Source organism: Podarcis filfolensis (genome assembly GCF_964270895.1).
Source record: "Podarcis filfolensis genome assembly, chromosome: 7".
NCBI classification, from domain to species: Eukaryota; Metazoa; Chordata; class Lepidosauria; order Squamata; family Lacertidae; genus Podarcis; species Podarcis filfolensis.
In genome coordinates, this window is record NC_139603.1 from 66,551,158 (window position 1) to 66,622,529 (window position 71,372).

The 71,372-nt window shown below is 42.7% G+C and overlaps 3 protein-coding genes and 1 long non-coding RNA gene across 12 annotated transcripts in view; 2 read left to right on the forward strand and 2 right to left on the reverse strand.

Moving 5' to 3' along the window:
• Window positions 1–14,853: 14,853 nt before the first annotated feature.
• LOC310766536 lies at window positions 14,854–18,478 on the reverse strand. Its single transcript, XR_014550221.1, has 2 exons — window positions 18,163–18,478; window positions 14,854–17,646 (listed from the first exon to the last, which is right to left on the reverse strand). It is a non-coding gene; the product is annotated as an uncharacterized lncRNA (long non-coding RNA).
• A 502-nt stretch (window positions 18,479–18,980) lies between these two features.
• On the forward strand, window positions 18,981–37,847 carry PLEKHF2 (pleckstrin homology and FYVE domain containing 2). 5 transcript variants are annotated; one of them, XM_083622778.1, is made up of 3 exons: window positions 19,295–19,593; window positions 31,803–31,956; window positions 34,191–37,847. In XM_083622778.1, exon 3 carries the CDS (start codon window positions 34,205–34,207, stop codon window positions 34,952–34,954), a length of 750 nt encoding a protein of 249 aa, XP_083478904.1. In that variant the 5' UTR covers window positions 19,295–19,593; window positions 31,803–31,956; window positions 34,191–34,204; the 3' UTR covers window positions 34,955–37,847. The 5 variants fall into 5 exon arrangements, with proteins under 5 accessions (XP_083478900.1, XP_083478904.1, XP_083478902.1 ...); XM_083622776.1 differs by lacking the exon at window positions 19,295–19,593 and adding an exon at window positions 29,125–31,710; XM_083622777.1 differs by lacking the exon at window positions 19,295–19,593 and adding an exon at window positions 31,405–31,464.
• An 18,416-nt stretch (window positions 37,848–56,263) lies between these two features.
• CFAP418 (cilia and flagella associated protein 418) lies at window positions 56,264–62,041 on the reverse strand. The gene is made up of 6 exons (XM_083622785.1): window positions 61,742–62,041; window positions 60,453–60,552; window positions 59,762–59,832; window positions 58,103–58,168; window positions 56,972–57,067; window positions 56,264–56,557 (listed from the first exon to the last, which is right to left on the reverse strand). The coding sequence occupies exons 1-6, from the start codon at window positions 61,912–61,914 to the stop codon at window positions 56,398–56,400; spliced, it is 666 nt and encodes a 221-aa protein (XP_083478911.1). The 5' UTR covers window positions 61,915–62,041; the 3' UTR covers window positions 56,264–56,397.
• Window positions 62,042–67,880: 5,839 nt separating this feature from the next.
• LOC310766505 (uncharacterized protein) overlaps window positions 67,881–71,372 on the forward strand; it is a 12,511-nt gene continuing 9,019 nt past the window's right edge. The window contains exons 1-2 of one of the 5 annotated variants that reach the window (XM_083622752.1): window positions 68,137–68,283; window positions 68,698–71,067. In XM_083622752.1, coding sequence (XP_083478878.1) covers window positions 68,744–69,916 — 1,173 coding nt within the window. In that variant the 5' untranslated portion in view covers window positions 68,137–68,283; window positions 68,698–68,743 and the 3' untranslated portion in view covers window positions 69,917–71,067. Of the gene's footprint in view, window positions 68,284–68,697; window positions 71,068–71,372 lie in introns of those variants that run through there. The other 4 variants (XM_083622751.1, XR_014550207.1, XR_014550208.1 and 1 more) reach the window with 4 other exon arrangements.

The window sequence follows — 71,372 nt, forward strand, 5'->3', positions numbered from 1 at the left end:
GCCAAACTTCTTCAGATGTTATGGGATTCCAAGTCCCACCAGCTCTGGCCAGAATAGTAAATGGTTCAAGCAAGGTATTGGGAACTGTAGTTCAACAACTTCTGGCACACCACAGGCTCCCTAGCACTTGACTACACCATAACCTGGCCATGGTCCATATGTTATTTACAAAAATATATATGGAAAGTAATTTCTTTCTCCTAAATGGACTGGGCTGGAAGCTTCTTGGGATGAAGCGGACTTGCTGCTGCAGCTAGGCTGCTCCTTCTTCATATGTAAGCTACCCATAGTGAGTTGAAGGTAGTGTCACAATAGGGGGGGTGGAGGGAAGAATTGGTACCCTTGCATCTTGCAAATGAGCAGTAGTACACCGTTTGCAGCAAAGCCCCAGATGCACAACATATCTCAGTTCTGTATAACACAATTCACCCAGACATCTATCTGTTTCTCCATGTTACTTCTTTGTAGCTGTCGTTGAGTTGTTGAATGAAATTCTGCATGTAATCCCCCTCTTGCCTCCCCGCCCCACTTTAATCAGGATTAATCCCCACAGCTGCTTTGTTGTGTAACAGCATCCAGTGCTTTTAGTGAACAACGTGCCACATAATGAATTTGTCTAAGCGGAAGATCCTATGGCAGTTTCAATCAGAGGGCCTATTGCACCGAAGGAAACTTGGAAAATCCCAAAATAACAACTTAATGTGAAGGCCATTACAAGCTGCACTTTGGGGACTGGTGCTTTAATGCATTGTTGCATAATGATTTGTATCTCATTGAAATGGCTAATTGCAGGAGATATTTGACTGCTTATTCTACGTTGTTTGGAATGTGCTAATCCTGGTCGATTTGTGAGGAAGAGCTTTCCTGACATTCTGGAATGACGAGGGCCCCAGCTGGATTGGTTTCCCACTCTTCAAGTGTCTATAGTGAAAAGAAAAAAAAATGTACACTTGCAGTGCGATCCTATGCATATTTATTGTACTCATTTATTTGGGAGCAAGTTTTTTTTGAACTCAGTGGGATGTACAGCAGTATCCCCTGTGCATCCTCTAGGCAAGTCTCACTGGGGCTCATAGGTGCATAGGGATGTGTTTCTTTCATGTGGCACACCGCTAGTTTGAAAGAGGATGTATTCTGAAGGATGCCATTGGCACCCTGCCCTCAAGCCATGTGTGCATTTGGTCTCCCTGAAGGACTGTTTTTTAATGTTGTTGATCTCTTCAATATCATTAACAATATTGCCAGCAGAAGCAAGTACTTCCTTAGCTGTGATTTTAACTTCAGAACAGTTTAAAACTTTTTTGGCTGGTCCACGTTGTTGAACTTTTTATTATTATTTAAGTATAGTTGTTGTTTTTGTCCAAAATCACTTTCAAAATGATTTTAGATGAGAAAACGCATTGGGCTAGAAATTAACCCTGTATCATTTTCTTTCCCCCCAATGCAGCTCACAAATAAGTGGGTCATATTATAATCCTTGCAGATTGGTTGGGTAAAGGTAAAGGACCCCTGACAGTTAAGTCCAGTTGCAAACGACTCTAGGGGTGCAGCGCTCATCTTGCTTTACTGGCCGAGGGAGCCGGCGTACAGCTTCCGGGTCATGTGGCCAGCATGACTAAGCTGCTTCTGGCGAAACCAGAGCAGCACACGGAAACACCCTTTACCTTCCCACCGGAGTGGTACCTATTTATCTCGACTCTAGGGGTGCAGCGCTCATCTTGCTTTACTGGCCGAGGGAGCCGGCGTACAGCTTCCGGGTCATGTGGCCAGCATGACTAAGCCGCTTCTGGCGAAACCAGAGCAGCGCACGGAAACACCCTTTACCTTCCCACCGGAGTGGTACCTATTTATCTACTTGCACTTTGACGTGCTTTCAAACTGCTAGGTTGGCAGGAGCTGGGACCCAGCAACGGGAGCTCACCCTGTTACAGGGATTTGAACTGCCAACCTTCCGAATGGCAAGCCCCAGGCTCAGTGGTTTAGACCACAGCGCCACCCACGTCCCTTAGATTGGTTGGGATTGTAGCCTAAATATTAAAATAGATGACATCAGTGCATGTTACAGGTCTAGTGGTAGCTAAATCTGGAAAGGTGTTCCATAGAGGTTTGTAAAAAATACTCCAAACATGAAACTACAGGTGTCCCAATGCTTTGACTGCACCAGGTATGATTTAGGCCCCTTCACTTTGCTTTCAGTATACACCTCTTGCTGGCTTGGGAAGCAGTATACACATGACTGTTAGCCACAATCCATGCCTATCTTGTTTCTTATGAAATACTCTTTCCCTCAAAACCAACATTGTTCCAAATTGAGAAAAGGAATGGCCTACCTGCATTCTAAACTTGTAATGTGTACACAGCTTGCAAAACACAAGCTGGCATGCATTTTATTGGTGTAGAGTGAGAATTTTACAGAACAGCAAATTAAGCATTTAGATTACACTTCTACTCAGTGTAGCAATAACATTCAACCTTTCTCTTACAATGTGGAGATCTAGCTTTCAACCCAGAAGTGAAACATGGGCTCCATCTTATTCCCCTCACCCCAATATATGCTCACCCTTCCTTGTGGTTCGCTACCACTGTTTTCATGGTAGAGGCCAAAACACAGTCGCAGTAGTAAAGCATGTTGTTATGCATGCAGGAAAAGTTGGTTCACTGGCATCTCTAGTTAACAGAAAAATCTGAAAGACCTGTACCACAGACTTAGTGTGTGGTACACTAAGTCAGACACTAAGTACATATTAGAGATAGCAAAGTGTCTGAGATGTGTAAGGTTGCTTTTAGACTTTTGCTTGTCCTTCTGTTAAACTTTAACAACTTTTAACAAGGAAATGATGTGATGGGTGTGGTGCTGCTACTGGTGTAACACAGCTGAGATCAAGGTGAGACCCAGTGGCTGTTCAAAACCCACCAGTGACCAATGCTGGGGGAGATAAGTCTGATGAAATACTAGCATGCTGTGCTGGTCATCAGGGAGGCAGCTTTGACTGTCTTTGATAAAGCATGGGGTAGTTATTTTATTGGAGAGGCAAATGTCCAAGATGCCGGGTGCAAGTTTTTCAGTGATGCAGGCCTCTTCCTCTTCCATTTGTGCTCCAAGCAAAAATAAAAAGTATGATATGGCCAGCCTGCTTTTTAAAATCACGGGGGTTAGGAAATTTAACCAGGGGCAATGATAAGTGGATGCTGTCCTTCCAGTTACATGATCACTCATAAATGCAGCATAACAAATTGCAACAGGGCAAGGTGGTGAGAAAATTAAGCCAGGAAGTATACACTTACTTTTAGAAAAAGCTCAGCCTTACTGGGTTAGCACTGGGCTGTGCATGTAAAATCAAATAGGTTGCTTTGACAGCTGATGCCTGACAGCTAATTTTGTATACTGTAACTCAAAAGCCCACTTCCAACACTGTGAAAACACTGGCTGATGCAAGAGAATAATCATATCACTTGTTCTGTGAAACTACACACACCGATTACCTCGCTTGGGAACAATGTGAGCTGCAAACCAACAATACAGTGGTACCTCGGGTTAAGTACTTAATTCGTTCCGGAGCTCCGTTCTTAACCTGAAACTGTTCTTAACCTGAAGCACCACTTTAGCTAATGGGGCCTCCTGCTGCCGCCGCGACGCCTGAGCATGATTTCTGTTCTCATCCTGAAGCAAAGTTCTTAATCCGAGGTAGTATTTCTGGGTTAGCGGAGTCTGTAAACTGAAGTGTATATAACCTGAAGCGTATGTAACTCGAGGTACCACTGTATCTGGAGGGCCAGAGGCTAGATGCTGCTGGTTTAGCCAGTACTGAGCTGCAAGCACAAACAGCGTGACTCTGTAGAATTGCAGCTTTCTGTGTGCTCCTACCCTCCATAAAACTAGCTTGGCTTGAGAAATAAATGGTGGAAGGTATGTGGATCCTATATAATACTGAGGGAAAGCAGACAAAACATTCCAGCGCTAATGGAGAACATTTAGCAGGTGTGTAAAATCCAGCTATAGGAAGATATGTAGCTGCAAAAGACAAAAGGATGTCATCTGTTGTGATGTCAGGAAGCAAATGTGGTGGTGTAAGCAGAGGAGAGGGAGAGAATGCTGAGAAATAAGTAAACAGGATGTAAGCAGTTACAACAGCTTGCAGTCACCATGTGCAATTATATGGTCATAGAGGTCATATGGTAATATGCTAAAACCCAATAGTGTACTCAGGCATTGCCTCTCATTTTGCATACAGTATACTGGGGGGGGGGGGGAGAGGAAATGCCACGACAATCTTATCATATTAAACAACAGAGCTGTGAGATTGGAAGGTGTGCTCCTCTACCCGCAAATAAAGCATTCTACTTCTTTTCTAAGAGTGATGTATAGAACTCCTATTAGATTAGATTGCATTGTAGGCAGCATGTGACGGGTGAGGATGTACCTCCCTAGTTCATTCATTAACTCATCAGCCCCTTCTGTTCAAGTGAGTCAGCCTGCCCACTCCACTTCCTCTGGCAACGCTGTCATCGTCCATCTCTTTCCCCCCCTGGAGCCACATATGCAAAAGCCTCTGTGCTTTCTCTGTTAGCAGTATTTAATTAAAACATGCATTTGGAAAGTAAAAACATTTGATTATCTTCAGCACGATACTATCCTTTTCTAAAAATATATATACCGTATTTTTCGCTCTATAGGATGCACCCGACCATAAGACGCACCTAGTTTTAGAGGGGGAGAACAAGAAAAAAAAACTATCCCTCTCTGCGCAGCGCCCCTTCAGGGAAGCGGCAGGAGAAACTGAGCCCCTGCCATTTCTCCTCCCGCTTCGCTGAAGGGGCGCTGCGCAGAGAGGAAAAACTGTGCAGCGCCTCTCCAGCGAAGCAAAGCCTGGAGAGCAAGAGGGATCGGTGTGCACCTACCCCTCTCGCTCTCCTGGCTTCAGCGAAAGGTTGGTGCACTCCAACCCCTCTCACTCTCCAGGCTTCAGGGATAGCCGCCTGAAGCCTCCCGAGCACGGCGGGAGCGCTCCCACTGCGCTTCGGAGGCTTCGTGTTGCTTTTGCTGAAGCCATGGAGCCTGTATTCGCTCCATAAGACGCACACACATTTCCCCTTAATTTTTGGAGGGGAAAAAGTGTGTCTTATAGAGCGAAAAATACGGTATATGATGGTTTTGATCTTCGTTACAGCACAGTCATACTGATGTTGGTAACCAGGAGACCCACTTTAAGTGAACTCAAGGTTTACATTACACCAGGAATGGGGCACCTCTACCAAGCCCTGCAAGGAGGAAAAGAAGTACAGTGGTACCTTGGCTGTCAAACTCAATCCGTTCTGGCAGTCCGTTCGACTCCCAAAACGGTTTGAAAACCAAGGCACGGCTTCCAATTGGCTGCAGGAGCTTCCTGCACTCAAGCAGAAGCCGCGTTGGACGTTTGGCTTCTGAAAAACGTTCGCAAACCGAAACACTTACTTCTGGGTTTGCGGCGTTCGGGAGCCGATTTGTTCGGGAGCCAAGCCGTTCGAAAACTAAGGTACCACTGTATGTCTTTTTAATTTTTGGTTCTCCCAGCCCCTCCGGCCACCACTGAAACTAGAGCAGTCAAATATGAATCCAACCTTTATTTATTTTGTATATTTATTAAATTTCTATACTGCCCTTCACCTGAGGATCACAGGGTGGTTTACAACATAAAAGCACAAAAATACACAACGTAGCAGCAAACAAAAACAGAGCCCCCCCCCCGCCAAGTTAAAAGGCCATAGTTTAATTAGGCAGAGGCCTGAGAGAAGAGGAATGTTTTTGCCTGACACCTAAAGATGTGTAACAGAGGCTGCAGGTGAGCTTCCCTGGGGAGAGCAGAACTACTGCAGAAAAGGTCCATTCTTGTGTTGCCACCCTCTGGACCTCTCATGGAGGAGGAACACAAAAAAGGGCCTCAGATTATGATTGCAGAGTCTGGGTCAGTTCATATGGGGAAAGGCAATGCCTTAGGTAGAATCATAGAATCATAGAGTTGGAAGAGACCACAAGGGCCATCGAGTCCAACCCCCTGCCAAGCAGGAAACACCATCAGAGCACTCCTGACATATGGCTGTCAAGCCTCTGCTTAAAGACCTCCAAAGAAGGAGACTCCACCACACTCCTTGGCAGCAAATTCCACTGTCAAACAGCTCTTACTGTCAGGAAGTTCTTCCTAATGTTTAGGTGGAATCTTATTTCTTGTAGTTTGGATCCACTGCTCCGTGTCCGCTTCTCTGGAGCAGCAGAAAACAACCTTTCTCCCTCCTCTATGTGACATCCTTTTATATATTTGAACATGGCTATCATATCACCCCTTAACCTCCTCTTCTCCAGGCTAAACATGCCCAGCTCCCTTAGCCGTTCCTCATAAGGCATCGTTTCCAGGCCTTTGACCATTTTGGTTGCCCTCCTCTGGACACGTTCCAGTTTGTCAGTGTCCTTCTTGAACTGTGGTGCCCAGAACTGGACACAGTACTCCAGGTGAGGTCTGACCAGAGCAGAATACAGTGGCACTATTACTTCCCTTGATCTAGATGCTATACTCCTATTGATGCAGCCCAGAATTGCATTGGCTTTTTTAGCTGCCGCGTCACACTGTTGGCTCATGTCAAGTTTGTGGTCAACCAAGACTCCTAGATCCTTTTCACATGTACTGCTCTCAAGCCAGGTGTCACCCATCTTGTATTTGTGCCTCTCATTTTTTTTGCCCAAGTGCAATACTTTACATTTCTCCCTGTTAAAATTCATCTTGTTTGTTTTGGCCCAGTTCTCTAATCTGTCAAGGTCGTTTTGAAGTGTGATCCTGTCCTCTGGGGTGTTAGCCACCCCTCCCAGTTTGGTGTCATCTGCAAATTTGATCAGGATGCCCTTGAGTCCATCATCCAAGTCGTTGATAAAGATGTTGAATAAGACCGGGCCCAAGACAGAACCCCGTGGCACCCCACTAGTCACTCTTCTCCAGGATGAAGAGGAACCCTTGATGAGCACCCTTTGGGTTCGGTCAGTCAGCCAGTTACAAATCCACTGAGTGGTAGCATAGTCAAGACCGCATTTTACCAGCTTCTTTACAAGAATATCATGGGGCACCTTGTCAAATGCCTTGCTGAAATCAAGGTAGGCTACATCCACTGCGTTCCCTTCATCTACCAGGGTTGTAATTCTAACCTAGAGGTTACCAGAGCATAGACAACAAATAGGGGTGGGGCTGGCTACTATATTAAGGAAGTATAAATTACAGGCCTTTTGGGAAAACCCATGTATATTCAAAATATTTTGTATGTTCACAATGGGACACAATTTCGTCTTCTCCCAGTCAAGTACCTTCCACCAAATCCCTTAAGGTGGTTTGGATGGATTTATTTATTTATTTTTTGATGTAGGGACAGGGCAGGGCATGTAGCATTTGAACCCACAACCACTTGTACGAAATGTGAGGGCCATGACCTTACAATTGATGAGGACATGAGGCACTAGAGTGTGCAAGGTAGGCCAAAATGGACAATTGTATCTGTACACTTAGCTATGAATTTGTTCAGGGGTGACATGCTAGCAAAAAGTTTGGACATCACTTCTGTTTGTGGTACAGCTTTTGGAATTGAGTGTGCTGGCTATACCATGAATGCGTGACATTAATTTTATAGAAGAAGGATGGAAGTGTCTGTACGTGTATGCATTTGAGGAGCTGCTATTACATGTTGCAGAAAGGTGCACCTGAACAGTGTATTCTTAGCACATGTCATCATAGTATAATAATATGCTCAACCATCCATCTTCATTCAGCTGAGACTGTCATCTTCAACAAGCATGCAAGGAATGCAAGAATACAGGGGTAGGGGAGTAATTAAGACATAATTGCTCATTTTCTAGTGACTAAAAGATGTCAGTGCTACTTGGCATATTTGTTTACAGAACCAGTCAAGACAATTCATACTGTTAAAAAGGCTCCATTCTCAGATTTAAATGTCTGGCTGCTTCCCTGGAAACATAATTCAAGACGTTTCCTCAACAGATGTTCTCTGTGCTAAAACTTAGGCAAATATGCTTTTGTATATCTTATGTCCCACTGCACAATTTAACAAAAGCACAGTTTGGGCTGCGTGCATCAGAAGGAAAAGACAGATATGTTTCTGAACCAGCTAAATTGCTCAGTGTTGTGTGCCTTAGACTAAGGATGGAGAACCTGTGGTCCTCCCGATGCTGTAGGTCTGCTCTTATATTGGGGGAGCCCATGCCATCAATGGCATGGAAGATCTTTGGTTCGGAAATGTACAGTAGCTCACAAACTGTTGTCTTCTTGCCTGTTGCAGGAGAGAGGATAGGTATTTTTCTCAGACTGGGCCTCTAGATTTTGAAATGAGAGGGAAGGATGGATAAATGGCTACTATTCAAGCTATGCTAGAATGGTCCATAGTGTGAATGATATACAAAGTTAGATACATACAGTGATAAGTTCTTTAGAGCTCATCAGTTGTAGCAACACAAAGCGAAGTTTATTTTTCAAATTCACATTTCAAAGAAAGCTTTGCTTTTATATCTCATTCTTGCCATTTGTAGTAGTTTTCCATTGGGTTAGGTGCATCTATGCTGAGCTTTCCATAGTCCTTTGTACAGGTCGGATTAAGTTTTTTAATGCTTGGGAGGTTTTCCTTTTAACTTCTCTGAACTGCTTGTGATTTTTTTCCCCTGGGCTTTGGCCTACAGGCAGTTTTGAATAAGTTTAATTTTTATGTTGCTTTCCCCTTCTCCTTATTTAATTTATTCCCTGTAAAGATTTCACCCCTCTATTTTTAAATATTCTCATTTTCCACTGAATTATTTTTTCTTGGGTCTTATATTGGGCTGATTTATACAAAATTTCACATGGGGATCAACCTGTCTTCCTTAACCTTTATTTCTATCTGCTATGCAGCGTGCAGTGTATAAACCTTAACTAGAAGGTTGTTGGAGTTTAGGTGGGTTGGTGGCTAGAGTGCATTTAATTTTAATCATGCATGCTGCAATCTTACATAAAAGCTACTTTACCTGATTGCTTCACATTTTCTCCTGCAATCACTGTGTTCCAATTTTTGCCTCTTGTATACACAGCTTCTTACATTTTCTCTTATCCCAAAATTAATTCATGTAAAATGTTATTTTGATTTTCCTTTGACGTTATTTGTGGACTATGCTTACATCTTTTGCATACTAAATTGCATTCACTGGTCTTCTGTTGCTAACTGAAATCCATTTAGACAGTTCATCTCTGTACATAACTCCCTTGTTTACTGGGACAAATTATGAACCTCACATTCAAACTCCCAACTCCCATTGCCCCTGATTACTGACCATACTGGCTGCGGTTCATGGTAGCTGGAGTCCATAACATCTGACAGGGCACAGTTTCCCTTTTAATCTTAGTCTATCCTGTTTGGATCCAGATCTGAAGGAGGTGTATGGGAGTTATCGCCACGCCAATCCCAAGACGTAAATTAGGCTAAAAGGTTGGGATTGGCACAAGGCTATCTGGTGAGCTGTATGAACCAAGGAAACAGGATTTTCCCAGTCTGTCTGTTTTTCATGAAGGGGGGAAATCATACAAGCAATGAGGCAGTGTGCATAGAATGTATAACCTACCATAAAGAGAATTTTAGCTACACTGCAATTGGAAAAACCAATTGCATAGGAAACAAGAGTGCATCCTGTGTACAGTGTCATACTACACACATATGTTTACCTACATTGGTTTTTAGATTTACACTCACATGTGGTTTGCATCTTATTCATATCAAAGTACTTTCCCTGTAAGAATTTTTTTTTGGTTTTTTGGTGCACCTTTAGACAAATGCCAGCAGTTGGAAGTGTGGACGTTTGAGAAGCTTATACTAATTGGATTGTTCTAAATTCAGACCTGTTTGTCTTTTCTTCTTCTAACCAAACACCATATGTGTGCCTGCTGAACATATTCTTCCTGAGAGACTATGCTCATTTTTCTAGGATGTTATGAAAATATTTCTAAGGAAACAGAAGGCATACAGAATCAGTAACCCACCACACTCTTTTCGGCAATAATTTCCCCTTCTGTCCAAAGGCCCTTTATATCGTTATCAGTGATGGGCGACCTGTGGCTTTGCAGATGTGGTTGGAATCCAAGTCCTATCAGCCCCAACCAGCATGGCCATTGGTCAGGGTTGAGGACCAGGGCAGGAGATACATTAGCTGAAGCCTTCTCACAGATTTAGAGCACTGAAATACATTAGGAGCAGTAACATGTATGGGCGAGGAAGTTCTACTGACAATGTTATTGATATAGGCTGAGTTTGGAAATGTGACATAAATTGTTGATTGGGATAATTCGTGTGGCTTCTTGAGCTCATTTCTGAGATAGTTCCTTGTTCCAGCAAATGAGCAAGTCAGTTGTGCTTGCAAACACAATTTCTGGCACAAATAGTAGATGTAAGTACATTGGACCTTGGCCACAGTCCCAAGTCCCTTGCATACACAAGGGCTCGCTGTTCTCTCCCTTGAAGGGAAGCAGTCTGTAAGAAATGCAGCAGCAGTTCTCTATGAACAGAAATGAGTGAGGAAGTCTCAATGTAGCTGTATATATGCTGATAAGACCTGCTGGATGATTGATCACAGCCTTACTTTTTCAAATCCAACACAATCTGAGTTAAGCCAGTACTGGTCACACTCTGACCTATGATTTATAGTTCACCACACATATACAACCACCTTGGTTATTTGTTACAGGATGCAAATGATTAACTTTAGAAGAGCCCTGAGATCTGACCAAAGATCTTGCTGCCAGTAAGTCAAAACTTTTAGGACTCCCTTAATTCATCAGACATAGCTTCAGTTTCTGATGTAGGCATTGAACGTAAAAAGGCTGCCCCAAATACAGGAGGCGAAAAGGAACTTGATAATATGGCAGAAATTCCAAGCTAGATTCTAAGGCAATCAATGAGAGTGTGACGGCTGAACTGGTGATGTAGTTAATTTCTCTGGAAAAAAACAATGACTGTGCTCACTGAGAAAATGTGGGCAGGGGTAGTGGTACAGGAAAGTGGATTTTTTTTTTTAAAAAGTGAGTGTGTTCTTAAGAATAACATTAATAACTTGAAGAACTGCGCCTGAGGGAATAATCTAAGATCATACAGGATGCTAGACTATGATCAGGTGCTGAACCAGCACCATTTTGCAAGGATGCTTGGTTGAACAACTCACAGATATATCAGAAGATAAACTGCTTACCTGTCATGTTCTTAGTTTGTGGTGGCCTCCATTGATGAAAGCTACAAAACCAAAACACTTCATGTTATCTAGAACAAGAGTTCTCATACCTGGGTCTTGCTGTACTCTTGGAGGCATATTGAGAAGGCTTCCTTATGTGGTGGATGCTGAAGGACATGGTGGTTGTCCATGGTCATTTCTCTATGGGTTCCTCCTTACAGGTATTGCCATTTTCCTGAACTGGTATCTTAGTGGCAGTGATGCTTTCCAGTTACAGGCTGGGCTTTCTGTTTTGCCTGGTCACATTTCCCCACCATCTCACAGTAAGGTGTGTTGAATTTTTCAACTTTCAAATTGCAAAAAAATGAGGGGTGCTAAAAAGTTTGCAACATGACTTGGGCGTTCAAAAGATATTTTGGTTACGTTAATATAATGGTAGTTTTGCTTGGTAAATAATATGTATGTAAAATTGCATTGAAATAATTAAAAATGATTGCCAAGTACAGTGGTACCTCGGGTTACAGAGGCTTCAGGTTACAGACGCTTGGGTTAAGGACAGAAATCGCACGGCGGTGGCGGCGCGGCGGCAGCAGGAGGCCCTATTAGCTAAAGTGGTACCTCAGGTTAAGAACAGTTTCAGGTTAAGAACGGACCTCCAGAACGAATTGAGTTCTTAACCTGAAGTACCACTGTACTTGCAGTTGTATTATATATTAATATTATTTTTTCATTTATATATTATACATATTTTATATTGCCTGACACTTTCAAAAGGTAAAATTAAAATTCTTTGTTTCTCCAAGAATAGTTTATGTGCTTCTTCATCAAATGTTGACTTACCAACCTAAATGTTGTCCATTCACAAAAAACAAAAGCAGTTTTGAATTCCTTACCCCCCCCAAACATATTTTTAATACCTCTCACTGAAGAAATTTGCAAAAATTAAGATCCACCCCCTAAAATGACATGCTCTAACCTCACACTGTTAGGAAAGTTGCCTATGCAAGCAAGCAGGCAGGCAGGCAGAGGCAACCAGCCCAGGTCATGTGCTCCTCCATTCATGTGTTGCACAATGGTGCTGCATTGCAGCATTGGAGCAGGCAGTGAGCCGATAGCAGGAAGCAAAGAAGCCAGTGAGTAAAGTTAGAAGGGAGATCTACATATACCACGTGGCCTGCCCTGCACCCTCTTAAGCTAGCCTGCTACTCTCAAATGCTGTGGAGGACTCTCTCCTGTCAGCAGTGCTGAAATAAGACCAAATTGCCACGATGGCAGATGGGAGGTGGAACACCTTTGCTCCACACGGCAAAATATATTGGGCCAGATCAGATCATATTCTATAAAGTAACAGAAAGGATGGAGATGAAATTTGGGATTCAACCACCTTTTACTGTATGGCTTTATGCCAGTTTACTAATGACATTTGCATCTCACTGCCATTCAGCTCCCACAGTACAATTTTCTCCTTTATGCACTTGCCAACTTAGATTTCACTTCACTCACCTGGCAAAGTGGGTTTGTCCATGAAAGCATAAGTAATTTGCTTTATTGTTTTTCTTTATTTCATAAAAATTATACACCGCTTGACTGTAAATAACCTCATTAGTCTTTATTTGCTTGTACAAATTGTTAAGTCTCCAAAGTGCCACAAAACTTTGGCTGCAAGATAGTAATACACTATTAAGCGCTTTAGAATTTGTTGTACCTAAGAAAGCTTAATGAAACTGGAGTGTTAGGGATACTTTACTTACGTGGTTTAAATGGGAGAAATGCATGGCTATTTATAACAATAGTATTATTTTCTGAAATGTATTATGAAGAAATGATTCAAGGATTTTCAGCAAAATTACGCAAAATGTTACATCATCTTTCTGCTTTCAGTGGCATGGAGTTTGATAAGTTCAAACACTTGTCTCAAATAGTGAATCTTCCTCTTTATCAGTATCTTGAATTGAGGCACATTTTGTTCATTTCTACAGAAGTTTATTGTTCACTGGACTCTTCTGCAATATTGGTTAGAAGTGCACAATGTTGCCACTAAATTAGTATTGTAATATAGTACATCAGTACTGATGGGGAAACTTCTATAAAATTACAATGAAACAATTGCTTTTAAATGAATGCAGCCACTGATTAAGCAAAATGCAACCACCACCACCTCAATGTGGGTAGTGACACATAAAACAATGAAATTGGAGTTTCTGCAGATATTTCATCCCGTGATAAATATCCAGGCTGAAGTTTGAAAAATACATTTTTTTGTGGGGGTGCACACAAACACAAAGTTTAAATCATAAAACAAATAACTGCCTTTGGATGTCTTCTAAACGTCAGATTGTTGTTTATTTCTTTGACATCTGATGGGAGGGCGTTCCACAGGGCGGGCGCCACTACAGTGAAGGCCCTGTGACTTCGCTTCTCACAGTGAGGGAACCGCCAGGCCCTTAACGCTGCACCTCAGTGTCCGGGTTGAACGATTGGGGTGGAGACGCTCCTTCAGGTATACTGGGCTGAGTCCTTTTAGGGCTTTAAAGGTCAGCACCAACACTTTGAATTGTGCTCAGAAACATACTGGGAGCCAATGTAGGTCTTTCAGGACAGGTGTTATGTGGTCTTGGCGGCCACTCCCAGTCACCAGGTCTAGCTGTCACAATCTGAATTAGTTGTAGTTTCTGGGTCACCTTCAAAGGTAGCCCCACGTAGAGCGCGTTGCAGTAGTCCTAGCTGGAGATAACTAGAACATGCACCACTCTGACGAGACAGCCCGCGGGCAGGTAGGGTCTCAGCCTGTGTACCAGATGGAGCTGGTAGACAGCTGCCCTGGACACAAAATTGACCTGCGCCTCAATGGACAGCTGTGAGTCCAAACTGACTCCCAGGCTGTACACCTGCTCCTTCAGGGGAACAGTTGCCCCATTCAGGGCCAAGGAGTCCCCCAAACCCACCCGCCCTCTGTCCCCCCAAAACAGTACTTCTGTCTTGTCAGGATTCAACCTCAATCCGTTAGCCACCATCCATCCTTCAACCGCCTCCAGGCACTCACACAGGACCTTCACCACCTTCACTGGTTCTGATTTGAAAGAGAGGTAGAGCTGGGTATCATCTGCATACTAATTAACACCCAGCCCAAACCCCCTTATGATCTCTCCCAGCGGCTTTATATAGATGTTAAAAAGCATGGTAAAGAGTATGCTGTTGCCAAAAGCTGTGTAATTGATATGCTATGATGTAATTTTTTTGGCTTGACTTTTAAAGTTGAATTTATGTTATGCATATCTTCTGTTGTATCCAATAAACTACTTTGATAAACATAGTTAAAAAGGTGTGGTGGTGGTGGAAGGAACCATAATAGGAGATGAAGTGCATGAAACAACTACATCCCAGTCTCAAGAAGGCTGATCTTTAAATCACCGACATAAAAATAACCATATTCATGGCACCATGCTCTTATGAGCTTTGTAAAATTTAAGGCACAGTCAACTAAGTGGTGTGCTGGTGGAAGTGTTTATATAAGGTTGAAAGAGCGTTTTATCTTGCCGGTTGAGAGCTTTCAAAAGGAAACCATCAAAGGAAGTTGGAAGAGAAGTGAAACGGAAGAGAGCATAAGATCAGAAAAAAGCAAAACTGTGAGGCATCTAATATAAGGTTTTTGAATTTCTGGGCTTTATGAGAAAGAAGTTCTTATACAAACTGAAGTTATGTGAATATGTAATTAACTGTAAACTGTTACAAGTGGGAACTGCAAACAGCTTGCAAAGTCATACATGACTTAGGACTCAAGGAGAAGCCAGCCTAGAACTAGCCAACCTGAGTTTTGTGATCTGCAGGGGATGCTTCGCTTGTGTTGTCCTCAGGCAATATGGCTCAGGGGGACATTGCAAGGCTATGGAACTCCCTCCCTGAAGAGATCAAATTGTCTTCCACACTACCGTATGTTCAGTAAGACTTAGCTGTTGCAGCAGGCCACTAGAACATAATATAAGTGACATCATTTGTACAATGTGATGTTGATTATTTTTATATGTTATATTGTAGTTCTACTCTTGCTTTTAATGCTTTTTAATAATGTTAACAATTATTAATAATAATTAGTGTTGCTACGTGGACTGCTTCTGTTCAGGACTCTCCACTCCATTCCATTTTCCCCAAACAGGTTTCCATATTTCTCCCCAATGTACAGTGAGCATTCCATAACAACTGAGCATACATAGTTCTTTCTCATTGAACTGTACTCTGGGTTCCTCTGAGCCTGCCGATACCCCACTTCTTGTATGTAGGTGGTGTCATTTTGGCTACATAAGAGTGATACTCACAGCCTGAAGCTTGAAAATAGAAGTAACTATGAGAACATCTGGTTTAGGTAGCCCAGCCACCACTTTCTGCCGGAGGATTAAGCAGAACAAAAATTGATCGCTCATTAGATTTGTCTTGCATTTGATATGCAGTTTGGATTTGAAGTTCAAGCACTTAGTTTCCCAGAAATAAAAAGTGTAGCTGTATGAGCAGTGAAACAACCCAGTGCAAAGAGCAGTGTTAAATTCCATAACAAGAATATATTATAATCATAAAAACAAGGTAAACTTGAAGCACCAACATCAAGATGCATATCCCCCCACCCCCCCAGAAAAAAGAACGTTTAACTCATTCCTTTAGATCCTGCTTGAGGAAATGAAAATGAAAAGAAAATGAACAGGGAAAATGAAAATGAAATTACCAGAGTCACAACGAGCACAAGGGGATATATTATAAAGCAAACTTTGATGTCTCATTTTAGGGAAAAGGTTGAAAGGCAGATTTTTTGGGGGGGTGGAGGCATGAAAACTCAACTGAGCAACATAAAGGCACTGAAAGGCCAGGACAAAATCAGTTAGTGGGAACAAGGGAATACAAGAAGCCCTGCTTAGGCTCAATAATATTGAGGATAGGTAGATGAGCTAGTAGAGAAAGAAAGGTTGCATTTTCCTAGAGTGTCAGAATCAAGTACTGATCACAATCATCAAAAAGATGTTCTATTTATTAAAATTATTATTATTATTATTATTCTGTTAAGAATTTTGCTTTGTGAGTGGTGAATAACGGGTGTGTGTGTTGTGGATCTGGTGGTGTGAGGGTTGCCTGTGGTTTGAGACTGGAGGCACAGTGTGTGTGTGGCTTGTCACTGTGGTTGTAGACCACAGTGTCATGTGTCTGCGGTTGCAACAACATGCACTGAACTGAATAATTTGAATATTAAATGTTTATAAGTGGGACCTGCAACAAAATATTAAAGTAGGAAGGGTTCCTGTTCAGTATTCCAGTAAGCCATGCTGTCCTCCACAATACTCTACTCCATTATCGCTCCATTTCCATTCCTTCCCCAGTTATTCAACATTTTGTGGCCATTGAGCATTTTCAATTCTTATTAGACTGGGGTGCCTTTTGGGGGCGGGGAGGGTCCCTGTAGGGTTTTGCCCCCTAAAGATTTTTTGTATTTATGTAAAGCCTTCTTTTGTACATAGATGTGACAGTGGCTCCTCCTTTATGTCAAATGCAAGAGGACCACCAAGACAACTGACTTGGTAATCAAATTATTGTCATATACCCTGAATCAGGTTGAACTCAAGACTTTTTTGGGGGGAAAGAGACTATCATTGTACCAATTCCACGATATAACGCTCTAAATATTAAGATCAATATATTCGAACTTATTAGACTTCTTAATTTCAGAAAGGTCTGAATTAGGTCTGAATCCAGATATATCCCAACTATTAACAATCCCAGTATTGCTACTTTTGGAAGAGTAGTATTATGGGATACAGCACAATCTATCCCTTCATAAGAAGGCTATAATTAAGATACAGTAAGTAAACCAGCAAATAAGTGTGGAACAGCAGTCATTTTGAATGGAATCCACTACAGAAATAACAATATGTGGATATATGTACAGCGGTACCTCGGGTTAAGTACATAATTCATTCCGGAGGTCTGTTCTTAACCTGAAACTGTTCTTAACCTGAAGCACCACTTTAGCTAATGGGGCCTCCTGCTGCCGCTGTGCCGCTGGAGCACGATTTCTGTTCTCATCCTGAAGCAAAGTTCTTAACCTGAAGCACTATTTCTGGGTTAGCGGAGTCTGTAACCTGAAGCATATGTAACCTGAAGCGTATGTAACCTGAGGTACCACTGTATGTGAAATAGATGCTTGTCTTGGTTGCAAAGGGAGAGACAGAATGAGGTCTTACATCAAATTCTGCACAGGTCTTAGAGAAGATTTCACACACACACACGCACACACACACACACACACACACACGGTGAAAGTAGAGAGTAAGTTCTCTGTACATTCAACCTCTCCTACTTTACCTGGTAAGCTATTGTTATCTTTACTTTTAAGATGAAGTGTGGAAGCCCTTAGTGTCCAGCAGTCTGTTATTACTCAGGTCCACCAGTTGAGCCTGCAGAAAACAAACAAATAAATGCTACAAGCTGGGATGGCAATTCAAACCCTGGCCAGGCTTAATGGAGTGGATGAGTGGGTCACTGCCGCATCTGCAGCCCTGCGTCTTACACCATTCAGGGCAAGAGGACAGGCAAATTGTTTTGCCAACTTGGAGTTAGTGTAGCAATGGACCCAATGTTGGGGATTCAGTGGACTGTGGCTAGCTCAACCCCTCAGTGTTTCGGGGCTTTCTGTGGCCTACCTTCCAGTGCGGATTTTCCCGGCTGCCCTTCCAGGCGGATGGAGCAAAATATTTTGCAGTACTAGTGCCAGGGGCTTAGCCAAGAGGGGGGCAGGGAGGGGCAGCTGCCCCCCATTAATAAAAATAACTGAGGTTTTGTCCCCCCAAAAACCAAAAATCCTGGCTATGCCCATGACTAGTGCAGTAATGCTGGTGCAAAGGAAATTCTACTTGCAGCCTAAAACCCAAGTGCTAAAAAACACTTCCAAACACATTCTAGGCGAGACCTACCCAAAGACATCCAGGTGCTACAGCAGTCAAGCCTTTGTGGAGGCGAATTTCCATCAGGAAAAGTATTGCACTGAAGACTTAATAGGCAAGGTGTTTCATGTTCATCCCCGTCCTCAGTGCTAATAATAGATGTGTGGGCACAAGCGGCTCCAACAAGCACAGAAACAGCCTTATTATATATCTTCTTCCTCATCAAAATGTTGATTGCACTCATCAAAGGCCATAACAACATTCATAACATCAACGGACTTAGCAATAACAACCCAATCTGGTGAAAACGTTTTTGTTACACAAGGCGAGTTAAAACAGAGGGGAGTCACATATGGTTTGTGCGTGTTAGATCCTCCGAGTCTCTTTTACAATGAACGGATAATATATCCAAATTATTCCCCTTATACTACTCTAGGGCAAAGCGAAGTGGCAAGCGCTGGGGAGCAGCAGACAGGTGGTGCAGGACCTTGCTGCCTACGTATGCCAGGTAACCAAAGACAATCCTGCTGCTGCCTCAGGTGCAGCGGGAGAAATCCCTTTTCCAGGCTTGAAGCGAAGCCCACTCGGTGTCAGTGCACGGAAATGCGAGGTGTGCTGCATCCACATTGCCCTTCACCTCAGGCAGCAGAAAGGTTTTGAACCGCTCGGATTGCGCGGCAGGAGGCCAGAGAGCTTCAGGGGAGAATGGCCCAAGGCTTTGCTCGAAGGGTGTCCCGTGTGAACCCCAGCACATTCCCGTGCGCCCCTTCTGCAACAGGGAGGGCTTCGACCCTTACTCCCCCTTCAGCAGCGCACCGCCCCCCCCCGGCTTCGACGGGCGCCTCTCCCAAGATGGCGCCGGCCCCTCCCCTCGGCTCTCTCTTGGGAAATCGAGCTGGGGCGGGATGCCGCCGAGGCTCGTCCTCCTCGCCGCTTGGAGGCCGGCCCAGGGTGTTGTGTGTGAGAGAGCGTGTGTGTGTGAACGCGCACGAGCGGCGGGCGGGGCGGCGGCGGCAGTAGCCCGACTAGCAACGGCGGCTGAAGGAAACCGAGGGAGAGCGAGAAGCAACAAGCTGCGGACCTGGGAAGCGGAGCGAAGGGAGGGCGCGCTTCGGTTTCTCAGTAAGCGGCGCGCTTGGGTCTGGGGGGCGCGGGGAGAGAGCAGCCCGCCGTCCCCCTTCGGGGCGAAGCCGAGAGCCGGCGGAGGTGGTGCGGAGGAAACTTTCTCCTCCCGGTCCCTGGCGGATCCGCGGCCATGTTGGGATCCCGTCTGTTCTGGGGAGCGAGGACGGCGGCGGTGCGGGGAAGGGGGAAGAAGGAGGCGCCCCACAAAGACCAGGACGGCGTCCCTTGACTTAGGGGCGGCCCCGCGGAACCTCCCTCCGGAGGAAAGGCGGCTCCGGCTTTGCCCATTGGGAGCCGGCGTCCCAGGCGCCGTCGGGCCGTGTGTTTGTGTTTGCGGTGGGTTTCGGGCGCGCCCTGACTCCGTCGCGCACAGGCGGCGGCACACGACTTGGCACCGATGGGGGACCCCTGCCTGGCAGCAGCAAAGGGCGGCTGCGTGAAAGGAGAGAGGAGGGGACGTGGCGGCCTCCCAGAGTCTTAAAATTTAAACCGGTTCCCCTTTTAAGTGACACTTTCCGAAAGTAGTGGTAGCCGAAGCTCCTTTCCCCTTCAAACTCTGGCAAAAGTGAGAAGCGGCCGCCCCCTTCTGCGTTCAGTGTGGGGCTGAGATCAAGCGGCTGCAGCCTAATTGGCACCCCGTGGATGCCTGTGTGTGCAGGGGGGAGTGTGCGCACCTCCCACTCCTCCGCGTGCCATTGATTTGGGGTAAAATGAGGCGTATGTGGTCGTCCCCCCCTCAGTAAACAAAACGGAAATCATTTCCCCCTTCTCCAGAGAAAATAGGCTTCCCGCTCAGTTCTTCTCTTTTATTCTCGCACTGGAATAATAGTGTTTTGTTTTGTTTTTTTAAAAATACCCTATTTATGAGATTTATTTTTTATTGGGTTGCGGGGGGTCTTTTTGCTTTTAAAGGCTGCCTTTCAAAAGTTGCGTGTGTTGCGTTTCCCCTCTTTTCCGGGCGAGTTTCGTGATGGTGCGTGATTGTTTTGCATCAGAAGGCAGGGAACTTCCTGTGACTGTCAACAAGGGTTAGCAAAGCAAGTGGATTCCGGTTGGAAGGAAGTTAGCTCTCCTAAGTTTTCTTCTGATAGGCTGGGCTTGGCTGAGATGTTGTTCATGCCAGTAGTTTTTTGTTTTAAGTTTCTAATGCCATGGCATCCTGGAGAGGGTGCCAACTTTCTGTTAGCTGCTACAGAAATAAGAAGGGCTGGTTCTTTTTTTGTGTTACCTGTCTGCATTTGGGATTTCATTTGCTTATTTATTTAGCAAACCCATACCTGCTTTTCCCTTAAAAGAGCACTCAGTGCAGCTTGTGAAAATTGCTATTGACAACACAGACAAGTCTAACACTTAAAAATGAGGCAAACAGTTTTATAGGTGTAAAGTCACACAGTGCTAATCATGGCTTTTAAACAATAATGATTGTGATAAGTCTATTGAAGTGGTAAGTCAATTGAAGTGATTAAAGCCTTTCCCCTCACATTATTCAGATTTTATAAAAAATTGCTTTCTGTTATCAGGTAAGATAAATATGTTACCTGAAAATATTTTTTTTCTTTCTGCTGTTGTAACTTACATTGGAATATATTGGTCCAGTCAGCTACTGTTTCTTATATTGATGGCCATGAGACCTAACAGTTTCAAACTAGCCAGTACATTTTCTTTTTCCATATTTACATTCAGATAACCTTGTTTTTTTATTTGCGTAAATATTTTGCAGTGCAGTCTTACACCTCCTCCCAGATCAGCTGATTAGAGAGGGTTAGGAAGGAGGGGAGGCGCCTCCACTGGTGGAGAAGAACTTGGCTGATAGAGGACTGTTGAGATCCCTCCCATGCATGCAAATGGCTCCATGTGCATAGAACTTCAGTTGGTGGTTCTTTTCTCTCTTTTGCCAGTGGTGGTTCTTTTGCCAACCAACAGTAGCTGGTATTATGCCCTAAAGTGGGATGACCTGGGGCAGGGGTGGGAGAGGGGCAGCCCTGGATCTGATAGATTCAAGGTCCCTTTTTTCCAGGTCAGAATGCTCCATCTTCCCTGAAACTGGCTTAACTAATTCCTTCTATGTAGGAATATAGAAGGGGGAATTTAAAGAGAAAAGCTGTGTGAAGCAAAAGAAGCAGCAGCAAGTTCCCTTCACCTTCTGGACTGGCCAGCACAAGCTGGCAGGGCTTCAGAAGTGATAGTAGGTGCACCACTCAGTGATGTGGGGGCAGTGATGTGCTTTATTTTTCTGCAGAAAACTGTTTCATCCATTCTTCAGTAACAACGACTGTCAGTGTCCCTTCCAGCTCTACAATTCTGTGGTTCTATGCATTAGTTAGCTGTGACTTACGTATATTTCTCCAGGGTTGGTTTCATATAGCATTGGGTGATTGTCTTTTGGCCCCCTAGCAGTTGTGCAGTTTGGGTGCCGCAGGGTATCATATTGTCCCTAGTGTCGTGTAACATATATATGAAGTCATGGGAATGGTTATTAGGAGATTTGGGGTGAGCTGTCATCAGTATGCTAATGATCCCCAGCTCTCTAACATCTGAACCAGGAGAGGCCATGTAAGCCCGGGAGTGGTGCCTGGACTTGGTGGTGAGCTGGATGAAGGCCAACAAACTGACTGAATCCTGGCAAGACAGAAGTGCTGTGGATGGGTGATTCCTGAGTCCAGATAATTTGTCTTCCCTAAATGGAGTCGTATTCCCCCTGAAAGAGTAGTTATGGGAGTGTTACTGGATGCATCTTTGCTGCAAGAGGCCCAGGTGACTAGGTGGCTAGGAGTTCCTTTCACCAGCTTCAGCCATTCCTGAATCAGGATAGTCTGAGCACTGTCATCCATGCACTTGTAACCTCCAGGTTGGATTACTGCAAAGTACTGCAGGTGGGACTGCCCTTGAGGTTGGTCTGAAAGCTTCAACTAATGCAAAATAGGACAGCTACAGGGTATCTCCACCATGCTAGACCACTGCTGAAGTAATTGCAATGACTGCCAGTTAGCTACTGGACTACTTTCAAAGTGTCGATTTTGGTGTATAAAGCTATATACCATATTGGCCTGAATATAAGCCTCACTTTCCCCCCAAATTCCGACCGTGAAAAGTTAAAGTGCGGCTTATATTTCCAACCTTATGGTATTGCAGCCCGGAGCACGGGGCAAACAGCGCCAGGAGTGCGGCCTCTCCCCCAAGGCTGGGAAGGGAGAGAGCAAGGAAGGGGAAAGGCCGCCGGCAACACAGTGCAGTCCCCCCCCCCAGTATGTAGCCAGGAGCAGCGAGGAATGGAGCGATTTATATTTGGGTATTTTTTCTTTTTTCTTTCCCCCCTCCAGTTTTAAAGGTGCGGCTTATATTCGGGCCAATATGGTACAGCTTGGGACCAGGATTGTCTCACTCCTTATATAGTCACTGTGCTCTTTAGTTGAGGGCCTCCTGCAAATACCATGCTATCAGGAAGTCCATTCCACAGTGTATAGGAATAGGGCCTCTAGAACTATGGCACCTGCCCCTTGGAATTTCCTCCCATTAAATATTAGGTGCCGCTTTGGTTGTCTTTTTGGCACCTCCAGAATTCCTTCCTCTTCCAACAAGCCTTTTAAGCAGGACTTCCCCCAGTCTGCATCTGTATTGGAATGTTTTTATTGCTGGTGTACTTGCCGCTCTCAGCTCCTTTGGTAGGACAGGCAGGATATAAATTTAATACAGTAAATACTTCTGTTCATAGTTCAGCAGTGAAATGCCGAATGCTTGCCAATGTATCTGTGGAGGGAAATATATCCAGTTCACTTCATAACCTACCCATATATTGGTAGGCTGCTGCCCAAAGAGGCTTTTTCGATCCCTGTTTAACATTGGATGTGTTTTCTCTACTACCTATGTATCTTGAACATAATACATTTGACATTTCCTTTTCAGGAAATGAATGCTGGCATGTACGGAGGTGTAACTGGCTTTCTCACCAGCTGAGATCTTAGGCCAGTCCTGGTTATTAATTTTTTGTCCCAGCATTCACAGTCATGAGTTTTGATCTTGTTCATGTAGGTGGCCTTGAACCTGTAGTGTAAGATTCTTCATTTTTTGTGTTTTGATAGGAGCTCCTGTCACATTTATGTTTTCCTTATTTCTAAAAAAGACTTAAGCGCAAAATCAGTATGTGAAGTACTTCATATTCCTCCCACAAAAGTTTCTTTGCTTGTTAGCCCACAAAATCTTGGAAGGATGTAGGCCAGCATTTCCTAACCTAGTGCACTCCAGTCGTTTTGGACTGTAACCACCATTAGCCTCAGCCAACACAACTGTGGCAGCTGGACCTGATGGAAGTTGTAGTCCAAAGCATTTGGAGGGCACCAGGCCGGCAAGGCTGCTGTGACTACATGTAGAAGTCTTGGTTCAGATGAAGTTTTTGAACTCTTTTACGTAAGCCCCCGCCCCCCCTTTATAAGTTTCCCCCTTATAAAACAAAAAAGGGAAAAGTCTTATGTAAAAGATGAAAAGCCACAACTAAGAGTGTTCACATGTTCATACAATATACAAAAAGCAAGAAAATTAGAGAAAGGAGGCATGAAATAGTAAAAGCATGTCCTATAAATGTTGTCTTGCCAGATCTAGTGACAAATAAGCCAATGGTTGCAGTCTTTACACAGCCACACAGGAAGCGTAGAGGGAGTGGATGATTTTAAGGCTCATGCATTCCAGTTGGGCATATGTTAACAATAGAACCAAAGATTTGTTCTTGAATTGTCACAAACCTGAAATGATGTCTTGAATTCCATGAGAGCATGCATTAGTTGGTTAATCTTCCTGGAGGAATACAGATCTAAGTGCAGGCTTCATTTCTTATACTTGCATTTGGACTTTTGTGTTAGCTGTTTACTTGAACATGTTTGTACACTTATGATTTGTTTGTTCTGACAGCTGAAAATCCTGTTCCTAGAGATAAAAAAAAATGTGCTTCCTCCTATTATGTGATTTTTAAAATTATACGATGACTGCAGAAATAACTGCACACGTTTACAAACCTGTTTGGGACTATCATATATTGGCTTAATAAGCTGCAAACATTTTGCCAAAGCATACAACCCCTTCCATTCTTCCTTCTCTGAGTGCAGCAATCAAACCTGGAAGTCTACAGTTATCTGTAGTTTACCACATAATCCGAAATGGAAAATTATGGTTACCTGGTTCAGAACAAGTTGGGATCTCAAATAAATATCTAACTTATATGTGAGCTATTGACTTGTTCTGAACGTGGTGGGCATACTTTCCCAGTTAATGATTAATTTGAGACTTAATTTCTATGAGGAGGGAAGGGGCTGCGTGTGAAGGTAAAAGGCTTGAACATATTTGTTAATTAAGCAGAGATATAATAATCTGAATATGACCAATTGTCAGGAGAAGTTTTTAAAAGACAAAACAGAGCCAACATCGCTCTGATTTATCTGAAACAAACCCGTGTTGTTAAAATGAGTCCTGTGCTACTGTAAGATTCCACAAATACATTTTTATAAGTAATGAACTTGTTGAGAAGTGAAAGAGCTTAGTTAGGGCCGTTAACATCAGAGCTGAAAAAACAAAATTTGTTGCCGCCGCCGCATCAAAGATTTAGGGGCCCCAGCCCTAAGAGCACCAAATTTAGTTTCATTGGGGAGCAAAGACTTTCCTTTTTAAAGACATAAAGAGTCTGCTGAATCAGACCACTGGCCCATCCTGTTCTAGACCAGCACCCTGTTCTCACAGTGAGCGACCAGGTGCCTGGGGAAAACCAGCAAGCAGAACATGAGCACAAGATCAGCCTCCCCTTCCCTCCTGCAGTTTCCAGCAACTGGTATTCAGAAGCATTACTACTACAACTGTGGAGGTATTACGTAGCCATCACGGCTAAGTAACCATTGATAGCCCTTTCCTCCATGAATTTGGCTATTAATAAAACAGATCCTCTTGCGTTTCTAATATAAATACATACTGTACTTTTCTGTGTATAAGACTAGGGGTTTTTTTAACTAAAAATAATGTTAAAAAAGGGGGGTAGTCTTATACACGGGGGCAATCTCCCCCCATTTTCTTAATTTTGAGTTTCCCAAAATAGGGCGCGTCTTATACATGGGGGCGTGTTATACACGGAAAAATATGGTACGTTTTCATTTTAGACAGTGACCCAAAGGCTCAGAGGGGTTGGTTAAGCCAAAAAGAAAGCAAAAAGAAAACACATCTCTTCCCAATACTAGGTGACATCCATTAACGGCTGATGCCTCTTATGTCCGGTAGGGTGGAAGGCAGAGAGCCCAAACAGGAGCTGGGGCTGGAGTCAATGACAGGCAGAGCCAGCTGTTCGAGTTTTGTCCCCGACCTCTTCCCTGTTGAGTTCTGCAAAGGCATCAGCTAAAGGCAAGGAAGCTGAAAGGCAGTGCCGTCCCCTGTGCTGGTTGTAAGTAGCAAAGCGCAGACAGGGCGAGGGCAGGCTGAGGTTAGCGGGCCAGAGCTCCATTTGCCCTGATATACCAGCCTCCACTCTGGCATCCACTTGTGTCTTGTCTGTGAGCTGAACAGACAATCTTCCTTGCCACCCTCCTGCAACTCCCACATGCGCCCCCAAAACTTCACCAGAGGGTTGGTGGACCCTGCCAGAGGGGAGGGATGAACTGCAAAGGGAGAAGAGGAAGGGGAAGTTTCATTACACGAGTGGCAGTCGCTCACACAGCATTGCATTTTGCCAACTGTGTAAGTTGTTTTAATGTTGATAATTTCTAAAGTGATACGGCTTGCCTTTCGGTTCCCTTTGGCTACTATGTAAAGTAAATATTATTAAGAAATATGGCTACATTCCAAATACTGACTAAAATCCTGACTTTCTAAATATGTTTGGCAAGATAAGCTTCTGTGTTCTTGCCTCGAACCTCAGATTAAGAATTTCATCAGTATTCATTGACTACATTCCAGAAGCTTTCAGTAGACTCATTCCATTAAGTTTATTTAGTTGCTGTGAGGATTAAAGCATGCTTGTCACATTTGTGTGTGCTTTTTCTGCACCTGATTTAGCACTAGGGGAAAATGGAGACTAAAAGCTAAAACTTACAAAATTATCAAGGCTTTTGAGAGCATGCTGCCACTTTCTTTATAACTAGATACCTCCTTTCCTGAGTTAGTTAGTAATATACTTCAAAGAGGAACGAAAGCTGTTAGATCATGCAACAATTTCTGTTATATTAGTTATTCAAGTGGCAGCTTGTAAAGGTATTTCCAGTGGCACATTTTTATTTTTAAAATATGGTGTTCTTAGTTTATATTTACCTCCAGTAAGGGAACCTCCTATTCTCTGCCATTTAATTAATGGACACCTCCATGGATAGGGCTCATATTTGGATAGAAAGAAGGCAATAAATTACTTATTAGTAAAAATACAACAAAAACTTTTTGCTTGTAAGTTTGCTGTAGAGGACTATGAGTCACCTTTTTCTGTCTCTCTTGCCTATGCAATTAAGAGTGAACCACATTTTCTGAAGCGATTCCTGGTTGGATAGAGAAATTCGCACTTGGTGTTGGAGACACAGGTATTTAAAATGGAGAATGCTGACTTGCATTTTGAGTTATGGACCGTGTGCAGAAGTATGCTGCAAAATTTTTTTAGCCCATAGGGCACTGGCAAGGAGAGGGCAAGAACTCTGTGCTGGGTGCAGCTGAGGGGGCTTCTCTCCTGCAACAGCCTGCTTGCTTTCTCTGCTGGGTGCAGAGATGGAGCAAAGTACCCCATCCTCCTGGGCTGCTTACTCAATACTCACTTACATGCAATCTGTTGTTGCCTATGGCCACAAGGCTGAAAATAGGGGCCATACTGCACCTATTTTTAATAAGCATTTCTCTATATTCAGTTGCTACTGGCATCATTTTCCAAAGGATTAAATTCTTTGATGTAGTTTTACCTATTTCTTTCACTTTCTTTTGTTGCACATTTGTCTTTTGCAGCTTAGGACTTCCTTGCTGACAGAGGCTGCTTCAGATTTCATCTCCTTTCCATATAACCTCTCAGACTGATAATTGTTAATGAGTACACTCCCGATTTAATGCTCCAGAGTAACACAGAGTGGCTTAACCTTCTTATCTATTTTGAGTTGCCTAGAGATTCATGAATCAGTCGCTGGCTAGCTAATCTTCTGAATGCATGCACTTTTGTGATGATTAGTAATCCAAATTTAAGTTTAGATCATGGCCAGTTCAGTTAGCTGTGTCTCTTATACAAACAAGGTGTGCTCTTGAAGTGGTCATTGAACAATAACAAAGCACCCTGAGTCAGGCTGTAGTATCTACTTATCAAAGGAGGAAGAGTGACATTGGCATTCCTAGTGGGCTGCAACTGTTGTGAGATGCGGCATAATTTAGATAGGTTTAGTTTACTTTGGTCCTGTTGGGCAGAGGACATTGTGTGTTGAAACCTTGCTAATTAATTACAGCTGTGTCTGGCGGGAAAGTTTGGACTTAATTTAAACGTAAAGCAAGAAAAGTTTGGTCTTTCTTCTTTTCTTTAGGAATAAGGATAGCATAATCTAGAGAAAACTATTTGGTATCCTGTGGATATTTATACAAAAACATCTCAACTCCTCCTCCCAGTTTAGCTTGTTCTACCTTTTGTGCCCCCCAACTCCACCAATCCAGACCCATCTGTGTTGCTTGTGTATAGTATGCTGCTGGTCTCTGGGCTAGGGCATTCCTCTGAAAGAAAGCACAAGAAACAGTGGTGCCTTCCTAAAACTAACAATAAACCAACATTAGGATAAAGCAGCAACTCCTTTTTGCAAAGAACCGGACCTTTATCTTTATCCAAGAGTCCTCTGGAGGTTTCTTCATTGGAAGTGGCTGCAGTGATTGTAAAATGCCAAACCTCAGCTGCACTGAGGCAGGATTCATCTCCTTAAGGATCTTTTTGTACTAAATGTCTCCTTGGCAGGACAATTGATTCCACACTTGGAGACACTAGTTTCGTAATCAAGGTAAACACAATATGCAGTAAACAGCTTTATACTTTCCTGATACTCTTTTGATTCAGAGGATCACCATGCCAGTTCAAAATCTTCCCCTCTTTTATGTTATGGATATTGTTTTGAAGTAGCATGATTTGTTTTATATAAAGTCAAGAAACCAGTGTAATTCTATTGGTCCGATGTCAAGCAGATCTTTAATTAATAACATAGTCATTTTAAAAGACACTTAAATCCTTGATGTGTGTCTATGTGTTCTGCATCTGTCCAATAACTCATGCTGCCTGTATTATGCATTTTCAGTTGCTCATTGTTTTTATATTCATAGAGAGAACACCATCTTTTTAAAGTGCTGGTGAGCTGTCTAACACCTTTCACACACAGGGCACAACTTTAAGAAAATTGTGCAACCAGTTTTAACTAGCTTTGCAAACAGAGTGTTTGAAACATCCTAGGGTTTGTGTAAGTATGGTTAGTGCTGGTTCAGATGTAAGGAAACCAGGGTTATCTGGGGCATACAGACTGATGATTTGGCAACACTCTTCTGATATACTGACTTTGGAAGCAGTATGCATGCACCTGATTATTAGATTCACCTTGCATCTCTAAAGTTTTCCATGAAGCACAGTGAAAGATGCCGTGTCAACTGTGAGAAGTAATGGGTGAGGGTTGTGGGACAGAACTGAAACACTTTACAGTAAATGCTTTACTATGCGGTGGGATCACCGAGTAAAAGCGAATAGTGTAACAGTTGGATAAATTTAGCAGTATAGTGAATCTAACTCGAGTTCTTGTGGTTAAATACGTGGACTTCCTCCACATCATCTAAATTGTTCAGTGTGCTGCATTTGTAGCTTGAATTCTGTTCTTCACGGTACAGTTAGTTCACTTCCAGAACATTTTAACTAGTTATTTACATTTTCTTTTTTTCATTTATTTGGGTGGTTTATATTCCAACCTCCGGTTTTAGTTTACAAAAAGTGAAAATTACAACAAAATATATTGGAGCAAAAGCATTAGATGCCATGTCAATTTGATTTTTTTTCAAATCCAAATAACAAATGTTTGGGTGATGCCACTATTTATTTTCATATGTGCATTAAGCTTGCTGCATGCTTTACCAATTAATTTATTTGTATGGGAAGTATGATCTAACCTTATTCTGAGGGATGTATAATTATTGGGTGAGACAGAGAAAATACGTGGGATGACTATCCAGGCTCTCAGCATTGAGAGTAACCAATATATCCTGTCATGGATGGATTGGTTGGTCCAGTAGGATAAGAATTTACACTAGAATGACCATCTTCTTTGTTTTCAAAGACTACCCTCTTTCTCCAGACACTAGTCTGGTGAGGACTAGATCATTTCAGTTGACCTAGTGAGTTGTTGGACTGTATGTATGTCATTTGGCAGTGTATGTCATTTGGCAGTAAAGGAGTTAGAGGTACAGAAAAAGGGCTGTGATGGCATTGATTGGATGGGGTGCATAACTGATGAATGTGCTTTCCTGAAAGATCCTCTTAAGGAGAAGTTTAGTAATGGGCTTGCCATTCCAGAATGCAAACAATGTACAGTAAAATTGATATGAAATTCACATGTAGTCTCATTGCTCTGCATGTGAAACAGTAAAATGTCTTGCTGTACTTTGTTTTTAAAACATGGTATGGCAACTGGGGGCAAAATACAATTGTGTTTCATGTGCCGATCTAGTTAGCATCATGCCTCGGCTCTGCAGCATGCGGAATAATTTTATGTTTAAATCATCATTGGGTAAAATTATTTAAGAAAAGGCTGTCTCTTGCACAGAAGATTAAGTCAGCTGAGAATCATGAGCTTGTTATAGCATAGTGTTTGTACTGTTGCAAAGTCTTCAATGAATAGCAATCTTCTTGTGGGTAATGCTGAGGTAATATTCCGAGGAAATCCCGCAGGTCCTACGACAGCAATAGCAGATTATGTAAAGCTGGTTATTGTCGAAGACCTAACTGATGTAACATAAAAACATAAGAGTCATGCTGGATCAGACCAAAGGCTTTGCTTTCCACCCCCAAGTCAGGTGCATTTAGCAGGGATGACTTCTCCTGGGCAGCTCAATGATTGTTGAACTCTCTTCCAAAGAAGGCTAGACTGGCCCTGCCTCTACCAACCTTTAGGTGGGAGGTTGAGAAATTTTTGTTGCACCAGGCTTTTAAAAGTGTTAATTTATCTAGTTTAATGTGCTTTTTATTTGCATTGATGTTTTGTTATAAACCGCTTTTCTTTTTAAGGATGAAAGGTAGTATAAAATGTTTTATGAAATAAAATAGCCCACAGAAAGAATTCTAAATTAATAATTTAGCATAGATTATTCCATTCCATTATTCCATAAGGGACGCGGGTGGCGCTGTGGGTTAAACCACAGAGCCTAGGGCTTGCCGATCAGAAGGTCGGCGGTTCGAATCCCCATGATGGGGTGAGCTCCCGTTGCCCGATCCCTGCTCCTGCCAACCTAGCAGTTCGAAAGCATGAAGTGCAAGTAGATCAATAGGTACTGCTCCGGCAGGAAGGTAAATGGCGTTTCCGTGTGCTGCTCTGGTTCGCCAGAAGCGGCTTAGTTATGCTGGCCTCATTAGCCAGAAGCTGTACGCTGGCTCCCTCGGCCAGTAAAGCAAGATGAGCGCCGCCACCCCAGTCGTCTGCGACTGGACCTAACAGTCAGGGGCCCCTTTACCTTTATTCCATAAGGTTAGAGGGCACAGCTTGAGATATTTAGTCTAACAGAGTTTCTGACAGATTCACATCTACTTTTAATTTAATTTATTATACTGTTCCATCTTTCCAAGACCTCAAGGCAGTATGTATAGTTCATTCTCATTCTCTCCCCCCTGCCCCCTCACAATCACCTTGGCAGGCTGAGAGGAAGTGGGAGGACCAAGGTCACTTGCTGAACTTCATGGCTGAGCAAGCATTTTTACTGATTCCTGTAGCTTCATGGGACTACATAGTCACATTTTGTGGAAATGGAATTAATATAATTGTAACTTAGTATTAAAGTAACATGCAATCTAGCCATATACAGATGCATGCACAAATTGTGCTTTTTAATTATTTAAAAGAGGCAGACTTGACTGCCATAGCTGATAGTGGAAGTCCACCTCAAGGGCTGATTTTATGCACTTATTTGGCTATGTATATTTCTTTAGGAAGTGATACTTGGATTCAGGTCACTGTTCCTGTTTTGTTTTCCCATTTCTTATTCCCGCAACAAGTAAGTGTAAAAGTTTTAATTTCTGACATGAAGTTTGATTCTGTAGCCCTGATGGCTAAATTCAGTGACTCTATTAACTAAGTCCTTTTAAATGTGAATGATAGTGAATCTGATCCAGCACTGTCAAGTAACATTTTAAAAGCCAATTTGTGACATTTGTTTGCTGTAATAAGCCTTCTTTATAACACTGGTGTATCTTAGAACAAGATTTGCATGATAAGTTGAGCATTGATATAAGAACACAAGGTAAATTTCCAGACTCTCCGTAAATGTTCATGAATTATGATTGCAAAGTGAAGGAATGCGACTGGATACCTTGATTGTACTTTCATTGACAGGCCCAGGCACCTTTCAAGGAATTCATTGTAAACTTCTTTGGAGTCCATTTGAAGAAATGGTTGGAATCCAAGACACACATATAAATGGACTTCAGAAGAGCTCATTGTAACTGCCAATCAGCTGATTGGCAGTTACAGCAACTCTTTTTGACAGGTGGGCATAATTATGATGTTAAGTGATTGACAGGTGGCAGCCTTGCCTGCTGTCAAAGTTGACCTATGGAGAGTGGAGGAACTCAGGATCCAGACTTCCAGCCACTTCCAGCTCCCTGCCATGGTGCTAACTGTCATTTTAGTGCAATGGGAACATGCTGCAGCAAGCCCTGTGCTTGTGCACTCTCCTCCACTTCTCCTGCATATTGACTAGGTCAGGCTTCCTCAAACTCGGCTCTCTGTTTTTGGCCTACAACTCCCATGATCCCTAGCTAGCAGGACCAGTGGGCAGGGATGATGGGAATTGTAGTCTCAAAACATCTGGAGGGCCAAGTTTGAGGAATCTTGGACTAGGTACTAACCTGCTAAAGAATGGATTAGGCATGCCTCTTGTTTTCATGTAGGTACTTATTTTTAATGTATAGATATAGCTGTATAGCAGAGTTTTGCCATGATAATGGATTTCACCCACGCCTTAGGAGCTATTTTTGGCAAGTGCATAGTTAGAAACCTAGAAACTAGGGCCCTGGGCTGTCATCTGTATATTTTAAATGTAATAGGACCAAGTATACAAGGGACTTCACATATCTGCTCTGGAAGGAGAATTTTCTGTAGCTTCTTTTTTTCCTTGAGCAAATGTCAGTTTGGGTGCATGCTTTTAATTTTTAAATGCAAGTTGGTTTATTATTGCCTAGGGGTATTAGCTTAGCTCTGCGCATGTGAAGAGGACTTGTTTGCATTTGCTTTTTAAATAACAGACATTAGGTTAAACTGAATTTACTTCATTTGTGAATCTGAACTAATGCCATGTCATTATAGAATGCAGAACGATATGTCAAGGTGGCTCTGTGTGCGCGCGCGCGCGTGTGTGTGTGTGTGTGTGTGTGAGAGAGAGAGAGAGAGAGAGAGAGTTTGGCTGATACCAGAAGCTGGATACACACAGGCTAGCCTTGCTCTGTGCTGAACCCAAAGCTATGACTTGGGGTTTCACTGAAAACCTAAAGGGGAAGCAAGATCTGCTGGAGTGTTAATGCTGTGAGCCTCCTTCAAAGAAAAACAAACAAACCCTGTGCTCAGGTTGTATATATGTATATATAATACACATCCTAAAAACACCACAGTCTCAATTGACCCTCATTCTAAGGAAGCCAAACCCTGGGTGAGCACTGGAACCCCTGGAGTCCCTTGTCACTCAGGGATTGGGATGTGCACACAACAGTATTTAAAGTAGTGGCCTTCAGAAAGCTGGTGCTGCCTACTGCTGAAAATATCATAAAGTTGTAAGGTGGCTAGATTAGCACAACAATATTAGAAATTTAAACTTGGAACAATATGGTGGTTTTCATAGTTTCCATTTGGCATTCTGCCTTTCTAGTACATTTCTAGGAAAAGGGTATCATGACAAAAGGTTAAAAGACTTTCCACTCAGTGTGCAGTGCTGATGAGTTAACTTCCCTAAAATGAGCAATATTGGCTCATGGTTTGTTTGTTTTTGCTGTTTTTGTACGCAGTAGCTTTCATTCTCAAGTCATCTCACCACATATCTCTAAACTGGGACTTAGAAAAACTAATAATTGGATATGACAAAGATCAAAAGTTATAGTTGTGGAAAGGCCACAATGTTAAAACGAACATATGCAGGACATGCAGCAAGAGACCACTCAGGTCAATGGAATAAAGCAGTGTTATTATGGAGATCCTGCAATTTTAAAATGGTATCTCTTGGAAGAAATCTGAAGACAATCAAGTTGCCTTGTGTTGCTCAAATCCTGCAAAGTTTTATAAAGCAGCCTAATAGCCGCCCCCTTTTTTTACTGTCTTGTTATTCCTTGGTAGGAAAGCAAAATAAGATGGGGGAGGTACTGGCTCATTCTTGTGTTTAGTCTTCTTGCTTAAGCTGTTAATTAGTTGAAAAATGCAAACCACAGCTGTGGAGGCTGTCAGATAGCAACAGCCACTATGGAAATCCTTTACTGACAGGCAAGAGGGTGGCAAAAACTGGGAAGGAAGGGTTTTCCCACTCTTTTCCAGTGATGCTCACCAAATTCCCCCTGTCATTTAAAATAACTCTCTACACTTGGGGGAGGGGATTAGGGAAACAGCTTAATGGTTTGGTGTGGGACTTGCTGCTAGAGGAGAAGCTGACAGAAAAATGCATGCTGATAACATCTTGCTTGATTTTCAGCAATTGGCTGAATAGCTGCAGCGACCTAACATTATTCCTTTTTGTTTTAGGATACTAGTGAAAGATGGTGGATCGCTTGGCAAACAGTGAAGCAAATACTAGGCGAATAAGCATCGTGGAAAACTGTTTTGGAGCCGCTGGTCAGCCTCTGACTATTCCAGGCCGTGTCCTGATTGGTGAAGGAGTACTAACGAAGCTGTGTCGGAAGAAACCAAAAGCAAGGCAGTTCTTCTTATTCAATGATATCCTTGTGTATGGTAACATTGTCATCCAGAAGAAGAAATATAACAAACAGCACATCATTCCACTGGAAAACGTGACTATTGAGTCCATCCAGGATGAGGGGGATCTACGGAATGGGTGGCTTATCAAGACCCCGACTAAATCTTTTGCAGTGTATGCTGCTACTGCCACAGAGAAATCTGAATGGATGAACCACATAAATAAATGTGTTTCTGATTTGCTTTCCAAAAGCGGGAAGACTCCCAGTAATGAACACGCAGCTGTTTGGGTACCTGATTCTGAAGCCACTGTATGCATGCGCTGCCAGAAAGCAAAATTCACCCCTGTCAATCGTCGACACCACTGCCGGAAATGTGGATTTGTTGTATGTGGGCCCTGCTCTGAAAAGAGGTTTCTTATTCCCAGTCAGTCCTCCAAGCCTGTGCGAATCTGCGACTTCTGCTATGACCTCCTTTCCACAGGAGAGATGCCTACATGTCAGCCTACGAGATCGGACTCTTACAGTCACCCACCGAAGCTTCCTTTAAATGATATGTCAGATGATGACGACGACGATGACAGCAGTGACTAAGTAATGAAAGCGAATGTCTTAATATTACAATTGGTATTTGAACCTGAGTTGCTGGATGAGGAAAACTCTAGTTGCAGACTCTTCCGAGAGGCCTGACCTAGCCATAAAATCTGCCTGAAAAACCTTCAGCTCAAATGTGCCTCAGTATCTGAATCTCTTAGATATATCATTGCTCTCTTTTCTGCAGGGATAGACTGTTGCAAATATATCCTTTTTTCCAGCTTTGTATACTTGATTTCCTATTTAGGGGTGAGCTGATGATCATCCTTTCCTTCCCCTTCTTTCCCAGCGGAAGAATAGAGAATGAACAGTTTTTGTTCTTTTCTTTTGCTACCAAGAAGCATCCCACAGTGTGTTTGGCAGTGATATCCTACCACTTCTTTTTAATATTGGGGAGGGGGCAATTAAACCAGCATAATGAAACTGGTATTTTTGGTTAGCGGATTGAATAGAACATCTAACCAGGCTTTGAAATTGATGCTGTGCTATGACCCCTTTTAACATAAATGCATTCTGTAACATTATTAACTTCTAAAACTTTATGCAAGAAGTCATATACCAAGCAGTGCCTTTTAATGACTGCACTGTTGCAGGAAGAAACTAATCTAATGTATCCTCTGTTGTGCAACAAACTAAGAAATAGTTGGTGCTATTGACAATAATTGCTGTTGTGTAACTTGGATCTGAGTAGTGAGGACTGTATGTTAGGGCAATTTGAGTTGTCCCCCAGCCCCAGCCCCCTGTACCTCTAATAGGATGCATGAGGGTAGATTAAACATTATTGTGGAGTCTGATGAATACAGCTTGAGCTCCCACACCATGTATACAACTACTCAACTTGGGGACCGCTAATAAATTAGATATTCTTCAAATGGATTTAATATCTTGCTATTTTCAAAATTGTGTGAGATTTTTAAATGTTTATAGCTATCAGGTATTTATAATTGAGAACTGTATTGTGTCTCAGATCATGGTATTTGCTGTAATGTTTTTGATTTGATATTTATAAAATTAATCCCTTAGAACTTACGCTAACCATTTTAAACTTTAGCAATGGGTTTTTTAAAAATAATTAGAATGTCTTTTAAAAGCACAACATCATGGGAAAACATCCCAATCAGCCACCCGAAGAGAACTTGCAAAAAATATCCATCCTTTGTACACAGCTGACCTCGAGATAGAAAAGAAATGCAGATGACTTCATTTTAAATATATAAATCCAGGAAGCAGGGCAATTAGGGCAAAAAGTGTTTCCAATAGAGTATTTTCTTTTTACCTTTAACAATACTATTTTCTATGATGGTGTCGTTTTTAGAGAAGTGTCAGATTTAGCTCTGTGAAGTTTTGTAAAACCCCAATACATATCTCTATTTTTATATAACGGTAGCGTGTTTAATCAGTTTATGTAAAAGTCCCCTGATGGAATTGTGTTGGGAATTCAGTAGCATCTGAGAGTTTATAAAAAGTGTTGAATATTGTTTGTACAAAAAAAAAAGTTATAGTATCTAGAATTTCATTTATTAAGTGACAGTTTCTGCACTGTTTGCCTCATCTGGCACTAACTGGGCTATATTTATTGAATAAACAATCAATTCTGCATCTTGTTCTAGTCTCCTAGTCTGTAATCTGGCCACTGTAGCACAGAAGTCAGTGTTGGAAAAATGAGATGGGGAGTGCACTCCATCCGGGCAGGATGGTGAACTTGTGACCACCCAGTGTTCTACTCCAGCTCCCATCTGTGATTATTGGCCCTGCAGTTGGGGGTTGATGAAAGTACAGTAGGTTCCCCATCCCAGCACTAGCTGATGCGGAGCAGCTACCATTCACTTGGGGTTGCTTGGGAATTTGTTGGAGAATTTGCAGCAGCAGTGCCTTCCTCGTTGGTTATGCCATTCCCTCCTCCCCTCTCCTGCTTTGCCAGTTTCAGGCTAACCACAGTTTAGCACAAAATTAAACTTAACGATGGTGTGTTAGAGCAAGCCAGCTTCAAGCCATGATCACTATGGTCTGAAGATGGCTTGTTTTTTAAATAATAATAATAATAATAATAATTACCCATGGTTGTTCTGGGTTGGGACAACACAGCAAAATATTATTAAAATGGAAATGACAGTTTCTGAACTTCTCAGCAGTGCTGGAAGGTGGCTGGGAGAGCACGCAAGCCCCATGTTTGTTGAGGCCCATGCTTGTAATGCTAAAACATGGTTTAGCAATGTGTCCAAACGAGGTGTTTGACTTGCTGTTAAAGCTATAGATCATTAAAACACTAAAAATCAGATGAGCAATAACATGCAGTTGATGTCAGGAAATGGATGGCCCTGAAACGCTGAGACGTGATCTCAAGGAAGGAATCCTATGTGCATTTACTTGAGAGAAAGTCATACTGAAATCAGACTTTCTTCTAAGCAGACCTCTGTAGGAGCTTGCTGTAAATGGAATTTGAAGATTGTTTCTTTTTCATGGCACAGATAGGAACTATAAGGTACATCTTGATATAGTTCATCTTCATTCTTATCCTACGTTGTGCAAAAGATTTTGGATAGTCAATATTGAATGTTGTACGTATATTTACCCAATTATTTTTGAATGTTGCACAAACGCTTCAGCACTTTCTACCTGCAAGAAAATTTATCCTCCCATTTGGCAATGTGTTCTGCCTACCTACCTTAACCCCATCATTATCTGTGAATGAAATTCACATTATGCTGCAATTGATCCCTGAAGCTGTTACCAAATTCACATTGTAGGAGAAAATAATTGTAGGACTAGGAGTGTGAAAATAGGTTGCCACTTTGTGGTTCCGTTCAGGATGTTTATTGTGTAAAATAAACTTTTGTTTTGTGTGTTAGTCGAACTTTAAAAGGGCTTAATAAATGGTTTTGTAACTTTGTCAGTCTGGGCTGCTTTCATTTTGTAAATATGCGAATAATTTTGAATAAGCAAGTCTTTATACTTTTCTTGTAAGGTATCTAAAAAGGAAAGAGTTTTAAAGTGTCGTGTTCAAAAAATGAGCGTGGTTAGATAAGCAACAATTAAGCTGCAACTCTGTATACACTTAACCTGGGAATAAAGCCCACTGAACACAGTAGGATTTATTTCTGAGACGGTATAAGAATGAACTGTAGGGTTATATTTATTTTTAGTAAATGTGCTAATTTCCATTTTCAGACAATAAGCTAATTCCCTTTTTGTTACAGTGAATTTATTCCTGATTTATCTCTTTTGTCTGTGTTAATGGTTATTGGAGTGCCAAAAGCTGGTGTGTGCCCAGGACTTGCCATCAACTGAACCCTATAATTGAGTGTCAGATTGAATGCAAGCCTGCAATTCTCACTTGCATACCGCACACCTCATAACACTGGAAAGATGGGTGGGAACTAGTATATGACAAGGGAGGAGGGAAGCAAGCCAAAGGTGGCATTTTCTTTTGTGTAGGCCAGCAAGACAGTTTTTTAAACCACACTCCATGGAATGGACCTAAAGGTTTGTTTAATGTAAGGTAGAGGTAAAGGTACCCCTGCCCGTACAGGCCAGTCGTGACCGACTCTAGGGTTGTGCGCTCATCTCACTCAAGAGGCCGGGAGCCGGCGCCGTCCGAAGACACTTCCGGGTCACGTGGCCAGCGTGACGAAGCTGCAACTGGCGAGCCAGCACCAGCGCAGCACACGGAAATGCCGTTTACCTTCCCGCTATAAAGCGGTACCTATTTATCTACTTGCACTTAGGGGTGCTTTCGAACTGCTAGGTGGGCAGGAGCTGGGACCGAACGGCGGGAGTACAGTACACCAAAATCTGTGGCACTGCTAAGGAAACTTATCATCCCTAGAAAATAGTCATATGAGCACTGTGTAGTCTAGTTGAGGTTTCTGTCCCTATTTATCAATGCTGCTATTTAAAACAAGGTGGGCTGGAGACATCCAGTGTCTTGTTAATAGCATTATTGCTAAGCCTGCACCTGTCCTGACCTTAATGTTATATTGGCACTAGGATTCAAAATGACAAAGGTCAGGGACGAAGCGTACAGTGTCTGTGAGTATCAAGTGGCTGAACTGGCAGAAATGAATGGAAAGATGTTTGCTTCCTCTACCGCTACGTTCAGTAAGATCAGCATTGTGTTTTAATACTGCATGGTTCTTCAGGTATTAATGATCTGTGCGAAAGTCTGCTGTTCATATCAGTAGTGTAATGTGAAGTGATCACGCACTGAATTTTCACCAGCAGTAAAGGTCAGGAAGCATTCCCTTCAATCTGAACTACTGTCACAGAGAAGAGAAAGAGCTTGTGTGTTGTGCCTCTCAACTTAAAAATGCCCCAAAGTGACTTTAAATGGCTCAACATTTGATTTGGCAATAACATAAAGAACTGAAACTCACCATATATATCCAACAGGTTCCGAGAAGCAAACTACATGCAACAATAAATCATCTTGTCATTTTGTTGTGAAATACCAAAATGGAAAGAAAAACTTGAGGAGGTGTGAAATTTGGTTTGTTGTACATTACATCATAGCAGTGCTTTTTTTCCTTAAAAAAATGTTTAGGGGTACTCTCATTTTCCTACTCATATTGAAATACTGCCCCTCAATGAGGCCAAACTTAGATTCACAAAATGTTTTGGGGTATGCGTACCCCTGCACTGGAAAAAGCACTGCATCATAGTAAACTGGGTAATGTGCTCACTTCATTGATTTTTAAAAAAAACCAGGAGCCAGGAGCGAGCTCAGTTGGAAATTGATGTGTGTTTTCCAAGAGACAGGGGGAATGCAACTTGGTAGTACTTTCCACAACGTTTGGGTTATCTTTTAGCTATTTACAAATAAACCACTCATTGGGTAATTGTGTGATAGCTGAAAAGATCTGGACATCAGATCAGTCATTTGAGGGGTGCCATCCATTCCTTCAGTTGAACTTTCTGGGAAGACTTGTGTTCCTGTGTATGTGGGGTGTATGTGCTGGTAATGTGGGGTGGCCACATTTGGTGGAGAGTAGGTTGGTTGAGGCCACCCCATAAGTATAATGGCTGAAGAGGTCTGAACCCCATTTTTGCCCAGCTAAGTCCAGTGCTCTAGCTATAACCCCAACGGCACTTCACATTTTAAGCTGCATGAAACCAGCTTAAATAGTCATGGTTATCACCAAAGAACAATTCATCTGCCAGGGAACTCTGGGATTTGTAGCTATGTAAGAGAAATTGGGGTCTCCCAACAACTCCCAACACCCTTAACAAACTACAGTTCCCAGGATTCTTTGAGGGAAGCCATAGCAGTTTGAAGTGGTGTGATATTTGCTTTAAATGTACAGTGGTACCTCAGGTTACAGACGCTTCAGGTTACAGATGCTTCAGGTTACAGACTGAAATAGTACCTCGGGTTAAGAACTTGCTTCAGGATGAGAACAGAAATTGTGTGGCGGCGGTGCGGTGGCAGCGGGAGGCCCCATTAGCTAAAGTGGTACCTCAGGTTAAAAACAGTTTCAGGTTAAGAACGGACCTCCAGAACGAATTAAGTTCTTAACCCAAGGTACCACTGTATAGGGCAGATGGGGCCTATGTCTCATTTGCTCTACTCTTTGATACAGGAATGTGATCCAGCCAAAATTTAGCACTTTTTAAGTCTTGCAGATGAAAGAGATGAGCCTTGCCATCTAGGACATGCTCAGACCTGATAGACGTAAACTTGGATACTGTAAAGGAAAAAAACCAGTTTCCCCACAGAGGCTTTGAAAAAAAGGGAAGAGATTTGGGTTCATACTCAGTCACAGGTGTGTCTTAACTCTGTAGAAGCAGAAGAGGGCAGAGGACAGTTGAATTAGGATTGAGTGTGCTCTACTTCCACTCTTGGCAGAGGGCACAGAGGGCACCTGTCTTGTGCAACTGGAGTTGAGTCTGCTTTACTGGAAAGGTATTAATCACCATGTTGGGAGGAAATACCTTTGCCGTGTGAGAAATCATTCCTATAACCCCTACTCAGCTGAAGGGAAAGAGTTATCAGATTAGCAATGATTATTTCATATTCGGCCCTCTATCTGAAACAGTGATGTTACTTGTCTGGATTTGCATTCTCCTTGGCTCACAGACAATGCACAAGATGCGCTGTGGCCAACATCTTATGATAGGCAATGCAGACGTGACTCTTGTCTCTTTCTGCATGATAGAGGATGCTCAAATGTGTTCACTCTGGTTTAAAACCAAAATAAGGGAAAGAAGATAAACATATCCTTCAACAATGAATGGGTTCCCCCCTAACACCTTCCCCCTAAAAAATTATGTTTTTAAAACAGTGATGCAAATATCTGGAGGACCCCTATTGGGAAAGAAAGTGATACTTTCCGTTTTGTGTTTTCTGTATCTAAAATGCAGCAATCTTCCCTCCTGCCTGAATGAATGTTTTCATTTCTTCCTAGGAAAGCAAGCACTCGTTTACTGAAATACTCCTCTTACTCCAGACCTTTTGTGCAGCTTGAATTTGGAGCCTCTTTGCGAAAAGCATTGGCATTGCTTCAGTTAGGATGATAAGAACCAAGGAAGTAACTGTAACCATCAGACAGGCGAGGGTAAGGTTATCGATAGCTAACAGCCTCCTTGGCTGTTTTTCTACCTCCACTCTCAGAGGCAATACTAGTTGTTGGGAATTGTTAAGTGCAGGGAGGACTATTGCACTCGGATTCTGCTTACCACCGTGAGAAAAACATGTCAGACTAGACTGGCCTGTGGCCTGATTCAGCAGGACTCCTATGCAGCGGTGGAGCAAGCCGATTGGGCGACTTGGGCGGCCTGTGTGTCCTGCACCCAGGGGCAGGGCCAGCTGCTGCTGGGGCAGGGCCAGCCGGGGCAAGGCGCTCCACAGGGCCTCTGAGGAGTCTGCCTGCCTCCTCCCACTCAGCCACCCTACAGCTGAGGGGGAGACGGCAGGCAGACCATTTGGGGCAGAGCGTAGCCTGCTGGCACCCAAGCTGCCGTGTCCCTCCCAGGAGAGATGCGTGGCTCGGGTACGCTGCACGCCCCACAGTGAGTGCTGCCCGGCATTCTATCCCCCCCCCTCAGTGGTGACACCCGGGGCTGCCCGCCCCTACTGCCCGCCCCTTTCTGTGCCCCTGCTCTTATCTGAGGGGATTTTGGCGGGTGCCACTTCCCATGTTTGGAAGGTGAAAGCCAAGTATCTGAAAGACTGTTTCCCTACAGACCCTCTCAGGTGTTCACATAGACAGAAGGAACCCTCTTGGCAGTTCCACTGCCCTTGGAAGTTCAGGTGATGGCATTATGGGAGAGCTGTCACCCCACAGAGATACATCTGGCACCTTCGTTGTACAGTTTTTTAATCAGGTGCTAAAGACACCTGATAGGTGTACAGTGGTACCTCTGGTTGCGAATGGGATCTGTTCTGGAGGCTCATTCACAACATGAAAAGAGCGCAACCTGAAGCACTGTATCTGCGCAGGTGTGCAGCGCGATTTGGTGCTTGTGCGCATGCACGAGTGGCGAAACCTTTCCGGTACTTCCAGGTCACCGCGGGACATAACCTGAAAGAACGTAACAAGAAGCAAACGTAACATGAGGTATGACTGTATATCTTTCGGGCCTGCCCTGTTCTGACTGTTAACTATTTTTAATCTTGCATTTTTGTATTGTGGCCACCTGCCAGCTCATAGTGAATTGTGTTTAAGAACTCCAGTTAACAACAACAACAATCTATAATTATGCCTGCTAAATGCCTTCTGTAACAATTAAGGCAAATGCATCCTGAAAAGCTTTGTTTTTGGTTATTCTAGGTGCGATAGTCTAATAAACCTCACTAATTTCCTATATGGAATAAGAAACCCTGAGTCATCCAGCACCACCTTGTGTTAAAATGGGATGCCTTGCACCTGACTAAAATAATGTAAGAGTAGCAGAGATTTCTTCTATTTCTTCTTTATTATTAAGCGTGCTACAAACACACACACAAACTAAATCTGTCTTCCGCTCCTGTAGTTCCGAGAGGTTTCTAGCACCGTTGAAGGACTGTGCTGTCTTCTGGTCTGTTCGTACGTCTCGTGCTGCGTACCAGGCACGGCTCCAGCTACTGATGGAAAATCCTGTTAGGGTTTTCCTTATTAAAGCCATATGCTTTGCAGCTAAGTGGCTAGTATTAGGATCCCTTCCCCTTCCTTGCAGACTGTAATTTCCAGTTAATTGCAGTGTAGCATTTGCCTTCTTGTTTTTCCAAAGTTTCCATCTGAAAGTGAAGTGGTTAATAGAGTAGTAATTTGCATCAGACTTTGCTAAGATGAAAATGAGAACAGGGGCAGGACTGGTGCTGAGAATCATAGCCTTTCGAAGATAGGGCAGCTCTCCCCGTGTGGCTTTTAATACGCGTCTCAAGTTTCGTGGCTTTTATTTATTTAAAAACACCCTCAATTACTGGAAACATCCTTTTGAAATGAAAATCCTTCCCGAGCATAAAATGCAGAAATGAGTGCTGGCCTGTTACACACTTGGTACCATTTAGGCTCATCCACTGGACGCTCATTATTTTTGCATTAGTATTTTACTGATTGCTCTTTTTAATAAACCATAGTTTAGCATTATATGCAAATCATGCCATGCTACAAGGTTGTGTTCATCTGTGTATAAATTCAGGGCTATAGATAGGGAGCTCTGGCCTGTATTTTCTGTAAAAGAGAATTTTTCTAAGAGACAGAAGAAAGGGAGCAAAACATTTTGGAGATTGGAAGTCGGAATGTTCCATTCTATCCAGGGGGTGGTCACAAGCTGCTTCTTTCTGGCCCATTGAATTCAAAGTTGTTTTTCTTTGTGGGTCTGAAGCACTTTGAGACATTAGCCACATTCCTGAGTGCCACGGAACCATAGCGATAAATTTTCAGTTATCTGCGTCAATGTTTAATGTGATTTGCAAGCTGGGCTTGTTTTTGTTTTGTTTTGTTTTGCATTGCTGTAAGAATGACAAATTGGGGTCCCACTGTTTCCTAGCCGAAAAATGAGATGATGAGAGGAGGGTGGGTGGGCTTGTTTTCTTGGTTTAACATCCTCAAGTATCTTGGGAGGATTTCTGGACGACTTACAGCCACAGGACGAAAGGGGATCCTCCTGTTCTCAGCTGTTTCATTTTCAGATTTTCCTTGAAGAGGAAAATCTCAAAACAGCCCAGACTGCAAAAAAACTAGCACAAGCTGACATATGTTTCATTTCCCTGCAGTTAGCAAATATGAAAAAGGAAGTGTGTGCTACTTGCTTTGTATAGTTCCTCAGCAATCAATATAGTTTCTGCCTCCTTCTGGAAAAAATAAATGTGGTTGGGATTTCAAGCCAGGAGCAAGCCTAGAGCTTCTTGAATATGCTCTGCCACTTTCCAACTTGTTTGAGTTTCTACCAGTCTGGAATTCTGCCTCCTGCAGCTTTTGTACATGGGCTTTGACTTGAGAGGCTCAGGATACAAGCGTACAAATGTTACCCTTTGCAATATTATAATATGATGCAGCACAATCTGTGCAGGCGATTTTATTTTATTTTTTACCTTAAAACATTTTTAGTCACACTTCAGTAGTAATCATTCCCTCAGTTCCTTTTTGCTTTAGTTTTTTTTTTAATTTAAAAAAATATGATGTCTCCCTCATCTCTCCAGCGCTCTTCCCACTTACCAATTAGCTCTTGTGCTGCTCTTTGCCGTGTTGATTATATATATATACACCGTATTTTTCGCTCTATAGGACACACTTTTTGCCCTCCAAAAATGAAGGGGAAATGTGTGTGCGTCCTATGGAGCAAATGCAGGCTTTCGCTGAAGCCTGGAGAGCGAGAGGGGTTGGTGCGCACCGACTCCTCTCACTCTCCAGGCTTCAGGAAGCTATCCACAAGCCTTCGGAGCGCGGCAGGAGTTCCCACCGGGCTCCCAAGGCTTGCGGATAGCAGCTTGCAGCCCGAAGACTGGGGAGCGCAGCTCTGCGCACCCCGGGCTTTAGGCAGCTATAGCAGCAAGCTCTGGGAGCGAAGGCGAGGTTGCGTGCAATCTCGCCCCCGCTCCCGGACCCATTATGGGGGCTGGGGTCAGGGGAAGCTCGGGCTTCCCCCGCTCCAGCCCCGCGGCTAAAAAGGAAGCCAAGACAGCGAGCGGGATACATTCTGCTAGCTGTCTTGGCTTCTGCCAAAGCCGCACGCAGCCTCTCCCAGCTGGAGAGGTTGTGCGTGGCTGAAGAGGAAGCCAAGACAGCCAGCGGGATGGATAATTTTTTTCCCTTTATTCCCCCCCCCAAAAAAAAACAAACTAGGTGCGCCCTATGGTCTGGTGCGCCCTATAGAGCGAAAAATATGGTGTGTGTGTGTGTGTGTGTGTGTGTGTGTGTGTGTATGCAGTTGCATTAGATTTAACTGACAGCATCTCCAGTTAAAAGATATCAGGGACAAGAGGAATACCTGCTGAGCCTCTGCCAGTCAGAGTAGACAGAGTAGGACCAAATGGTTCAGATTCACCTAAAGCAGCTTAATATATTCAACACAACAGATTTCCAAAGCAAACTTTGCAAATTCAAGAAGAGAGCTTTGAATTATAGAATGTTGCTGAATTTTAAATGTGTGCAAGAATCACTTTCTGCTGTACTGTCATCATATTGTGGCTGCTGTACACCATTCAGTCTGAATCTCTAACCATGGCCCCAAAAGTCATTGTTTCCTATTTATGGAGACAAAATAGACCCACCAAAATTTCTGTGCTGCCTGTCACGCTTAATTTGGTTAGTATTCTTTTCTTGATCCAGCAAGGGATATCTGCACATATAGGGGAATGTATTCAGGTCCGATGCATGTCATTATGCTGGTTTAGTTTCTGTTGGATGATAATCTTGATAACAGACTGCAAAGAACATTCTCAACTCAGGGTTGGTGTTCGTATATACCACAAAGTACAACTGGATCAAGACCAGCTTGTTTAATGGAACTGTTGTGGCCAGATAGGAACCAGGCATCTCTCTGTTAATCTCTTCAACCATAAAATTACAGGGGAGGGCTGGAAAACAGCTGACATTTTGTAATGAAAGGTTAGCACTGGATCTCCTGTATAAAGGACAGCTATGGGAGAGGTGGCATTTACTTGCTGGGGACTGCCAGAAATTAATCTTTGACATCCATGAGGGATAGAATCTCAAAGGAGAAAGATAGTAGTGGGTTAAAGTATCGTATTTTTCACTCTATAAGACGCACCAGACCACAAGACGCACCTAGTTTTTGGAGGAGGAAAACAAGAAAAAAAATATTCTGAATCTCAGAAGCCAGGACAGCAAGAGGGTTCGCTGAGCAGTGAAAGCAGCAATCCCTCTTGCTGTTCTTGCTTCTGGGATAGCTGCGCAGCCTGCATTTGCTCCATAAGACGCACACACATTTCCCCTTACTTTTTATGAGGGAAAAAGTGAGTCTTACAGAGCAAAAAATACGGTATTTTATTTAAAGCCTGAAATGATGTTGCATGGATTTTTCCACCATTAAACCATAGAACAAACCACTTTTGGCCCAACCACTAGGCTGGTACGAATCCACCAAAAGTCCCATTGAAAGCAGCAGATCAACAAACCTTATTCCATTTCCACAGAACATAGTTACTGCTAAATTGGGCTGGTTTGTGCCCCTTGTCTCTAGGGACTCTTTTGATCTAACACACCCATTTTTTTTTGCTATGTAGATTTCCAACATGTGCAGACATCAGTCTGGTTTTAAGAGAGCCCAAAGCCTAGCCATTAAGTGTGCTTTCAGAGTGTAATTATGACTGTTGCAGAGTTCCAATTGAAAGGTGCAGTTTTGAACTCTTCCTGCGGTAGAATCACCTCTCTTCTCCAGTAAAGAAACAAACAAAAAAATAGCAGCAGTTTGTATACACAGAGGGCAGGGTGGGGTGGGGGGAGAAGGAAAATTAGAAGGATGATCTGAAAAACCTCATTGAAACACCCCAAGTCAACATTTCACAGTGCTGGAGATCCAATGTGGGTTTGTTTCTTGCCCCAACTGAATGTCTTCCAGATGTTTTGGAGTACAACTTCCATAAGCTCCAAGCAGTAGACCAAAACATCTGGAGAGCACTCAGCTGGGAAACGCTGGCCTAAATCAGTGAACTGACTTAACTTTGGTCATGTGTTTATAAGCTCATTTTGCATAGCTTAGCTTGGGTGTGTTCAGAGTCAAGTGCTCTGTGTGTAAACAGCAAAGGCACAAGAACGTGATCCTACGTGCATTGGCCGAGGCCAAATTCCATTCCCTTTAATCAGAGAATAATGGCAAAGGAGAATATCTGGGCAAGGAAGGTCATGCTGCAAGATGGGAAGAGGATGGTTTTCCTTTGTTAAGCTAAGTGCTTACTGATGGTGAGGAATTGATTGCTTCCTCAGTAGGATATGGTGGCAAGGAGATGAATGAGAAATCTACTTGCGGCTGAGATCTGAGACTGAGATCCTGTGTGCCTGTGTGAAAGAGAGAGAAAAATGGAGGGAGCTGGCTGTGTGATTGTTGGGGTAAGAGACAAGACATTCATTTTTTAGATGGAGTTGGTTCTGCTGAAGCATCTTTGAGGTTCAGGTGCTCTGTGGGACCCTCATGCAAGATTAGTGATTGCGCTGCCTTAGGAGTCTGCTTGCTCCCAATAGGCTCTGCTTATTTATTTGTAAACAACTGATTTAGGAAGCTACCAACACATTCTATCATCCAAGAGAAAAGAAACCCTGCAATGCTGCTCCTAAACATCTCATATTTGGGGAAGTGGGAATAAATACCAACGCTACGGTATGATGCAATGTGATTTAAATTGCAGAGGGAAGACAAATCTGAATGGCTCAGTTGGTTTGACCGTAGTGCTGATAACGCCAAGATTGCAGGTTTGATCCCCATAAGGGACAGCTGCATATTTGTGCATTGTAGGGGGTTGGACCAGATCAGGCTTCCTCAACCTCGGCCCTCCAGATTTTTTTAGACTACAATTCCCAGCATCCCTGACCACTGGTCCTGCTAGCAAGGGATCATGGGAGTTGTAGGCCAAAAACATCTGGAGAGCCCGAGGTTAAGGAAGATGATCCTCAGGTTCCCTCCCAACTCTACAATTCTCTGATTCTATGAAATGTGAACACAGGGTGTCTCTAGACAATTAGTGAATACTGTACATATTTTCAACCTCTGTATTATGGCCCCACAAGCCTCCATTCAAAGTCAGTAGCATAACAGAAGGGAGGGGAATAATTTGCCGACAGCAAAGGGTTTTTATCCATATTGTTCTGTCCCTCTGAAGAACAACAGGAGCAATTATATGTGTGCTGCAGCTCTATGAAGAGGGAATCCATAGGCTTAGTTTACATACTTAACCCTGTTTATGGTCCTTTTCTTTCTCTGGCTAAGTGCAGGTGAGGATTGTAGGATCAAATGTCAGCAATGCAGCCACAGCACTGCAAGGTTCTATTAATGTGCCCTTTATCCTTTGCCACGTTATGGCTTCAGTTGGGAGATGCTATCCTGCACTGTTCATGGGCTGGAAGCAGAGTGCAGGAAACGGAAGACCACAGACGCAGTGATTGTAAGAAGTGCAAAGCACCATGCAGGTAAGACCTTCACCTACCACCTCAATTTGTTTACAGTGTCCTGGGACCATAAAGTCCTGTTGGCAACCCATAACTCAGAGCAGGGGTTGCCAACATGGTGCCTGTGGGTGGACATGACCTACAGAGGCATTCACTGTCACTCACCTTGCCTCTTTTAGTTAAATCAGACTTGAAAGAAGCATTCTGCTGTAGCCAATAGGTTGTGGTGTGTGAGAGACTGCATGTGTGTTGTGTCCACAAATGCGCCTCTGGCCCCAAAAGTTTGGCACCCCGAGAGCAAAAGCAAGAACTGTTGTTTTGCTCCTCTGAAAGTTGCCATATATTTGCATCTATAGACAAGCACAAACAAATTTTATGCAAAGTTGTGTCATGGACTATGCCTTGAGTCTTTTAAATACTTAGCATGCATCTGCAGTCTGCAGAACGAGATCTCCTTTGTTAAACTTCCCAAGTCTAACAGGTATCATAGCCTAACCGGGATTTTTGTTGAAGTTAATAGGATTTGTCATGGGATTTTAAGTGAAATTCTGTGCTCAGTTACACTCATGTAAACTAAAACTAATTCCATGGGATTATATTGGGCTTATTTCAGTGTGCAGCCCTGAGCTCTCTCACACATGCTAGCACCACTGCAGCTCTCCTTGCTTTTGACAAAGTGGCAGCTTCTCTCTGGCTTGATGCCCAAATTTCACAAAATGGCTCTGGTGGAATACAAGTGATTTCATCAGTCCTTTGCATACTTTAACAAACATACTCTCTGCCCCAATGGTGGTCTAGCAATAGTCTACACACCATGCTATTTTTTGAACAGTTCGCTGCGGAGATTATTTAAAACACGCTCTAATCCATTCTGTATTCTCCTCTCATTGTGCACAGAGATTTATGGATGTAACTTCCTGCACATCTGGATTATGACAGACCTCACAGTTGCTCCCTGCACCCACCCCTTACAGCAAAAACACCAATGCTTTCAACAATTTCTGTCCCTGAAAAGTGCTGTGCTCTTAAAACAGAGAAATAGTGTAGAATTAGGGAAGGTAGCAAAGATGGAGAGGATCTAACAAATATGAACAAGTGTTTCCTTTGATGCAAGAGGAATCCTGCATGTACTGAAAAGGATCATGTTAGTGTGTGTGTGGCCTCCAGAATGACAGTATTTTGCAGGAGGGACCCAAGCACATGCCTGATATTTAGGCTTGCACAGTTGAAATGGATTTAAGTGTTGTCCTGGCACATCAAAACTATTTTTCTTTTTAAAAAGGGGACTTTTGCAGTTTGGAAAGTGACAGGGAAAAATACATTGAAAAGTGTAGGGTGAACAAATGGGAAGCTGTGTAAACAGCTCCCAAGCAGATCAGGATGAAGGCTAATTGTCATATAACTACCCCATGAGCAAATGAGAATTAATGATCACTGAAGACAGGACACAACACCATGTAAGCTTTTTGCAAGCAAACCAAATAAACATGAGGAAACCAGAGAGAAGAAACACAAGTAGTCAAGACAAATGCCACAATCCTACAGTTATGTGCCTGATGCTTCCTTATTCCCTTTATTCCAAACAATTCTGTAGTATGACACCAGAGAAAGTTGCATTACAGGTTTCTCCTGTAACTATGTTTTTAGGAGAAATAGAATGGCACAAGGAAATGCTTCAGTGCTTATTCTACACTTGCAGTACAATTCTATGCACGTCTTCTCAGAAGTCCCATTTAATCCAATGGGGTGTACTCCAAGTAAGTGTGTTTAGGACTGCAGTCTTCAGTATGCCTCTGCTGGATTGTGTCCAAAGGCTCCATATAAATGAATCCCCCATATGATTCAATGTGTTCTCAGCTTGATTCTACATAGGAAATTTCAAATTTCCCTAAAATTGACTGAGATCTGATTTAGCAGGTGTTGGTGACACGCAATTTCATTTTTAATTTACCTCCTTATTTATATCCACCCTCATTTTTTTTAAAAAAAGTGGGGGAGCAATCCTATGCACAAGAAGCGGGTGTTAAATTCAGCCACCATAGAGCCACACCAGATCATAAACTCCATTCTGCATCTGAGCTACTGCTGCTGCTCTGCCTGAGCCTGACAGAGGGAAAACAAACATTAAAGAATGTTCTAATGCAGGTTTGCCAGGTTGCATGACTGAGCTGGGTTTAGGTTCCAGGCTAAGTTCTCCCTCTCTGGTTCTGCCCTCACCACACTCTTGGAACACCCCTTTTTTTGGTAATTTACACTGGCCAGCTTTGGCTCAGCCAAGATGTGCAAGTTACACCGGCATCTCTTCGGCTAAGCTGGGGTTGGGAACTTAATGCCAACCAAGACGGAGATCTGCTGTATCCTAAGCTGCTCAGCTCAGTTGATTTTACCACAGGATCGCGCAACACCCCCCCCCCCCGGTTATGAGATTGAAAACACTGTAATCTGTACGTTTCCTGGAGGTTGTCGCTTGCAAACACTTAATTACAACTGCCACCAGTTCATTTTATGAAAGCAACCTGTTTTTTTTAAAAAAGAAATGGATAGTTTAGCATAGGAAAATAAGAATAGTGATCCCCCCCCACTTCATATTGCCCTTTTGTGTTTAATCTTGATGTTCTTTTTACTTTATGCCTACCCTGCTGTTTTAAAGTCATCCAGTTTGATTACATCTTGTGGTGCTGAGTTCCAGTGATAAACCATGTGCTGTGTGAAGATGTACTTTCTTTTGTCTTTCCTGACAACATTCAGCTTCAGTAACTGATAAATTACTCAACGGAAAGATGGGGGAGGTGGTGGGAACCCCTATCTGAGGTCAAAAAGAGAAGGGGGGAGGGGAGAACTATTGTTTGACATATTTTTATCACGCATTATGCAACATACAGAAAACTAGGTTTTGATATCGTGGGTTCATATTACTCAGTTTATAGCCAGAGGAGTGGTTTGAAGGAGCTCTGGGTCAGCTTTTAAGAAGTGCTTAAGACTTCCTGTGCAAATAAACACAAATGCAAGAGACCTACCTTGGTGTAAGTCTGCCCTCTGCAGTTTTGAATAGGAATACTATGTTTACTTTAACTACATGGACAATCAATCCTCCTTTTTGTGATCTGAGAACATAAAAAAAAAACCTAAGAAGTTAAAATAGTGGACTGGAATGTAGAATCTAGCATGTGTGCTTTTAGCCAGATGGAAGGCAGAACGGGCTGTTACAGGCTCCCAAATAAGCTGCTAAAAGGGCTTTTCCTCATATAGAAATAAAATGCTGATTTGGTTCAGCTTAATTCTGGGTGCCTGGCTAATGCTGAAAGCACAGGGCAGGAGCAGCATCATACTAGAAGAACCAAAGAACAGTGGTACCTCAGGTTAAGAACTTAATTCGTTCTGGAGGTCCATTCTTAACCTGAAACTGTTCTTAACCTGAGGTACCACTTTAGCTAATGGGGCCTCCCGCTGCGCGATTTCTGTTCTCATCCTGAAGCAAAGTTCTTAACCCAAGGTACTATTTCTGGGTTAGCGGAGTCTGTAACCTGAAGCGTCTGTAACCTGAAGCGTTTGTAACCCGAGGTACCACTGTAGACATAACAGGGGAAATCCAGTGTTTTTACTTCTGAAGGAGGGGTGCAGAACCTTTTTGGCCCTCTGAGACAACTTTTTATCTCCCCCTCCCCCAGCAGGCCCACTTTGACAGGTTGGTGGTGATAACTCACCTGTCAATTATCCATAAATCTCTGTGTATACCTTTTGTTCTATTTGCCCACAACCAGTATTGATTTTTCAGTCAACTATGAAGAACCAATCAGCTTTCCCTTCTTCTGTTGTTTCCCCTGTTACATTTAAAGCAGATGGCTGGGAATGGTAGTTTCCTAAGGCTGCTGGGAACAGAAGCTCTGTGGGGACAAACTACAATTCCCAGGATTTTTTTTGGGGGGGGGGGATGGTGGTGAGGAGCAATGACTGTAGAAGTGGTATAAATGAGCTTTAAATGTATGGTGTAGATGTGACCTTTATAAGCTCCTCAGAGCAAACACCCGTCCTCTTGTACTCTGTAAAAGTACCAGACTCACAGATGGCATTAAAATTATAAAAACACTCTAAGGTTCCCATTTTGAATAGGACTACCTTATACATTCTCTGTATACTGGAAACTCCCCTGTGATCCTCAGGTGAAGGGTGATATAGAAATTTAATAAATAAAAATAATAAATAAAAGTCAGGAGTGGACACAGACCAACGTTGCTAACAATGTGTTCCATCAATTTCTAAGTGTGATCAGGGTCTCTCAGTATGAATTTTGATTTGAAGCATCCAGCAAACCAACCTGTACAAGTCAAAGCCGGGTTGACCAAAAGCTAGTGTGCGCTGGGAAAAACATGGAAAAGGATGATGATATTTTTGTGAATCATCTGGGGCTAGTTCATATACTTGGTCTGCTTGCAGTTGGATGCTCTTATCCCTGAATAGTCGCTGGAAGGTTTTGCAATCCCATTCATGGAGTTTTCTCATGGCAGACAGTTCAGGTATCTCATTCGCCATGAGCAAAGGGTTCATGTAAATAAGCCCCCTTTCAGCAACTCTGAGGGGGGAAAGAATCCTATTTGGCTTCAAACGTGGCATTGTGAAGCCCTCCCATCAGACCGCCTATGTAGGTCAACTGCTTTCCCAACAGATGGCTCAGAACCAAATAATCAACTCTGTCCATGCCCACTTAGCCCCTAAATCCTGCAGGTTTCAGAGACCTGAGCTGCCAACATTATTGAGAGAATGAAAACTACAGGACTGCAGGGGATAATACTGTGCTTTGCATTTATAGCGTGTGTTTTAATTTAAAAAAACAAACAAAACATCAAGTACAACTTCCATTATCAGATAGTAATACAGGTAGGAAAGAATAATACGTCAGTGACCCACACAAAGCGTGTAACAGAAGATCAACCAGGTAAGTCAAATGAAAAGCAAATAATATCCTACTTTGAATACCACCCCTCCCAGATTCAGTTATCAAAGTGAATTAGCTTTGCTTTCTTTTATGTTCTTGCTCATTTATTATGACACTCAACATTTTTGTATTCTTACGAAGGGTTTCAGCTAATGGTTTTAATGAAGGAACCAATAACAAAGGGAAAAGGGGACACCCCTGTTCAGTTCCCCTATGAGTTTTAAAACTCCGTCAATCACATCAGTTGATGTGGACTCTTGTCATTATTGGACAATACAGAACTCTGATTACCTGTGTAGAATATTTACCAAAATTTATTCTTTCCAAGACACAAAATGAAAAGGACCAATGAAGATGATCAAACACTTTATGGGCACCTAAACATATGATACTTAATGTCTTGTGCTGTGTAAAATGTGTAATATTTAAAATCTTTCAGATATAGTCTGAAATATTTTAAATTGCCAATTACTGTTTCTATTTCATCTACAATCCAAGTCCAGATCAGATCCTTTTCTTTAACCCCCTCCCACCCCCCGAGTTGAAGTCCTGTTTAAGAAGTCAAATTGCTGTACTTGTTTGTAACACACTGAGGCACAGGTCAACAGTGTATATAGCACCTTTTAGGCTTTTGAAGTTCTTCAAGCACAATAGTTCAGTAATTCCAACAGTAACCTGATAAGACTGGCCTGTGCTGTTATCCATATATTGCAGATGGTGTGCGTGTAGGACCAGTGCTTTGTCTAAGGTCACCTAGTGAATTTGTATCTCAGGAACCTCCTGGCTTACACTGCACAGAACTAGCTCTTAAAGATGATAGAATCTAGTGGTGTTTGCTGTGTCAACCACTGTCTAAGTCAGGGATGCCCTCTAGATGTTGCTGGACTACAACTCCCAACTTTCCTGACTGTTGGCTAGGCTGATGGGAGTTGGGAGTCCAACATTTGGACTCCTCATTCCTGGTCTAAAAACACCTTAGGTCCAGCCAGCTATATCTGGCTAGGATCAGTCACACCAAACCCTGCCTCCCATCAGTAACCAATATTTATAGTCACTCCCAACCCCATCTCTCAATAATAATGATAATAATAATAATAATCAGTATTTATATAGTGCTGTTTACTAATTATTCAGTGGGTTTCACATTCCTTATTTCATAAATACCAAACTATGCATGTATTTAACATTTCAGGCATGTGTTAGCTATCAAGACACCATGGGGGCCAAAAAGAACAAATACAACAGGCAATCAATATATGAAATTTAACCAACTTATTCAGATATGCCAAGAATACAACTTTTAATGACTCTAGCATTACAGAGAAATTAGAGGGAACGATTTCTACCTTGTGGACTTTTAGATTCCATATTTTGGTTTAAAAGAAAGTATATCCAAGTTATTTATTCTAAACAGATTACATGGTCTAAAAAGCAACTGAAATTCCTTGCATAGGATGATGAGTTTTGAGATCGTATGAGCAACAATTTTTTCCCAAATGTGTTATTGTTTCCCACATTCTGAGTACTACTTGCTTGCTACAATTGTTTACGCTTCAATGCGCTTTTAAACTTTCAGTGCTACAGAAAAAACTCCTGGAATAGTGCTACACGTGTTGGTTGAGAAAATAATTCAGGATCAGCTAAATCATACAACTCAAAATCATACAACCCTGCTAAGTCATTCTCTGAGCAGACCCACTGAAATCAAGGGAATTCAGTTGCATAACTGAATTCCCTTGATTTCAGTGGATCTGCTCAGAGAATGACTTAGCAGGGTTGTATGATTTTGAGTCCAGTTCATTTCAATGTGTCCGCTCTGGATCTGACTAACACTGGGTATCCACTGGCTCAATTCTTTTTTTAAGATGGAAATGGGAATGCAAGAGTTCTGAACCGCTTTGATTATATTTGGTATTCCGATACAAAGATTAAAACATAGAATGTGAATGCACTGACAGTCTCAAAAGACAACTGAAATAGACATCTAACAACAGTTTTCTGCTAACTTAAAACTTGCAGAGTGTCAGTGAAGGTGGAAAAATCCTACACCTAATAGGACGTTTACCCTTGTCCCCCGCAAAAAAATACTTTGATTTTGAATATCATTGCAAAAAAATTGTTTAGGCTCCGTCGCAATATCATTTACATGAACAGCTTTGAGTGGCTCAATCCAGTGCATTCTACTCAGAAGTAAGTCCTACTGAATTCAGTAGGACTTTGTTCCAAGTGAGTGTGCACAGGATTGCAGACTTAAGGGAGTGGAAAAAGATCCACCCTAGCTCAACTCTAGTTATGTTTACTTAGAAGCAAGTACCACTGTGTCCAGTGGGACTGATTCCTGGGATGACGTGCGTGAAGACTGCAGCCTAAGGACTTGGCTCACAACTAGAAATGAGCTTATTAGAATGCTGGAGCTGTCGTGTCATTTTCCTTCCCATTGCTGGACTGTCCAAGCTATCTGCTCTTGCTCTGAAAGCAAGCTTCAGCATCCTGCTAAAACAACTCCGAAATGATATTAATTTGAAGATTGGCTCACTACATACACATGTGCAGGTAAAAAGCCAAAGCCAAAATATCCCACATGCATATTCAAAAAGTGTTTTAACCCAAGTATTAGCTTAGGCAGATTTCTCTCTCTTTTCAGGTGTATCTCTCGCTTCTACATTTGTGGGATGCCTTCTAGGACCCGGGCCTTGTTTCCTTTCAGCTTCACTTCCTGCTACACTGGAAGTACTCAACAGTTCTGCCAGCCTGGTCCTCTAGGCCGAGGAAGGTCTCCAGCTTACTGTGCCCCCCCTCCAGTTCCATTAGTTCACAAGGGAATTGCAGACAAGGCAAAGTCCACGGTTTGTATTTGGATTATCAAGATCTAAGTGTACACGGAACACACTCAATTCATCACTCGTGATGCCGAGCAGTGAACAGATGGTCTTCATACAGAAATGAGCATGTGGATGACAAAGACAACTTCATTCGATGTGTTTGCTGCAAACCCAGCGGAGCTGTCGATCCACAGTGAGGTCTGTTAATTCATCTATTGATCTCCAAGTGCACTGACAAGCATAGGCCCTCGATCCTTTCTTGGTTAGCATCTTCGTCCTCAACTTGCGGAATTCAGGCATGTTATTCCTACCAATCAAAAATATTCTATTTCAACAGCGTTCTTGTTTTATTATGCTTTTACATTTGTTGGACTGGCTGGGACAACTCAGTCAGATGGATGGGATAATAATAATAATAATAATAATAATAATAATAATAATAATAATACCAACTCCCTCAGAACCACACAGCCAATCATTGCCCAATTAGCCACAGAGTGGAACAAAGACAAAGATACTCTACCCTTGTCACTGAAATGAAAGCCTTTGGGTATTTCTGCTATAGGCTTTCCCCCCAATCTATGTACTGAAATATCCACACCTGCAAGTCTGTAAAGTTGATATCAGAACATTTACGGACCACAACATTTATATGATACCCCAATACCATATAGGTCACATCACACCAAATATTCCTATCAATATTATCCGCAAAGCATACCTGAAAAAGAGGTAATCACATGACTGATCCCACTGAAAGTCATCGTATTGCAAAACGCGGAAGTCACATGCAGTACACCGCAGCTGATCACAGGTTCTGTCCAAAAAAGATTACAAACATTATAGATTAAACACATGGAACAGTTCAATCAACTTATTTCTTAACTTATTAAACTTGTTCATATTATCCAATCTCATAATAGGTGCATTTCTTAAATCTTGACAGAAGTGTGAAAAAACTCACAATTTAATAAACAGCTGTTAAAAGGAAAGGAATATTCTGTTTCACATTTCCTATCCTAACTCACCAGAACTAGACTAACCTTTAAACAGAACGGTTACACTCTAAGCTTTCAGTGCCACTGTTTAAAATTAACCTCCACTAAATAAAATTGGTTCTTACCATTCAATAAAATAAAACCTCAGTTGATTAAAGGCTGCAACTCTGGTATTTACTAATTCAATTTTCACCCTTTTTTCTATGTATGGGTAAAAGCTTGGGTGCCTCCATTTTACAGGAAGAATTTAGCCTAGGAAAAATCCTTATGGGAACTGACCTTTATGGCACATCACAGCTGATCTCTCACCACTTCCCTCCTCGCAAGAGGATCATGTCTGTGAAACTATGTGAACATATATCCAAGATCCTCTGTGTTTCTGATTCATATGCTTCTTTAACATGGGTAAGCATGATCTGTACACACGAATGCTAGTGGTATACAGAAATCTAAACAAACATGGGCTGAATCCTGCATGTGCTGGGGGCTTTTCTCACCTGCCTTGCCACTGGCTGATGCAGCTGAATAGTGAACTCAGACTGACTCCTTGTGGCTACCAGACCACAGGCTGAGATAACTGTGTGCAGCAGCTTGGGTGGGGGTGGAGAGGGTCACAGATGGTGCAAAAGCTCCCAGGTTCAGTCCCAGCCATCTCCAAGAAGGACTGAGAAATGCCTCTGTCTGAAACGCCAGAGGGTTGCTGCCAGTCCGTGTAGACAATACTATGCCAGACCAACAGTCTGATTCAGTATAAAGCAGCAGCTTACAGTATGTTCCTTCCTAATATAGCAGTAAGAGAAACATGAAAGTCTCATAATGCAATTGCCAGTATTTTTAATTTTTTTAATGCCTACCTCTGAGAAATATTTGTTCCTATACCATGCGGTGCACTGCTTCCACCAAGATATACAGGGCAACATCTACAAGAATTAAATTGGAAAGCCTTGAAATAGTTTTGAAGAAGAAGAAGAAGAAGAAACCCCACATTAAACCATTTGCCTGCAAAGTTTGCATCGTTTGATTTCTCAGGTGTCATTACGCTAGTGAGCATGTGTACCTTTTTCAACAAACCTTTTGTTTGTAGAACTGTAAGGCAGGACAATTCAGAAGAAATGGTAATATTATTATCTGCATGATATATGTATCTTGGGGGCAAAAAACCCAACTGGAAGGGAAATACTCCAGATCCTGCAGGATTTCTACCAAACACAACAGGGACTAGAAATCAAGCAAACATCATCATCAACATGGAGCTTTAAGTTCTGAAAAGCTATTAAAATTCCCCCGCCCTCATTTCATGGCATATTCTATATAGTTAAAAGAAGAACTGATGTGACCATTACTTCATAAACATCAACTGGTGCTCCCACATACTCACAAAACTGTCAGCATTAGGGAGACCAGAAGCTAAAGAGTAGAGCATAGCTTGAGAAACACACATGCTGAAATTCCATCTTCCACACAGCTATTAAAGATGTAGGAGCCCTGTTCTCTTTTGCATCTGGCTGCCCTAACCAGCAATAATGCAACACAGTAATAACATTCTGTCCACTGAAAACATAGGGTTTGATCCATGCTATGCTAGTTGCACTTAGGTCCCATTGAAATCAAAGTGAAAAGTTAGCAATGATTCAAATGAATCTGTCCTTACTTCCTTGCTGTCCTGTACAGTGGTACCTCAGGTTAAGAACTTAATTCGTTCTGGAGGTCCGTTCTTAACCTGAAACTGTTCTTAACCTGAGGTACCACTTTAGCTAATGGGGCCTCCCGCTGCCGCCGCTGCCATGAGATTTCTGTTCTCATCCTGAAGCAAAGTTCTTAACCTGAGGTAGTATTTCTGGGTTAGTGGAGTCTGTAACCTGAAGTGTCTGTAACCTGAAGCGTCTGTAACCCAGGGTACCACTGCAGTTTGAAACTGTGTCCCGGGTAAGACTCTTCCCTCTAATCCACCCTCAAAATACACATACCCTATATGGATCTTTTGGCAGAACTTTCTCGTTTCCATGTTGAACATAGACAAATTTACTTCTGAGAAAACATACACAGTTAGCTTCTGATGAACAGTGATATCCTAGAAATAGCTATATGGAAATACCGTGTTCGATGGGGCTTAGTCTCCGATAACCTGGCATTAGATTGCAGCCTAAACCTATGCACACATAAATGAAATAGCCATACCATTCTTCCAATTTGCCTCTGCCTTCCCTTCCACTGTTGTTTTGCTTATCCTGCACTTTAGATTGTAAGCTCTTTGGGCAGTGACCTACCCAATGGTGCAATGTAAATAACTCAAGTCCCATTGATTTCAATGAGAACTAACAGCAAAAAGTAAATCCCACTGAGTTCAATAGGACTTACTCTCAGGTAAGTGTGTACAGGCTTGCAGTCTTAGTGCAACTAAGTCACTTGATCCAACCCATGCATTCTTTTGTTTACTGACTGTCAATGGAGCTAAGTTGAAATTAGCTGTTTACTGTTCAAAGCATTTTCTCACTCATGTAATTTTTACTTACCTCTTACCATGAGCTTGAACGGAGGTAGTTCTATTTTCAGATGCAGAGCTAGGTGACTTAGATTTATGTTTCTAATAAAGAGAGAGAGAGATGGGGACCTCTTAACACAAACCAGGAGCACGGTAAAGTTTTCCTGCTTTTATTTCCAAATAACAACGACCAGAAGTCTACTTGAAGAGGAGGAAGACAGAGGGTAGAAAAACAGCAAACAACACAAGGGCTTCACAAATGGCTCCCATTTCCGCAGTCAGCTGCAGCAAAGGTACATGGGGAACCAAACTGCTCCATCAGTCAGGCAGCATCTTCCTTCCTCCAGTAAGGATGTACCCATTCTCTTAATGTGAACTTTGGGTTCTGGACTGGAGTAAACAGCTCTGGCTGATGCATAGGACTAGAAGTTCTAATCTGATGTGAAAACTAAAGCAGTGTTAGCTTTATTCCAGATTAGGGAATCCAGAACACTTTTTCTCTGCTTCCTTGGCTTTGGTTCTACCCACCACCACCATGCAGCCCTGACGGATTACTCCTGAGGGAACCCCGTCCTTGACTGTGGGGGAAGGTTGTCTTTTTTGCTCTAGACTTTCACCACTTTCCTTTTTCATCTGGCTTTCTTCTTCAAAGGTTCTGACTGACACTCCCCCCCCCCCCCGCAACTTTCCCTTTCCTCAGAGGTTGCTTTGTCTTGACCTACCACAAGATTTTTGGCATAGCTGTTTTCGTCGATGATATCTTTAATTATGTCATCTATGTCTTCTTCTTCACTAGCACCTTTTGTCAATACTTTGGAAAATCTGGAAAGAAATGGAAGAGGAGCATCCTTTGGTAAGTTTGTTTAGAAGACGCTGGCCAAAGTATGGGGATAGCCGCTTCAAACACTTAAAACCCCAGTGGCAATTGTCACATGTGAAAACGACATGTTTTGTCTCCAAGTGTGCACAGTGGCCAAACACAGTTTCCCACAAAGGTGAGAGGAAGCAATGATTGTTCATCTATGATACTTGCTACTTATGCAAGCCTGCCCAGATGCTTAGAAAGCTGAGGTAATTTCAAGCTGTTTTAGTATTTTAACTTTTGCATGTTTTAAAGCGGGGTTGTGATTTTTATACATTTTATTTTACTGTTTTATCTTCTGTAAACCGCGTTGTTAGTTAGTTTGTTTGCAGTGCCTAAGTTTTATGAAATAAAATGAATGCACAGACTGTGGCCTGCAACTGTGGCTTGAGATGCATCTTTCCTGGGATTGACTTAATTCAGTGGAGCAGTTGGTGGAAGGGGAAGAGGGGTAAACTGTCTGGAAGATAAGCCAGAGGGGGTGTTGGAGAATGTTAAAAAGATGCAGAGATGGGGATAGTCTGAAGGAATTGGGAAACGCTGGTGTGTTCATGCAAGCTAAGAATCTGGCAGCAGTAACAGCTGGGTGGTCGCGCGTCACGTCGCCTGGAAACGAGGGAGGGAGTAGAAAGGAGAGACTAAGCGGCACCCACAGAGGTAGAACACGCGGAAGAGTCGCGCACAACCCTCATTTCAGGTTTCCGCTCGAGCACGCTCCTGTGCGGGGCCAGGAGTATCAACATGCACAAGAAAGAAGGCAAGGGAAAGGCATGTTCCGCCGAAGCACTTCTTTGGTGCCCTTGCTGTATTTTCTTCTTTTTCTTTGCGTGAGTTGCCCAAAGGCTGGGCGGGTGGAAGGGGGGAAAAGCCTGAGATGCGCAAACGGTTGCATGCTTGCTCGGAAGTATCACTTAATTCAATTGGGCTACTTTCGTAGTAACTTCGCTTAGGGTTTGGTGAGTGCAACCTAAACACGCTTAGAAAATGAGGGATTTTATTTTTAAGGGCTTCGGAGCTTTCTGAAGTTTGCACTACACGCTAACTGGGAACCGGAAGTGCCGTTAATACTTCTCTTTGAAACTGCGCTCCCCTTTAGGGGCATCTCGGAGGGGCGGGGGAAAGAAAGGCGCGAGCATGCGCAGTGCTCACCTGGCCCTCTCCCCCGCCGCGGCGGCCTCGGCCTCGGCCTCTTCTTCCTCCTCGCGGAAGCGGTTCCTTTTCCGCCCCTGGCCTGGCCGGCCTCGCTCCGAACAGTCTCGCCTCGAGAGGCGGCAGAACTTGTTCTCTACCTCGTCCAGCAGCTCATCCAGGTCGTCCGCCATCTTAGCCTCTCCTCACGTCTCTCACCCCCCTTCCCCTCGTTGCCATGGTAGCAGCGGGGGGGGGAGAAGGGCGAGGGCAGGCGCGCCCCGCCCCCTCCGCCCCCACGTCTAAGCCGCCGTGGAGAATGGTTAAATAAATGAACAAAACCTATTCCTTAAAGTCTGGGATTGAAAGTTAAAAGCAGAACTCACATTCACAAAGCATGTAGACAAAATTAATGTTTTTTTTGTCTCGCACGTAGTCGGCAGGATTCGAACCTGCGCGGGGAGACCCCAATGGATTTCTAGTCCATCGCCTTAACCACTCGGCCACGACTACAGAACATACGTGTTGCCTCTTGCACAACAACTGAGCTCACTTTGGAATGCAGCGTCTGCCTGTGCAATGTCTCCTGTTAGGCTGCTTCGCCGCCACAACCGCCTAAAATGATTTAACAAGATTAAGCACAGTTAAAGTCATAGCTGTCAGCTTTTCCCTTTTCTTGCGAGGAATTCTATTTGGAATAAGGGAATTTCCCTTGAAAAAAAAGGAAAACGTTGACAGCTATGGTTAAAATATTATTATAAACATTTTGGCAGACATCTATAAGGATGCACCGTACAACAGAGAGCACTGGGATGTGGCTTTCCAACAAGGGCAGTTATAAATTTATTCCCAAAATAGCTTTACAATAAGCATTTTACGTGTTTTGTTTTACGACAAGCGCAAACCCATTTTTTTTTTATTCTGCACCGAATCACAGTTGTTTCCCCTGCTGTCATATGACAGCCTCCTACGTTTTCTTTCTCTTGTTTGGACAACAGAGCATCTTCTAATGCTTACTCGGAAGTAAGCCTCATTGTATTCAACTTACTTTCCAAGGCTGCAGCCCTATGCAACCTTACCTGGGACTAAGCCCCACTGATGCTCGTGGGACATTCGTAGACAGGTGTGCAAGGGTGCATATAGTTTTCTCATGGAAGTTACTATAGGACTAAGATGGCTGTAATATGTATGCCTTTCAAACCCAGGTTTGATGTGAATCCATCTTTATTTGTAGCAATCAATTTTGGGGTACAACTATTTGCAAATGCCACTGAAGTGGTATTAGGGACTTGGAGTCTGACAACATCTGGAAGGCCACAGCTTTTTAATCCCTACGCATTTGCAACTCTGTGATGTCTTCTTTTAAAATAAGAGCACTCCTTTTTTGATACAAAATAAAACAATGTGGCTGAGCGGTTGTGGGTTCAAAGTGGCCTCCTCTGCTCTTTCTCATTCCTCACGGCAGGGGGTTGGACTAGATGACCCTTAGGATCCCTTCCAGCTCTACAAGTCTACGATTTTATGATTCTATGAAATATACTAAGGCAAGCAACAGCACCACCTACCTTGCTAGCAGGGCAAATGACATATAGTTGCCCTGTTGAGTAAAATTTATATTCCATTTCAGGACTAAAAATATACAACACTAAGAATGACAAAGTTATAGAAAGGTGGTCAACTATTGAATAGTAAGGCCACATATTTCTCTCTCTCTACACTTTAATTAATTTGTTTATTTATCTATGATGATGGAGCATATAGTTTATGAGGAACAAATCAGCTCAAACTACCTCCATGTTTGTTACTCTTACCATTTTTCGTTATATATATTACATATCTATCTATCTGTCTATCCATCCTCTTTGCAAACCAGTGCAGCTTCACATTTTATGCAGGAAATGTAATTAAGAAACATGTGAATTCTCCTCTCTTGAATTTTATCAGCCTTATAATAACTATTATTCTTCGGACCTGCAAAGGTACCATGAAATATTCCAAATGTGTATAGGTATAAAATGCTGTTTGGTGTGCCGTCTGTTCAAAGTCCTTGGCATGTGGCCACTATTGTCTCTTTCTATTCATTCATAAAAGTGACAGAGAGGGAATGCTCTGTTATGTTGTGTTTGATTGGTAACCCAAGGAAACAATCAGAAGAGCCCTTCTGAACTAAGAATCATTGTCTCTTCTAAGCAAAATGACAGAAAACCTATTGCTGGATTTCTCCTGCCAAGATCGCTCAACATTCGTCAGACTCCTTTTTTTCTTTAAAAAGAAAAAGCAAAGCCTGCAGTCCTTAACAGCTACAGGCGAAGCCTTTCAGTTACAAGGTGTTTTATAATCCTCTTGGTACCATAAGTAATGAATTGCAAGCCCTCTTTAGATTCTCTTGTACTTGGAGCTTTTTATATTGTTGTTCCGTTCCCCTTCCTCCACCTCTCAAGGCTCCTATAATATCACTGCCCTATAATGACAGACGTGTTGGGCTGGGCGGTTGTGAGCCCCTCAGTGGCTGATGCTATGGAAGAAACTGAATAGCCCTGATGCCTCTCCAAGTCTTTTTCAAGCACTCCCTTGGTTTAGGTCGTGGTGTCATGTAGGTAAATTGAGTCCAGAAGTTGTGGATCCTCAAGTGGAATTTTTACATCCATCCCTCGCAGCTGTGGAGAGTTTAGACTAATCACAATTCTCCCTGGTATACCATCATCTCTGTAATTTGAAAAAGGATCAGGAGGAGCCTGAAGGCTTGCGGTGGGGGGGGGGGGACATCTTAAAGAAACCTTTTGTCTCAAAATACATCACATGTGGAAAGGGAGCACTTGTTGCTTCAGTGCGAGGGGCTTAAGGAATGTACAAGTCAAATACGTTGTTGGCAGCCTTTCAGGTGTCCCTCAGAAACGCAGCGGCACACATTTGCAATACAAAATAGCACCTTCTCCCTTTTGGCTCAGTTCCCAAGCAGCTTTAGCAAGTGCCCATGTACATGTGTACATGGACAGCAATATCAGAACGGATAGGGATAGAGTATGCTCTCAGACTGTTTTTGGGGGAATTCAATCCCATGCTGGCAAATTCAGCTTAGACAACTCAAGCTGATTTGGAGCTCTTGTGCAACAAAGCCGTTTCTTCCCCATAAGATAAGACTTTCTGCAGTAAGCAAAGTGATGGGGAAAGTGTGTGTGTGTGGGGGGGGGGCGGAGGATGAGCCATATTGGTGATGAATACATCACTCACACAATATTTTTTTTAAAAGTAATATTTATTAAAGTTTCAAAAAGTTACAAAAATAAGAAAAAAAAATAATAAAACAAAAAAAATACAAAATACAGAAAAATAAAAACAATTAAAAACAGATCAATCTTCCCATTACTTATCTTTCATTGGCCTTGTTCCCTCGACTTCCTCACACCTCCCTTTTTGTATCCCACTTCTAATATTTGTTTCAGCAAATCCTTTCCCTCTTTCTCTATTTTCTGTCATCTTATCAATAACATATTCTTTAACCTTATTTCCCATTACGGGTAAATTACTTATATGTACTTAACTCCTTATATCATTTCTGCTAAATCCATAAAGTGTCATTCCATCATTTTTCTAACAGTCATTACTTTAACAATATTTCTAAATAAACATTTTAAATTATCCAACAATCTTCCACTATCTCCTCTCCCTGGCTTCGGATTCTGCCAGTCCTTTCCGTCAGTTCCATATAGTCCATCAACCTGGAGATCTTATGTCCGAGGCTCTTAAATCTTTTCCAAGCCCCTTCTGCGGATCTTCTTCATATTCTTTGATACTCAGGAGCAAATCTCGAGAAAACTCCAACCTAGCAATGCTTTTATTCCTTCTGAACAATTCAACCAAATTTCCATAGTTAAAACTAAAGTCAATAAAGAATTTCTGGACATATTTCAGACTTCTTCCACTTCTAGATGTCCCCAAAACTTCAGGCACCTCCAAACCCAAACCCATGTCCCAAAAGTCAATCAATCCCTGGATAGAGGAATCTTTCCAACTTTCCTTCTTCAATCCAAGTTGGGATCCAAACCTCCAAAATTGGCTTTTGCTAAGTTCAATCCTGAATGACCTCGATTTGTAATCCACAACTTGCTTCTGAGAAGTTAAGGGACCCGCTTGTACAACTTTAAGTTCCACAACATCACCTTTCTCCTTTTCCTCCACCATTTGTCCTGCCAAGATATGTTCCTGTGCCAACTCCTGAATTGTTTCTGTATTGATACTCACTTTTTGGCTCAAGTTAGTCACTTTCTGCTCCAAGTTGTCAATTTTAATTATCGACACGATATTTATCGTGTCAATTTTAAATATCGACACTCTGTCTTTTTGTGGAGCTGTTCCAGCGTATAATTTATCTTATATAAAGCAGTCACAATAGCTTCTCCTATCAACATTTTGAAAAAGTCCAAGGTCAGTCTCTGGTTCTCAGAGTCTTTATCTTGCAGCTGGTGTTCTCCTTGTTACTTTCCTGCAACAGTTTCACAGGCTCCCTCTAGAGGGGAACAGTTTCACTTGTAACAATTTTTTTGAACACAACTCAAACGAATAACAATAGCTTCAATTTTCGGTTACTTTTTCCTCCTTTTTTTTTGAACGCAAAAGAGGGCAAATGGAAACAGTATCTTTCTTGTGCTAACTGTCAAATCCGTTCTGTCAATAAACTTTCCCCGAACGTCAGCTGGCAGACCTTTTCCAGGCTCGGAGCAGTGGCAATTTAATTTTTGACTCTCTCCTGCAGGCACACTAAATCCGAGACTACCCCCCTCTTCTCCTGCTTCCAAGGGGGGTTATATGATTTTGTCCGATGGAAATTTAATCCTTTGTCAAAAGCTTTCAACGACTTTAGCTTATGGCGTCTTTGCTTCAGTCTATTTACAAAAAGCGGAAGGCGGACTTCCTGTTTAGAACCTTCCCGCTTCGGTGCCAAATTAAAGAATTTCAAGTATTTCAAAATCCAATTTTCCGTTCTACTCACGAGTACTTGTTTAGAGTCCAATTGTCCACAAGAAAAAGGGCCTTCGTCGCGGCGGCAAGACCCGATTTCCGCGGAGCGGGTTCCTCTCGGTCAGAGGAACTCCGCCATTGCCGATGGCGCTAACCCGGAAGTCCCATCACTCACACAATTTTGACCAATTTTCAGTTGCTTGATGTCTGAGCTTCAAAGACAAAGCAGCACTGCCCCATCTTCCCTTCACACTCTTGGAAATGGAAGTGTATATATATTTAGTATGCTGTGTCCTTGCTCATTTCACTCACCAGCCCTGCCTACCATCACCTGCTTGCCAAAACACCTCTCCCACCTCAAACCACCTCATTTGGATCTCACCCCCTCCTCAATTCCTTTGTTTGTTAGGACCAGCGCTTCCCTGGCCATGAGGCAGGCTGAGGCAGCCACCTCAGGCAGCAGAACCCCAAGAGGTGGTGCCCCCACAGGTTCCCTGCTTTCCTTGCAACTTCCCTTGCTCGTGGGGAAGTGGTGGCTTTCAGTGAAATCTAATTGGAACCCGCTGCTGCTGCTTTACAGGCACTCACCACTTTTTTCCTGGGGGGACACATACCCCTAAACATTTTGTGAATCTAACGGGAGAAGAAACTAAAACTTTTAAATTTTTTAGTTTCTTCTTTAGCACGGTGAATTGCTAGTTCCGTTGAACAGTGTGGTGAATTGTCAGTTCTGTTGCTACCCTGATGGTGGCCTCATTTCCTGTCACAGTGTTTCCTGAGTCTCAGACAGAACCGGGCGTTTAATGTGTGAAGTAGGAGTTGGAATCTAGCATGGCGATTGGTCAGTTTCATTGTTACCACCTCCGATGGCAGCTTCATTTCCTGAATCTCAAATGGAAGCTTGTTCTTTGTACAGTGGTACCTCGGGTTACAGACGCTTCAGGTTACAGACGCTTCAGGTTACAGACTCCGCTAACCCAGAAATAGTAGCTCAGGTTAAGAACTTTGCTTCAGGATGAGAACAAAAATTGTGCGGTGGTGGCGCGGCAGCAGTGGGAGGCCCCATTAGCTAAAGGGGTACCTCAGGTTAAGAACAGTTTCAGGTTAAGAATGGACCTCCAGAATGAATTAAGTTCTTAACCCGAGGTACGACTGTACTTTTGTCCATTTACTGCATTTATTTACCCCGATTTGAACTATAAAATGGTGATTTTCTTGAGTCAAAATGAAAGTACCCCTAAACATTTTTTTAAGGAAAAAAAAAGCACTGGAGGCACTGCTGCATGACTCAGGTGGGGATTCAGACTTTGGTTGGGATTCTATGGCGGGATAGCAGCACCTTCCTGGTTAGGGCCTCGCTACACATCATGAGCCCCACACACGCTTGACTGTGACAGAAGAGTGAGTGCAATAAGGACAGACAGCAGAGAAGTGGAATGGAATGGTGGGCGGAGTTAAAGTTGAATGACAGGTAGAGAGAGTCGGTTGGAAAATGACAGTTGAAAGGAGAGAGATTTGGCTGTGAGAGTCTGAGGGATAGGGGGAACAAGATGAGAGGCATAATTGAAGTATATGTAACAGAGTTAGGACAGTTGTTCTTAAAGGTAGAACAGGCAGTTTCATGTATTTTTAGTCTGGACTTAGAGGAGTAGCTGAGGAACTGACTTTAGTGAGAACTTGGGGACAGGAGCTTGTAGATTTGCCCAGGAAATGTCACAATTTGTTGGCAGCCTGGTGGGATCCAAAGCTGTGAGATAGGAGTTAAAACTGTGAGAGTGGGATCAAAATTTAGTAGCAGAGTAGGATCCTAATATATAGGAGCTAAATCTGCTAGAGCAGATTCACAATTTGGCCTCAGAGGTGTGGGATTTGAAGTTATGGGTTATTAATATATAAGAGATGCATCTGAGAGGAGAATTTGTAAGATTTGAATATATGAGATACATGTTAGTGGGATTTTTGAAACAGTGTAATAAAATCAGCAAGTCACCTTGAAATGCTTCAAAATTTGATTGCAGAACAAGCGTGACAACTTTGTTTGGGTCTGAGGAGAGAAATTAAAGAATGCCCTGTAACAAAGCACCCAGGTCAAAAGAGGCTTGTAAGGATGCAGCTATGGATCTTGACTCAATAGACTACTGGAGGATAAAGGAGGTGCTGGAGATGACACGTCTGGAAGCGGAACAGAGGAAGAAAACGAAAGAGAATCAGAAAGAATTGGAATTAATGATGAAGGACAATAAAAGAAACGAGAGAGAGATGGAGCATCAGAAACAGATAGAATGGGAGCAGAGGAAGAAGTATGAATTAGCGATGTTTAGAAGGGAAATAAAGGAGAAACAGGTTGCCAGAGAATATGAGGAGGTAGGATCTGTGCAGAGTGTGTCCCAAGCAGGCCTTGCATTGAATGTTCCAAAGGTAGAGCAGTTTATCTTGGAGAAACGAAGATTGCCTGAGAGCCAATTTATGCCAGAAGTGGGAGATGCCACTAGTAGTCCAAAGAGGCCAATTGAGGCCTGCATTTTGCCCACTGGTGGAGGGGATGAGCCTGTCTTCTTGGAATTGGCTGATAAGGCCAAGATGCCCAAAGCCATAGGGGGGAAGCCAGCTCAAGAGTCGGAGCGCATTCAAGAAAATGTAGGACGTCTGAAAGAAGAGCTCACAGTAGCCAATGCTGCAAAGGCAGAGCTACAGTTAAAGCTGGATGAGCTACAGAGATCAATAAAGTATTCTGAGAAAAAATGGGAGGATGAGAAAGAATTCTTGCATAATCAGAACATTCGGTTGGCTGCAGAACTGAAGGCAAAAACAGATGAACTTCTGGTTCTTGCTTGGGAAAAAAGAAGTGAAATTGTGGGTCTTCAGTATGACCTGGAGAACAAGAGAGAAGAAGTGTCCTGCATGGAAAAGGAAGTCAGTGAACTAAAAAAATCAAATGAAAATCTACGGAAACAGGTGGCAGATCTTTTAGTAGAAGTGAAGGAGGCAAAAATACAGCAGCAAGCTAGCATGGAAGAGAGATCCCACAATGAACAAAACACCCATATTGAGTTGTCTAATTCATACAAGAGTTTTGCTGATGAATGGGAGACAAAATGCAAAGCATTATGTCAAGGTATACAGGAACTGTGCAAATATCTGAAAGGTGCAAGTGAAGCTAATAAGGAAATACAGGGTCATTTGGTTGAGATGCAACAATACATGGGGGGGGGGGGAATAAAGGAAAAGATGCATTAGCTGGAGGAATAATGGAACAATGTGAATGATCTTGTTTCAGTCACCAAATGCATAGTGATCCTCTTTCCAGAGGCTGTGATTGTTCCATCCCTCCAAGAGTCTGCAGGCATTTTTTGAATCAGAGATTATGGATAATAATCTTGCTGTGCTGAAGCAGAAAGGGAACTTGCATGTCTGAATAAATGCAAGGCCAGCAAAAGAGACTGTGAAATTATTCTTTATAGTTGTGGGAAAGACCTGTGTGTTATTTAAGTCTATAACTTGACAAGATGCTGGAAACAGATAATCCAGGCAAAGGAATGTGGGTGCAAGCTAGGGTTGTACATAACACCTGGGTATCTAAATGAATATGTAAGTGGCATTTCACCAAGGCAAGCGACTGTCAGCCTTGCTGGAACTTTGAACAATGGCTATGTGAATCCTAGAAGGGGCTGCCTTTTTTAAAAAAATTGCTCCATGTGAATCTGGATTAAATGTGGACTTTGTTTCTGGGCAAGTGACTCCCCCTCCTAGTTTGGACTGTCAGTCCTTTTGCTATTAAGGCTCTATGTGGGGTCCAATAAGAAATTTGATGATGATATTATGCATTTTTGATACAATTGTCTCAAGGTGATGTACAATAAACACAGCAAAAACAGTTTAGAAACAGCACAAAAACAGCATATACATCTAAAAGAAAACCAAAACCCTACAAAATAAGATATCCATGGCAAAGATCCATTTATCCAGCTGAGGAAGCCTTTCAGAACTAAATTTGTTTCTGGAAAGTGCAGATAGTTGGTGCCTTTTGTATCTTGTCAGCAGATGTGTCCTGATTTCCCATACCTACACGGCGTAGATAAGAAGCATGCAAATAATTCTTTAATTTTACAGATGGATAGCTGAGGCTGACTGACTCAAAGACATCAAATGAGTTCATAATGGGGCAAGCATTGTCCTAGGCATAAATCTAATACATTCTCCGATGGACCAAACTGGCTAAGCACTTTCAAACATATACGCAGCTTGACTGAGGAAATCTGTACAGTGTATGCTGAATGCACTGTATTTGAACTGACAACACAAAAGGTTAAAAAATATTGCCACCCGTTGCCAGTCTCTTCAGCCATCCAATATGCCTGTATATTAAAAGATCTGGAATATCTCCCCTATGAATTTAGTTCGCCTAGGAATAACATATTTTTAAGTGGTTACAGCCACACAGGAAAAATTATTTTTGGATAAGTAGGTCAGCTCTGTAACAGCACAGGTGTTTCTGCATGTACAAGACACAGCAGGAAAATGTTTTTAAATAAATAAATGTTGCAATGCAAATTAAAAAAAAAGGGGGGAGGGAGAGAGAAAACACCCTCTGAACCCAAAATCAACCCCTACTCATGAGCCAGTATCCTTTTTAATGAATCTGGCACAGTTTCAAAATTTCCACTCATAACCATGCCTGTTTGATCTCTATGAG

Bases quoted from the DNA above. Each gene is read 5' to 3' on its own strand.
- PLEKHF2 (XM_083622774.1), top strand. From the start codon at position 34,205: ATGGTGGATCGCTTGGCAAACAGTGAAGCAAATACTAGGCGAATAAGC.
- CFAP418 (XM_083622785.1), bottom strand. From the start codon at position 61,914: ATGGCGGACGACCTGGATGAGCTGCTGGACGAGGTAGAGAACAAGTTC. The intron at 60,553-61,741 runs GTGAGCACTGCG...ATTTCTTTCCAG, and splicing joins GCGGCGGGGGAGAGGGCCAG to ATTTTCCAAAGTATTGACAA. The intron at 58,169-59,761 runs GTAAGTAAAAAT...TAATTCTTGTAG, and splicing joins GTTCAAGCTCATGGTAAGAG to ATGTTGCCCTGTATATCTTG.